The sequence below is a fragment of the Oncorhynchus mykiss genome, chromosome 30 (assembly GCF_013265735.2).
Source record: "Oncorhynchus mykiss isolate Arlee chromosome 30, USDA_OmykA_1.1, whole genome shotgun sequence".
In the NCBI taxonomy this organism is placed as follows: Eukaryota; Metazoa; Chordata; class Actinopteri; order Salmoniformes; family Salmonidae; genus Oncorhynchus; species Oncorhynchus mykiss.
Window position 1 is genome coordinate 32222200 of NC_050570.1, and position 72089 is coordinate 32294288.

A 72089-nucleotide genomic window follows, 5' to 3' on the forward strand; every position below is an offset into this window, starting at 1 on the left:
CGCCATCGATGGAAAGAGGGTCAGCCTTTTCCCAGATATGAGCGCGGATCTCGCCAGACGTCGCAAGCAGTTCAGACCTGCCGCCAAAGCACTGAAGGAGAAGAACATCACCGGCTACCTCATCCACCCTGCGCGGATGAAAGTTCAGTACAAAGGCCGAGGCCATCTCTTCAACACACCGGGAGAAGTGCACACTTTTCTCAAAGAACTGAGCAACGTCTGAGCCAGGACGGTCTCTCTGGGGGATAAAATGCAGTTTGTTTGTTTTCTCTTATCCGGATTGAACTGCTGGTATCTCCTGGTCACTATAATTGATTTGTACATTTTCAACTAACCGTATCTTCCCGGGGTGAGTTCTATTACATTTAAAGGAGAGTATATTTTGGTTTAGTCCATATCTACTGGGCGAAGCAATAAGTGGGCTTAGGTCCACTGCTTTCCCCCTCATTTATGTTAATCTTTCGAAAAGAGACTCAAGCATCCCTCACCGTGGGCAGTAAATATCCAGCCATAAATATCTATTCACAGTTTACGCCAAGTTTTAGCTAGTAAGAGCAAGATGGAAAGCGAGCAGCAACGTATCTCTACAAGTGTATTCATGTTTGATTGTTGGGATTGTTGTTTTAGTCTGACAATCGGGGTGGGTGGGATTTTTATTTTTTTTTTCTTCCTTTTTTCTATGTTTATTGTTTCCTTCCTAAAGAGACACACAGGTCACTTTTGTGCTCAAACCAAAGTTGAAACATTTCCTAATTATCTGCATATGATAGATTTCTATTCAGTTACATATTTGAAACCCAACCTATGCTTAATCCACTAAAATATGTCACATTCAACGTAAAAGGTCTTAACAGCCCGATTAAAAGGAAAAGAGTCTATACATACCTTAAGAAATTAAAGGCTGACATTGTGTTTTTACAAGAAACACATCTTACTGCCAGTGAACACAAGAAATTGAAGAGGGAATGGGTAGGACAAGTTTTTGCATCCTCTTTTAACTCCAAAGCAAGAGGAACTGCAATTTTGATAAGTAGACACATCCCCTTCTGCGTCAACAACACCATCTCTGATCCCTCTGGCAGGTTTGTTTTGGTGCAGGGGCATATGTTTTCAGAGTCTTGGACCCTATTGAATATTTATGCTCCTAACTTTGATGACCATATGTTTATTCAGAATGTCTTCCTTCAGGTTGCTCAAGCACCACCAGGATGGCTACTAGTTGGAGGAGATTTTAATTTTTGCTTGGATACAGTTCTTGATAGGTCTTCTGATAAACCCTCACTTCTTACCAAAGCCGGCAAGCTCACCATGTCATTCATGAAAGATCTCAATTTACTAGACATCTGGAGACAGTTGCACCCACAGGATAGGGACTACTCTTTTTATTCACACCCACACAAGACACACACACGTATAGATAACTTTTTACTTTCGACACAACTGTTTCATAGAGTGTTAGATGTTGAGTATCTCCCCAGATTGCTTAGTGACCATTCTCCTCTGGTATTATCAATCTCCATTCCTACCAAGGTAAATGGAGCATATAGATGGAGACTAAATTCTACACTCCTAAAGCAACCTGAATTTTGTGCATTCATCAAAGAGCAGATCAATATTTTTACTTTGACAGACAAACCCTCTGCTCCTGACAGCTTCATTCTTTGGGACACATTGAAGGCCTATCTGAGGGGACAGATTATTTCCTATACTAAAGGGCTGAAGAAAAAACACGGTGCGGAACTGAGTGCCCTTGAATCTGAAATCTCCGAGCTAGAGAAAACCTACCAAAGATGCCCGACTAAAGATCTATACAGGCTTTTGGTAAATAAAAAACTTAAATATAATATTCTGAACACATATCAAGCTGAGAGGGCCATCACTAAATCAAAACAGCGTTATTACAAGCTTGGAGAGAAAGCTCACAAAGTATTGGCATGGCAACTGAAAGCAGAGGAAAGTAAGAGGACAATTAATGCCATAGAAACTCTTACTAATGAGATATATTTCGACCCTACTGAAATTAATAATACTTTTAAGAAATACTATGAAGACCTCTACACTTCTCAATCAAGCGATGATCTATCAGAGATCGACTCCTTTCTCTCCTCTCTCAACCTCCCATGCCTGTCAGGGGAAGACAGTGAGCGCCTGAGTGAACACTTCTCAGTTCCTGAATTGTTGGAGGCCATTAAATCCTTACCTTCCAATAAATCTCCCGGGGAGGATGGCTTCCCTCCAGAGTTCTATAAAGAATTTAGGGAGCTGTTGGTCCCCTACCTTATGGAGGTACTTAAAAAAGCCAGAGAAGACAACTGCTTTCCAGAGTCCTTCTCTCAAGCAGTTATTACTGTAATCCACAAGAAAGGGAAAAACCCGCTAAAGTGCGCCTCCTATAGACCAATCTCTCTCCTTAACACAGATTGTAAACTGGTCACCAAGATGCTATCTAAGAGACTGGAGTCATGTCTTCCCCTGTTGGTCAACCCAGATCAGACTGACTTCATAATTAATAGATTGTCCTCCAATAATCTCAGAAGGTTCTTTGATATAATTCACCTTGCTAACAAAAACAAAATACCTAGTGTCGCAGTCTCCCTCGACGCTGAAAATGCCTTTGATATGGTTGAATGGCCATACCTCTTTCGCGTCTTGGAAAAGTTTGGTTGAGGTACCGTGTTTGTAAATTTGATAAAATCACTCTACAAATCTCCTAAAGCTAGGATTGCTACCAATGGGATTACTTCCTCCTCTTTCCCTCTTTATAGGGGGAACAGACAAGGTTGCCCAATTAGCCCCCACCTCTTTGCCCTCGCCATCGAACCGTTGGCTGAGGCTATTAGAACGTGCCCTGACATACATGGCTTTGAGGTGGGCCCCCATACCCATAAATTATCACTCTTTGCGGACAACCTTATCTTATTTCTAACAAACCCAGAACACTCCCTCTCTCACTTGCAGATCCTACTACAGTGTTATAGTTCTTTCTCTGGATATAAGGTCAATTTTGATAAAAGCAAAATCTTACCGTTGTCTGTCTTTGACCATCATACCATCAAGCACAAGTTTCCTTTTAGATGGTCGCCTATGGGCTTCACATATTTGGGCATAATGGTGGATGGTAATCTGAACAACCTCTATAAACTCAATCTGGCCAGTTTGTTGCAAAAGGTGGAGGTTGACCTTTGTAAATGGATGGACTTACCTCTCACTCTACTGGGTAGAATCAATGTAATTAAAATGAATGTCCTGCCCAGATTTCTATACATGTTTCAATCTCTCCCTATCCCTGTTCCCGCAGCATTTTTTTCCTCTCTCGACAAGCTGACCAGACGGTTTATCTGGCACGGCAAAACCCCCAGGGTTGGCCTGGATAAACTGACCCTTGATTACAGTCAAGGGGGCTTAAACCTCCCCAATTTTAGAATGTACTACTGGGCTGCACAGTCTAGGTTTCTGGCTCAGAGGTTTGACAATGGTCCCTCTCCCTCATGGTTGAATATTGAAAAGCTTGAGGTAAATGATGACACTGGGGCAGATTTGTTTTACAAATGGGACAGAAAATCTATAAAAACCATCACAGACAACCCTTTAATCATACATTCTGTCCTGGCATGGTGCAAACTGCATGAGCTGTTCGGACGAGGGGGATTCCTTTCCCCTAAAACCCCTTTATGGAACAATAGATTGATCCCTATGTTTTTCCAGAATAGTAACTTTAGACCATGGTCTGATAAGGGGATCACTCTTCTGGAACATTGTTACGAGGAGGGAGTTCTTATGTCTTTTGATCAGCTGAAACAGAAATACCACTTGCCTAACAGGGACTTCTTTAGCTACCTACAACTATGAAACTGTATTAGGGTGACTCTCAAGGGACAATGGAACCTACCTAAGATGTCACCTATTGAACAACTCTGCCACGCAGACCAACCACTGTTCGAGACCATTTCCCCTGTATACGATGCTCTTATGTCAGGACTAACACTGCCTGGGCTAGATAAACCCCGACTTAGATGGGAAAAAGATCTGGGTATTGATCTTGATGAGGATCTATGGAGTGACCTATGCAGGGATGGTGTTACATCCACATTGAACTCCAGATACAGACTGATACAGTTTAATTTCCTCCATCAGCTCTATATCACCCCATCTAGACTGCACAAGTTCAACCCAGATCTCTCCTCCCTATGTTTTAGATGTGGCTCAGATGAAGGAACATTCCTCCATTCCACTTGGCAGTGTTCAAAACTACACGGTTTCTGGCAGGGGGTATGCAATACCATATCCTCAATTCACGGGGTTGCATTCCCTTTAGACCCGGAGGTCTGTCTACTGGGTAACTTTACTAACACCAATCTTAGGCAAAGCCATACTATAAAGCTAACAGAAATATTGCTAGCGATCGCCAATAAATGTATTGCCTTGAAATGGAAATTGGATTCCTCCATGCCAGTTGCAATGTGGCTATCGGAAGTTAATAGTTGTATCCCTTTGGAGAAAATCACTTACTGCTTGAGGAATAAGTTGAAGACATTTTACAGAATTTGGCAACCTTTTATTGACTATATGGAGAATCTCCCCCCACATCTCATTGATTGACTCTATATATAATCCTCACATAATGTTTCACACGTAATGTATAATATGTAGCCTGCGGCAGGTGATCCAATGTCTCGTTATTTTTATTTTTTTATTTTCTTATTGTATGTTTGTTTATATAATTATTATTATTATTTATTTTTGTTACGCTCGTCTGTTACTGTCACTTTGTCCTATCGTTGTCTAATATCTTTTCACTTTTGTTTTGAATGTCCTTAATTGGAAAATGCAAAAATAAAATGTAATTTAAAAAAAAAAGAAGTAACTTCCTCACCATCTTAGATGCCTGGTTATTCTTTAAAAGTGCTTTCCTCACCATCTTAAATAAGCATGCCCCATTCAGAAAAATTAGAACCAGGAACAGATATAGCCCTTGATTCACTCCAGACCTGACTGCCCTTGACCAACACAAAAACATCTTGTGGTGTACTGCATTAGCATCGAATAGCCCCACGATATGCAACTTTCCAGGGAAGTTAGGAACCAATACTCACAGGCAGTTAGGAAAGCAAAGGCTAGCTTTTTCAAGCAGAAATTTGCATCCTGTAGCTCTAACTCCAAAAAGTTCTGGGACACTGTAAAGTCCATGGAGAACAAGAGCACCTCCTCCCAGCTGCCCACTGCACTGAGGCTAGGTAACACGGTCACCACCGCAACCCCCCCCCACCCCCCACCTCCCGCGCAGCTGCTCACCCAAGCCTCCCCAGCTCCTCCTTTACCCAAATCCAGATAGCAGATGTTCTGAAAGAGCTGCAAAACCTGGACCCGTACAAATCAGCTGGGCTTGACAATCTGGACCCTTTATTTCTGAAACTATCCGCCGCCATTGTCGCAACCCCTATTACCAGCCTGTTCAACCTCTCTTTCATTTCGTCTGAGATCCCCAAGGATTGGAAAGCTGCCGCAGTCATCCCCCTCTTCAAAGGGTGAGACACCCTGGACCCAAACTGTTACAGACCTATATCCATCCTGCCCTGCCTAGCTAAGGTCTTCGAAAGCCAAGTCAACAAAGAGATCAGTGACCATCTCAAATCCCACCGTACCTTCTCCGCTGTGCAATCTGGTTTCCGAGCCGGTCACGGGTGCACCTCAGCCACTCTCAAGGTACTAAACGATATCATAACCGCAATAAATAAAAGACAGTACTGTGCAGCCGTCTTCATCGACCTGGCCAAGGCTTTCGACTCTGTCAATCACCATATTCTTATCAGCAGACTCAGTAGCCTCGGTTTTTCTAATGACTGCCTTGCCTGGTTCACCAACTACTTTGCAGACAGAGTTCAGTGTGTCAAATCGGAGGGCATGTTGCCCGGTCCTCTGGCAGTCTCGATGGGGGTGCCACAGGGTTCAATTCTCGGGCCGACTCTTTTCTCTGTATATATCAATGATGTTGCTCTTGCTGCGGGCGATTCCCTGATCCACCTCTACGCAGACGACACCATTCTGTATACTTCTGTCCCTTCCTTGGACACTGTGCTATCGAACCTCCAAACGAGCTTCAATGCCATACAACACTCCTTCTGTGGCCTCCAACTGCTCTTAACCTGATGACGGGTGAGGGTTCCCTTTTGGGAACGACCCCTCCCACGTTCAGCTGGAACGTGGCGCATGGAACACAGAAATATTCTTAGAAATATTTAACCTCCACACATTAACAAGTCCAATACCTCAAATGAAAGATAAACACCTTGTTCATCTACCCAGCATGTCAGATTCTTTAAATGTTTTACGGCGAAAACACACCACATATTTATATTAGACCACCACCGAAACGAAGACAAGAGGCAGCCATTTTGTCCCAGAAAATATAAAATTATAAAAGCAGGATTAAAAAATAAATCATTCACTAACCTTTTGAAAATCTTCATCAGATGACAGTAATAGGACATGTTACACAGTAAAAAAATTTTTTTTCAATAATATGCCATTTATATCCATAAATGTCCATTGTCATTGAATTCATGTTCAGAAAATACAGAAAAATGTCTGCAGAAAATATAGGTAGCGCCGCAAGATAACGTAAATAGACATCATAAACTTTGACTAAATATACATGTTCTACATATAGTTAGAAAGATACACTGCTTCTTAATGCAATCGCTTTGTTACATTTCTTTTTAACGTTACAGAAATCGCTCACTATTCAATATTCTGAGACGGCTCTCAGACATAAGCAATATTTCTCCGCTATGTTGGAGTCAACAGAAACACACAATTTCAGCATAAATATTCCCTTACCTTTGATGGTCTTCGTTCAGAATGTACTGGAAGGGTTCATACTTACCCAAAACATTGTTTGGTTTCAAGTCTTGTGTCTTTGTATTAGCATCTGCTAACATTATCAGCTGAAATGCACCCAAAATGTCCTCTGGTCCCGAAAAGTTGCGCATCAAAACTTCAAAATTACATATTATATGTCGACTAAACAGGTCAAACTAAGTGCAGAATCAAGCTTTAGGATGTTCTAAACGTACAAAACAATGTTCAATTCAACCGGTCATTGTTAGTTCTCCGGAGTGCTGGAACAAAGGAATGGATGGGACCAATTCGCGCCCTAACGCACAGGTATTTTCTCGCGACACTCACTCAATTCACTCCCATAGGGCCAAAACTCGCGGGATTTGAACGATTAAACGCTCTACTGAATGAGGACATCTAGTGGAAGACATATCCCAGATCCATAGCTGGTTGGGAAGGGTGGGGGCGATCACGTCAAAGTTGCCCCAACTTTCATGATCACAAAACTAGTTTGGAAGAATGCCTGCCCTGTGAGTTCTGCTATACTTACAGACATAATTCCAACGGTTTTAGAAGCTTTAGAGTGTTTTCTATCCAATAATAATTATTATATGCATATATTAGCAATTTTGGACAGATTTTTTTTCAGTTTACTATGGGCACGCAATTCCTCCAAAGGGGGCAGTATTCTGCCTAGCCTTAAGAGGTTTTAAACGCTAGTAAAACCAAATACATGCTTTTCAACCATTCGCTGCCTGCACCCGCACGCCCGACTAGCATCACCACCCTGGATGGTTCCGACCTAGAATATGTGGACACCTATAAGTACCTAGGTGTCTGGCTAGACTGGAAACTCTCCTTCCAAACTCATATCAAACATCTCTAATCTAAAATCAATTCTAGAGTCGGCTTTCTATTCTGCAACAAAGCCTCCTTCACTCACGCCGCCAAACTTACCCTAGTAAAACTGACTCTCCTACCGATCCTCGACTTCGGCGATGTCATCTACAAAATAGCTTCCAATACTCTACTCAGCAAACTGGATGCAGTTTATCACAGTGCCATCCGTTTTGTTACTAAAGCACCTTATACCAACCACCACTGCGACCTGTATGCTCTAGTCGGCTGGCCCTCGCTACATATTCGTCGCCAGACCCACAGGCACCAGGTCATCTACAAGTCCATGCTAGGTAAAGCTCCGCCTTATCTCAGTTCACTGGTCACGATGGCAACACCCACCCGTAGCACGCGCTCCAGCAGGTGTATCTCACTGATCATCCCTAAAGCCAACACCTCATTTGGCCGCCTTTCCTATCTGCTGCCTGTGACTGGAAGAATTGCAAAAATTGCTGAAGTTGGAGACTTTTATCTCCCTCACCAACTTTAAACATCTGCTATCTGATCAGCTAACCGATCGCTGCAGCTGTACATAGTCAATCAGTAAATAGCCCACACAATTTACCTACCTCATCCCCATACTGTTTTTATTTATTTACTTTTCTGCTCTTTTGCACACCAGTATCTCTACCTGCACATGACCATCTGATCATTTATCACTCCAGTGTTAATCTGCAAAATTGTAATTATTCGCCTACCTCCTCATGCCTTTTGCACACAATATAGACTCTTTTTTCCTTTTTTCTACTGTGTTATTGACTTGTTAATTGTTTACTCCATGTGTAACTCTGTGTTGTTGTCTGTTCACACTGCTATGCTTTATCTTGACCAGGTCGCAGTTGTAAATGAGAACTTATTCCCAACTAGCCTACCTGTTTTAAATAAAGGTGAAATAAAAATATAAATATAAAACCTCAACCTGCCTTTCTCTCATCGGACACCTCTGATCTTCAGCACCCTGGGTACCCCTATAGTTGATTCTACACACACATTTTTCCAGCGATACTACACAGTCCTTTGTCTCATGTCCTCCTGCACACTTCTCACATCAATGCTGCTACATGACCATAAGCTTGACACCTAAATCACCTTAATTGGTTTGAGACAAAAGCTTTCACGGGATAACTGACACATCCTAACTTGACTTTACCCGGTAAAAACTCTGCATCAAAACGCAGTAGTACAGACAGTGTCTTCTCTGTTTCACCACGCTCTCCACCGGGTCTGCGTCGCATCAAACAACGGTCGTCACAGACACCCGGGAATCTTCAAATTCAGTTGACCCTCCTCAACACTTGACGCAGTTCCAGTTATTTGAGCCTCGCACTGCTCCGGAGAGGAAAGCAAGTCACAGTTCTTGTCCCCAGTCACGTGGTTTGGCGCGCACTCTCTGGACGGCAGAAATGCAAGATTCCACTTCGAGTCACTTTCACCAATCCAACATTCCCCAACCTCTTCTCCACCCAACCTGACACCCCACATATGGATCAGACACATTCCATGTGACAACTGTCCTCAACCCCCTCATGTTAATTACTACATGGCTGGACCTAGGAACTCCGAAATAGCTTTGAAATATACAGTGGGGCAAAAAAGTATTTAGTCAGCCACCAATTGTGCAAGTTCTCCCTCTTAAAAAGATGAGAGAGGCCTGTAATTTTAATCATAGGTACACTTCAACTATGAGAGACAAAATGAGAAAAAAAATCCAGAAAATCACATTGTAGGATTTTAAATGAATTTATTTGCAAATTATGGTGGAAAATAAGTATTTGGTCACCTACAAACAAGCAAGATTTCTGGCTCTCACAGACCTGTAACTTCCTCTTTAAGAGGCTCCTCTGTCCTCCACTCGTTATCTGTATTAATGGCACCTGTTTGAACTTGTTATCAGTATAAAAGACACCTGTCCACAACCTCAAACAGTCATACTCCAAACTCCACTATGGCCAAGACCAAAGAGCTGTCAAAGGACACCAGAAGCAAAATTGTAGACTTGCACCAGGCTGGGAAGACTGAATCTGCAATAGGTAAGCAGCTTGGTTTGAAGAAATCAACTGTGGGAGCAATTATTAGGAAATGGAAGACATACAAGACCACTGATAATCTCCCTCGATCTGGGGCTCCACGCAAGATCTCACTCCGTGGGGTCAAAATGATCACAAGAACGGTGAGCAAAAATCCCAGAACCACACCTAGTGAATGACCTGCAGAGAGCTGGGACCAAATTAACAAAGCCTACCATCAGCAAGGGCATTGAAGATGAAACGTGGCTGGGTCTTTCAGCATGACAATGATCCCAAACACACCGCCCGGGCAACGTAGGAGTGGCTTCGTAAGAAGCATTTCGACGTCCTGGAGTGGCCTAGCCAGTCTCCAGATCTCAACCCCATAGAAAATCTTTGGAGGGAGTTGAAAGTCTGTGTTGCCCAGCAACAGCCTGAAAACATCACTGCTCTAGAGGAGATCTGCATGGAGGAATGGGCCAAAATACCAGCAACAGTGTGTGAAAACCTTGTGAAGACTTACAGAAAACGTTTGACCTCTGTCATTCCCAACAAAGGGTATATAACAAAGTATTGAGATAAACTTTTGTTATTGACCAAATACTTATTTTCCACCATAATTTGCAAATAAATTCATAACAAATCCTACAATGTGATTTTCTGGATTTTTTTTCTCATTTTGTCTGTCATAGTTGAAGTGTACCTATGATGAAAATTACAGGCCTCTCTCATCTTTTTAAGTGGGAAAACTTGCACAATTGGTGGCTGACTAAATACTTTTTTGCCCCACTGTAGCTCTCCCTTTCCTCTTTTCAACAATTGTTCATGGATACTACCATTATTCAAACATTTACAAAGAGAATACCAATGTATTTTTTTACTTTCACCTATGGAAAACCCCATAAATTCCCCTCACCTCAATGTTTTGTCATGATGATATGAATTGACCAGGTGGATGAGTTATTTCAAAGAATTCACACATTTTAAAAAATATTACACAGATTGGGAATAATTAGCACTGTGACAACCAACCTGTGAGACAACCAACTCTGGTCTCCCCTACATTTTGTTAGATATTTAGGCCCAAATCCTAACTAAGATAGGATCATGCTTAAGTTAAGTTTGTGTAAATAATGCATTTGAGGTCAATGTGAGTCAGATGCATACAAAAACAAAAGCGAAACCTGCAGATCTCAATTTGGGACTCCAGCCTTTGAAAAGTATGTAGAAAGCTTAAGTAAGAAATAAGAAACAGACGGTGGTGGTACTTATCTCTTTCAGAGACCTGAATGATTTGTTGTTCTTAATTCAAGCGTGATGTGAAAACAGCTTTCTCAGACCACTGCTGACATTGTTCGCTACTGGGGGTCCTGAGTATGGTGGTCTGTACTGGTCTCCCTCCCCAGCGTTATAACTTTCCCTTGATCTCTCCCAAACCTCCACAATGTCTCTACTTTTACAGCTGCTGTCATTTTCCTACCCTCACTATCTCAGTGTGAGTATGTGTGTGTGTGTGTGTGCCTGTGTCTATGTATGCATACGTGTGTGTGTGTGTGTCCTGTCTCTGTTACTGGCCGTTATCACAACATTTCCAAAAACAGGCTGCTGTAGGGGAGACTGGGAATGGGGGATATGTCACAAACACCACCAGCCCAGTCTGTTGTCAACATGGTCGGTGGTGGCTGGAGGGCTCTTTAGTTGCCCACTAGGGAAAGAGATTACACAGTGTATATTGTATGTGCGTCTCAAATGGCACTCTTTTCCTAGTGCACTACTTTTGACCAAGTCTCTGGTCAAAAGTAATGTACTGTATAAGGAATAGGGTGCCATTCAGGGTGCAAGCTATGTCACAGTCATAGTAAAGCCTTTTCGCTACAATTTATGAAGTTTTTTTATCCTGATAGGATTACAGACCCAGACTAAAGGATGGTGTCTCATTTGTGTTAAAACAGAAGCCATCAGACTTTAATTTGGACCCAGTAGATTTTGCTGTTGGGCTTTCCTCACCTAATTCAATAACAAATCATACGCCATCCACGCTGTACCATTTACACTCATTTCCAGATAAATATAGGATGTGTGGGCTTAAAAGGGCAAGGTGGAGCTTACATACATATTGTAAATATATACGGAATGTACAAAACATTAGGAACACCTTCCTAATATTGAGTTGCACCCCCTTCTGCCCTCAGAACAGCCTCAATTCGTCGGGACATGCTTTACAAGGTGTCGAAAGCGTGCTCCACAGGAATGCTGGCCCATATTGACTCCAATGCTTCCCACAGTTGTGTCAAGTTGACTGGATGTCCTTTGGGTGGTGGACCATTCTTGATACTCACGGGAAACTGTTGAGCGTGAAAAACCCTGCAGCATTGCAGTTCTTAACACACTCAAACCGGTGCGCCTGACACCTACTACCATACCCTGTTGAAAGGCACTTAAATATTTTGTCTTGGAATTGCACATATGGCACATATACATGTCTCAATTGTCTCAAGGCTTAAAAATACTTATTTATATATTATTTACATAAATATTTAACCGGTCTCCTCCCCTTCATATACACTGATTGAAGTGACATCAATACGGGATAATAGCTTTCACTTGGATTCACCTGATCAGTCTATGTCATGGGGGGGGGGGGGGGGGGGGGGGGGGGGGGGGCAGATAGCCTCGTGGTTAGAGCGTTGGGCCAGTAACCGAAAAGGTTGTTGGATAAAACCCCCGAGCTGACAAGGTAAAAATCTGTCGTTCTGCCCCTGAACAAGGCAGTTAAGCCCCGGTAGGCCGTCATTGTAAATAAGAAGTTATTCTTAACTGATTTGCCTAGTTAAATAAAAGTTAAATAAAATTAAAAAAACATTTCATAGAAAGAGCAGGTGTTCTTAATGTCTTGTACACTCAGTGTATGTATACATGTTCACCATCTTATAGTATTGATGAATAATCGGACTCATTCTGGATTATAAAACCCTGATACAACGCACAGATTGGACTCAGAGTGATGGTGGGTGCCATGGCAAACAAGCTTCAGCGTCCCTTCACCTTCACATTGCTGTTATGTTTACTCTCCTGGTTTGCAACGTTGCCTGAAGCTCTGTCTGTGTGTGTCTGTTGGACTGGATGGTTCTAAACGGCAGTGGATATTTTAATTGCATTTCTTCCAGCGCACGCTCTGTGGAGCATGCAGAAGGGCATGTGATGTGCACATGACTGCCCCAGACCATGCCTCTATCCATTACTAATCCGCTTGAGGAAGGCAGGAGAAGACAAAGGGATTGAGCATTGGTCAAACTCACTCAGTCGGCCCCAATTCGCTCCCTATCCCTTCCCCTTGGCCCTAGCCATCCAATGTTTGTTGTGTAGGGAGGGAGAAATTTGGGACTGGCTGAGTTTGTCATCATGGTGTGTGTTAGGATTGGGTGTGATTGGCTATGGCTAGGCCACAAACTACCTCTCACCACTACAGCCTCTATACAATCTGTTTGCACAGGAGGTTGGTGGCACCTTCATTTGGGAGGATGGGCTCGTGGTAATGGCTGGAGCAGAATAAGTAGAATGAAATCAAATACATGGTTTCCATGTGTTTGATGCCATTCCATTCGCTCTGTTCCAGCCATTATTATGAGCTATCAACCCCTCAGCAACCTCCTGTGATGTTGTCTAATTACTGTCACACGTTGTCTCCTAATGATCACCGCTGTAACTGGAGCAACTCCCAATCAGTAGATTCACATATGCTTAAACCCCTTTGATCACGGTTGTCAAACTCATTCCATGGAGGGCCTAGTCTCTACAGGTTTTTGCTTTCAATTAAGACCTAGTCAACCAGGTGAGGGAGTTCTTTACTAATTAGTGATCTCAATTTATCAATGATTTGATTTATTTGTATTTTTAGGCATTTGGCAAATCCAGAGCGTCTTACATTTTCATACTTTTTTTTTTGGGGGGGGGGGCTCTATGTAGTACTGTGCGCCTCCCATAGTCTGTTCTGGACTTGGCGACTGTGAAGAGACATCTGTTGGCATGTCTTGTGGGGTATGCATGGGTGTCTGAGCTGTGTGCCAGTAGTTTAAACAGACAGGTCGGTGCATTCAACATGTCAATACCTCTCACAAATACAAGTAGTGATGAAGTCAATCTCTCCTCCACTTCGAGTCAGGAGAGATTGACATGCATATCATTAATGGTAGCTTTCTGTGTACATCCAAGGGCCAGCTGTGCTGCCCTGTTGTGAGCCAATTGCAATTTTCCTAAGTGTGGCACCAGACCACACGACTGAACAGTAGTCCAGGTGCGACAAAACTAGGGCCTGTAGGGCCTATCTTGTTGATAGTGCTGTTAAGAATGCAGAGCAGCACTTTATTATAGACAGTCTTCTCCCCATCCTAGCTACTGTTGTATCAATATGTTTTGAGCATGACAGTTTACAATCCAATTTCAATCAATTTCCACATTATTCAATACAAGATTTAGTTAAGGTTTAGGTTTTAGTGAATGATTTGTCCCAAAAATAATGCTTTTAGTATTTGAAATATTTAGGACTAATTTATTCCTTTCCACCGCAGCTCTTTGTTAAGTGTTGCTGTCATTTCAGTCATTGTGGTAGCTGACGTGTATAGTGTTGAGTCATCCGCATACATGGACACACTGGCTTTACTGGCATGTCGTAAAGATTGAAAAAAGTAAGGGGCCGAGACAGCTGCCCTGGGGAATTCCTGATTCTACCTGGATTTTGTTGGAGAGGCTTCCACTAAAGAACACGCTCTGTGTTCTGTTAGACAGTTGTCACACCTGCTCCCGCTCTCCCTCTCCTGCGGTCGAGGGTTCCAGACTGCCTATCAATTACGCCCACCTGTACCCTTCGTTACGCGCACCTACGCCTCATTGGACCCATCTGAACTCCATCACTATTTGATTGCCTCCCTTTGTCTGTTTCCTGTGTCTGCATTGATGTTGTTACTTTGTCCCCTGTCCAGACGCAGTTCCTGGCCTGTTTTAAGTCTGTTATTCATTAAATGTTCTCCCTGTACCTGCTTCCTGTCTCCAGCGTCGATCCTCACAGAATGTAGACACCACAATTGGAAGAACCTGGGAGGCCTGGGGTTTTGTTGGTGACGTCGGGTCTGGGTGCCATTTTCGATAGAACCGGGGGTGCCTCAGCTAGCTTGTCGGGCTTCCACGCCCAAGCTGGCTTGAGACGTTTTTCTTGCCCCGGTGGGCTCGGCAGGCGTCCACCCCATGTCAGCCATCAGGCTTTCATGCCTCAACTGGATTGTCAGGCTCCCACGCCTCAACCAGTTCGCCAGGCTCCCACGCCTCTGCCGGTTCATCTGGCTTCTACGCCCCAGCTGGCTTGTCCAGCGCCCAGGCGACCCGCTAGGCTCGCCCAGATGGGACACCTGGTGGCGCCCCTAGAGGGGTCTGCTCCCGCTCTCCCTCCTGTGCTCAAAGGCGATGATTGATTTGATTGATGATTGATGATGATTTCCTATCATTACGCACAGCTGTCCCCTTCATAACGCGCACCTGCGCCTCATTGGACCCACCTGAACTCATCACTATTTGATTGCCTCCCTTTTATCTGTCTGTTTCCTCTGGGATAATGTACATTTGCTGAAGCATTATGACAACTCAGCGACATAATGGTAGGGATTAAATGAGCTGGACTTAGGTCATTGTCTCAACGCAGACTTAAACTTTTTTATCTAGGCAAGTCAGTTAAGAACAAATTCTTATTTACAATGACAGCCTAGGAACAGTGGGTTAACTGCCCTGTTCAGGGGCAGAATGATAGATTTTTATCTTGTCAGCTCGGGGATTTGATCTAGCAACCTTTTGGGTTACTGGCCCAACGCTCTAACCACTAGGCTACCTACCGTCCCCACATAATGCTGTGAAAAGAGCCAGGAACCCAACTGATTTGGGTGGATCCCATCCTCTTTATAATACAAGCTTTGTTTCCAGAAAGTATCAAAATTGTCAATAAATGTTACACCCCCATTAATTAGAATCAACATAATAATTCACATTTCCTGTTGCTGCAGAATTATTTTCCTGATGTAGCAAACTGGCTCAAACTGGATCCTTCATCTGTACAGAGACAGCACAATTCTAATATTTTTCCACTAATTGGTTTTTTGACCAATCAGATATTCTGGATCAATTGGGGGGGGGGGGGGGGGGGGAATCTGAATTGGGCTTCCTAGGGAATATGTTGCCATATGGAACGCAACCAGGGGGTTGAATTAAGACCAAGAGAGAACCAGCTTGTTTTTCTTTGCCTGTCTTGCTTATGAGATGGTCAAAGTAAAACATTTAGCTGGGTGTTTGTTTTGTCATTGACCTGGGCTGCAGTAGTTAACAGCTGTGTACAGCTTATGTTCCATCTCCAGCAGTGGAGTGGCACATGTCTGGACCTGTGGGACTGTTTCTATCCATATGGGAATTTTTTTACATGGTTGTTCTTCCAAGCTTGTTTGTATGAACAGGTCAGTAACTCTCACGCTTTCCCCCTACAGCTGGGATGATGACGTCATCATGTGGTTATCCACGTACTGTGCATTCGGAAAGTATTCAGACCGCTTGGCTTTTTGTTACAGCCTTATTCTAAAATTGATTAAATTGTTTTTTTCCTCATCAATATACACACAATACCCCATAATGACAAAACAAAAACAGGTTTTTAGAAATGTTTGCAAATTTATTACAAACAAAAAATATTACATTAACATAAGTATTCAGACCCTTTACTCAGTACTTTATTGAAGCACCTTTGGCAGCGATTACAGCCTCGAGTCTTCTTGGCTATGACACTATAATCTTGACACACTTGTATTTGGGGAGTGTTTCCTATTCTTCTCGGCAAATCCACTCAAGTTCTGTCAGGTTGGATGGGGAGGAACACTGCACAGCTATTTTCAGATCTCTCCAGAGACGTTTGATCAGGTTCAAGTACGCACTCTGGCTGGGCCACTCAAGGACATTCAGAGACTTGTCCCAAATCCACTCCTGCATTGTCTTGGCTGTGCGCTTAGGGTCATTGTCCTGTTGGAATCCCTCTGTACTTTGCTCCGTCCATCTTTCCCTCGATCCTGACTAGTCTCTCAGTCCCTACCGCTGAAAAACATCCGCACAGCATGATGCTGCCACCACCATGCTTCACCGTAGGGATGGTGCCTGGTTTCCTCCAGACATGATGCTTGGCATTCAGGCCAAATAGTTCAATCTTGGTTTCATCAGACCAGAGAATGTTGTTTCTCATGGTCTGAGATAGAGGTCGACCGATTAATCGGCATGGCCGATTAATTAAGGCCGATTTCAAGTTTTCATAACAATCGGTAACTTTCCTTTTTGGATGCCGATTATGGCCGATTACATTGCAATCCATGAGGAAACTGCGTGGCTGGCTGACCACCTGTTACGTGAGTGCAGCGTCAAAAGCACCTTGTGGCTGCAAGGAGCCAAGGTAAGTTACTAGCTAGCATTAAACTTATCTTATAAAAAACAATCAATCTTAACATAATCACTAGTTAACTACACATGGTTGATATTACTAGGTTAACTAGCTTGTCTTGCGTTGCATATAATCAATGTGGTGCCTGTTAATTTATCATCAAATCACAGCCTACTTCAACTTCGCCAAACAGGTGATGATTTAACAAAAGCACATTAGCGAAAAAAGCACTGTCGTTGCACAAATGTACTTAACCATAAACATCAATGCCTTTCTTAAAATCAATACACAGAAGTATATTTTTTTAAACCTGCATATTTAGTTAAAATAAATTAATTTCAGCAGGCAATATTAACTAGGGAAATTGTGTTCAGTGCAAGCAGAGTCCGGGTATATGCACAGTTTGGGCCGCCTGTCTCATTGCGAACTGTGAGAATTGCCAGAATGTTACATAATTATGACATAACATTGAAGGTTGTGCAATGCAACATAAATATTTAGATTTAGAGTTCGATAAAATACGGAACGGTTCTGTATTTCACTGAAAGAATAAACTTTTTGTTTTCTAAATGATAGTTTCCAGATTTGACCAAATTAATGACCAAAGGCTCGTATTTCTGTGTTTATTATATTATAATTAAGTCTATAATTTGATATTTGATAGAGCAGTCTGACTGAGCAGTGGTAGGCAGCAGCAGGCTCGTAAGCCCCCATTCAAACAGCACTTTACTGCATTTGTCAACAGCTCTTAGCAATGCTTGATGCACAGCTCTGTTTATGACTTCAAGCCTATCAACTCCTGAGATTAGGCTGGCGATACTAAAGTGCCTATAAGAACATCCAATAGTCAAAGGTATATGAAATACAAATGGTATAGAGAGAAATAGTCAACACGTCATAATTCCTATAATAACTACAACCTAAAACTTCTTAACTGGGAATATTGAAGAACTGGGAATATTGAACCACCAGCTTTCATATGTTCTCATGTTCTGGGAAAGGAACTTAAACGTTAGCTTTTTTACAAGGCACATATTGCACATTCACTTTCTTCTCCAACACTGTGTTTTTGCATTATTTAAACCAAATTGAACATGTTTCATTATTTCTTTGAGACTGAATAGATTTAGTTTATGTATTAAATTAAGTTAAAATGAAAGTGTTCATTTTTCATTCAATATTGTTGTAATTGTCATTATTACAAATATATACATAAAAATCGGCAGATTAATCGGTATCAGCTTTTTTTGGTCCTCCAATAATCGGTATCAGTATTCGCGTTGAAAAATCATAATCCAGAAACAAGTCTCTCATTGTTGCCGCTTGCTATAGACCACCTTCTGCCCCCATCTGTGCCTTGGTCACCATATGTGAATTGATTGCCCCCCATCTATCCTCAGAGCTCGTGCTGTTAGGTGACCTAAACTGGGACATGCTTAACACCCTGGCCATCCTACAATCTAAATTTGATGCCTTCAATCTCACACAAATTATCAATGAACCTACCAGGTACAACCCCAAATCCATAAACACGGGCACCCTCATAGAAATCATCAGGACCAACCTGCCCTCCAAATACACCTCTGCTGTCTTCAACTAGGATCTCAGTGACCTCATTGCCTGCGTCCATAATGACCACCACTGTCAAACGTTCCCTAAAACACTTCAGCGAGCAGGCCTTTCTAATCGACCTGGCCCGGGTATCCTGGAAGGATATTGACCTCATCCCGTCAGGTAAAGGATGCCTGGTTATTCTTTAAAAGTGCTTTCCTCACCATCTTAAATAAGCATGCCCCATTCAGAAAAATTAGAACCAGGAACAGATATAGCCCTTGGTTCACTCCAGACCTGACTGCCCTTGACCAACACAAAAACATCTTGTGGTGTACTGCATTAGCATCGAAAAGCCCCACGATATGCAACTTTTCAGGGAAGTTAGGAACCAATACTCACAGGCAGTTAGGAAAGCAAAGGCTAGCTTTTTCAAACAGAAATTTGCATCCTGTAGCACAAACTCCAAAAAGTTCTGGAACACTGTAAAGTCCATGGAGAATAAGAGCACCTCCTCCCATCTGCCCACTGCACTGAGGCTAGGAAACACTGTCACCACCGATAAATCCACTATAATTGAGAATTTCAATAAGCATTTTTCTACGGCTGGCCATGCTTTCCACCTGGCTACTCCTACTCCGGTCAACAGCCCTGCATACCCCACAGCAAATTGCCCAAGCCTCCCCCATTTCTCCATCACCCAAATCCAGATAGCTGATGTTCTGAAAGAGCTGCAAAATCTGGACCTCTACAAATCAGCCGGGCTAGACAATCTGGACCCTCTCTTTCTAAAATTATCTGCAGAAATTGTTGCAACCCCTATTACTAGCCTGTTCAACCTCTCTTTCGTATCGTCTGAGATCCCCAAAGACTGGAAAGCTGCCGTAGTCATCCCCATCTTCAAAGGGGGTGACACTCTAGACCCAAACTCCTACAGACATATATCTATCCTACCCTGCCTTTCTAAGGTCTTCGAAAGCCAAGTTAACAAACAGATCACCAACCATTTAGAATCCCACCGCACCTTCTCCACTATGCAATCTGATTTCCGAGCTGGTCATGGGTGCACCTCAGCCATGCTCAAGGTCCTAAACGATATCATAACCGCCATTGATAAGAGACAATACTGTGCAGTTGTATTCATCGACCTGGCCAAGGCTTTCGACTCTGTCAATCACCACATTCTTATCGGCAGACTCAACAGCCTTGGTTTCTCAAAAGACTGCCTCGCCTGGTTTTACCAACTCCTTCTCAGACAGAGTACAGTGTGTCAAATCGGAGGGCCTGTTGTCCGGACCTCTGGCTGTCTGTATGGTGGTGCCACAGGGTTCAATTCTCGGGCCGACTCCCTTCTCTGCATACATCAATGATGTCGCTCTTTTGCTGCTGGTGATTCTCTGTTCCACCTCTACGCAGACAACACCATTCTGTATACTTCTGGCCCTTCTTTGGACACGGTGTTAACTAACCTCCAGACGAGCTTCAATGCCATACAACACTCCTTTTAAAGCAAGTAAAACTAAATGCATGCTCTTCAACCAATTCCTGCACGCACCTGCCCGCCCGTCCAGCATCACTCCTCTGGACAGTTCTGACTTAGAATATGTGGACAACTATAAATACCTAGGTGTCTGGTTAGACTATAAACTCTCCTTCCAGAGTCACATTAAGCATCTCTAATCCAAAATTAAATCTAGAATCAGCTTCCTACTCCGCAACAAAGCATCCTTCACTCATGCTGCCAAACATACCCTCGTAAAACTGACCATCCTACCGATCCTTGACTTCGGCGAAGTAATTTATAAAATAGCCTCCAACACTCTACTCAGCAAATTGCAATTTATCACAGTGCCATCCGTTTTGTCACCAAAGCCCCATATACTACCCACCACTGCGACCTGAATGCTCTTGTTGGCTAGCCCTCACTTCATATTCATTGCCAATCCCACCCACTGGCTCCAGGTCATCTATAAGTCTTTGCTAGGTAAAGCCCCACCTTATCTCAGCTCACTGGTCACCATAGCCCATCTGTAAATAGCCCATCCAACTACCTCATCCCTATACTGTTATTTTTATTTTTTATTTTGCTCCTTTGCACCCCAGTATCTTTACTTGCACATTCATCTTCTGCACATCTATCACTACAGTGTTTAATTTCTATATTGTAATTATTTTGCCACTATGGCCTATTTATTGCCTTACCTCCCTTACCCTACCTCATTTGCACACACTGTATATAGACTTTTTCAATTGTATTATTGACTGTATGTTTGTTTATTCCATGTGTAACTCTGTTGTTTGTGTCGCACTGCTTTGATTTTTCTTGGCCAGGTCGCAGTTGTAAATGAGAACTTGTCTCAACTAGCCTACCTTTTTAAATAAAGGTGAAATAATGTTTGTTTTTTAAAATTAAAATAATCGGTCGACCTCTAGTCTGAGAGTGAGCTGTCATGTGCCTTTTACTGGGGAGTGGCTTCCGTCTGGCCACTCTACAATAAAGGCCTGATTGGTGGAGTGCTACAGAGATGGTTGTCCTTCTGCAAGTTTCTCCTATCTCCACATAGGAACTCTAGAGCTCTGTCAGTGCTCATCGGGTTCTTTGTCACCTCCCTGACCAAGGCCCTTCTCTCCCGATTGCTCAGTTTGGCCAGGCGGACAGCTCTAGGAAGAGTATTGGTGGTTCCAAACTTCTTCCATTTAAGAATGATGGAGGCCACTGTTCTTTGGGACCTCCACCGCTGCAGATTTTTTTTGGTACCCTTCCCCTGATCTGTGCCTCAACACAATCCTGTCTTGGAGCTCTACAGACAATTCCTTTGACCTCATGGCTTGGTTTTTCTTTGACATGCACTGTCAAATGTGAGAACTTCTATAGACAGGTTTGTATGCCAGCAGCATACCACCCTGTATCCCACTGCTGGCTTGCTTCTGAAGCTAAACATTGTTGGTCCTGGTCAGTCCCTGGATAGGAGACCAGATGCTGCTGGAAGTGGTGTTGGAGGGCAAGTAGGAGGCACTCTTTCCTCTTTTCTAAAAAATATCCCAATGCCCCAGGGCAGTGATTAGGGACACTTCCCAGTGTAGGGTGCCATCTTTCAGATGGGACATTAAACAGGTGTCCTGACTCTCTGAGGTCATTAAAAATCCTATGGCACTTATTGTAAGAGTATGGGTGTTAACCCAGGTGTCCTGGCTAAAATTCCCAAGCTGTCCCTCATTCTGTCACCTAATCATCCCCAGCTTACAATTGGCTCACTCATCCCCCTCCTCTCCCCTGTAACTATTCCCCAGGTTGTTTGTTGTAAACGAGAATGTGTTCTCAGTCAACTTACCTGCTAAAATATTGGTAAAATAAAAAACTTGTACCTTTCCAAATAATGTCCAAACAATTGAATTTACCACTGTTGGACTCCAATCAAGTTGTAGAAACATCTCAAGGATGATCAATGGGAACAGGATGCACCTGAGCTCAATTTTGAGGCTCATAGCAAAGGGTCTGAATACTTATGCAAATAAGGATTTATTTTAATATTTACATTTGCAAACATTTCTAAAAACCAGTTTTTGCTTTGTCATTATGCAGTAGTGTGTAGATTGATGAGAATTGTTATTTAATCAACTTTAGGATAAGGCTGTAACGTAACCAAATGTGGAAGAAGTGAAGGGGTCAGAATACTTTCTGAATGCACTGTAGGTATAGATGCCGCGTTCAACATAAAACATTTGAACTATCATCCAACTCGGAATTCCAAGTCGGAAGCTCGGTTATCTTTCTAGAATTCCAACTTTCCGACCTGAAGATGAGTGACGTCATTATCTGACCTCGATTTCCCAGTTGTCTTATATCAGATGTATGACAAACATACAGTGCCTTGCGAAAGTATTCGGCCCCCTTGAACTTTGCGACCTTTTGCCACATTTCAGGCTTCAAACATAAAGATATAAAACTGTCTTTTTTTGTGAAGAATCAACAACAAGTGGGACACAATCATGAAGTGCAACGACATTTATTGGATATTTAAAACTTTTTTAACAAATCAAAAACTGAAAAATTGGACGTGCAAAATTATTCAGCCCCTTTACTTTCAGTGCAGCAAACTCTCTCCAGAAGTTCAGTGAGGATCTCTGAATGATCCAATGTTGACCTAAATGACTAATGATGATAAATACAATCCACCTGTGTGTAATCAAGTCTCCGTATAAATGCACCTGCACTGTGATAGTCTCAGAGGTCCGTTAAAAGCGCAGAGAGCATCATGAAGAACAAGGAACACACCAGGCAGGTCCGAGATACTGTTGTGAAGAAGTTTAAAGCCGGATTTGGATACAAAACGATTTCCCAAGCTTTAAACATCCCAAGGAGCACTGTGCAAGCGATAATATTGAAATGGAAGGAGTATCAGACCACTGCAAATCTACCAAGACCTGGCCGTCCCTCTAAACTTTCAGCTCATACAAGGAGAAGACTGATCAGAGATGCAGCCAAGAGGCCCATGATCACTCTGCATGAACTGCAGAGATCTACAGCTGAGGTGGGAGACTCTGTCCATAGGACAACAATCAGTCGTATATTGCACAAATCTGGCCTTTATGGAAGAGTGGCAAGAAGAAAGCCATTTCTTAAAGATATCCATAAAAAGTGTTGTTTAAAGTTTGCCACAAGCCACCTGGGAGACACACCAAACATGTGGAAGAAGGTGCTCTGGTCAGATGAAACCAAAATTGAACTTTTTGGCAACAATGCAAAACGTTATGTTTGGCGTAAAAGCAACACAGCTGAACACACCATCCCCACTGTCAAACATGGTGGTGGCAGCATCATGGTTTGGGCCTGCTTTTCTTCAGCAGGGACAGGGAAGATGGTTAAAATTGATGGGAAGATGGATGGAGCCAAATACAGGACCATTCTGGAAGAAAACCTGATGGGAGTCTGCAAAAGACCTGAGACTGGGACGGAGATTTGTCTTCCAACAAGACAATGATCCAAAACATAAAGCAAAATCTACAATGGAATGGTTCAAAAATAAACATATCCAGGTGTTAGAATGGCCAAGTCAAAGTCCAGACCTGAATCCAATCGAGAATCTGTGGAAAGAACTGAAAACTGCTGTTCACAAATGCTCTCCATCCAACCTCACTGAGCTCGAGCTGTTTTGCAAGGAGGAATGGGAAAAAATGTCAGTCTCTCGATGTGCAAAACTGATAGAGACATACCCCAAGCGACTTACAGCTGTAATCGCAGCAAAAGGTGGCGCTACAAATTATTAACTTAAGGGGGCTGAATAATTTTGCACGCCCAATATTTCAGTTTTTGATTTGTTAAAAAAGTTTGAAATATCCAATAAATGTCGTTCCACTTCATGATTGTGTCCCACTTGTTGTTGATTCTTCACAAAAAAATACAGTTTTATATCTTTATGTTTGAAGCCTTAAATGTGGCAAAAGGTCGCAAAGTTCAAGGGGGCTGAATACTTTCGCAAGGCACTGTATCAACAACCTTCCAGTAAGTATAGGGATAAATAGCATACTGGAAATATTCACATCAGCCCTATGTAATGTCTAAACTTACAAATATGACTAGAAAACTTGAACCTGGATAAGTATCTTTAAATCTAAACCAAGGGAGAGACAGTTTGAAAGATGTTTCCACTGTGGCTGGTTTCCAGGTTTCCTTGCCTTGCAGCCTTTAGGGTGGCTCAGGAACAGGCAGGCACCCCTCCTTCCTTTGTGACTGCAGTCTGCAGAACTAGGCTAAAGGTCCCAAAACAGACTTGTTTCCCTCACTTGCCAAGTGTGTCGTCATCTACAAGAGCAGAACGTGATTGGAGGGATGTTGGAAGCTCTCTCAGTATACTAATAATTGGTTGTGCAATTCCTTGTGTGGCTATTGTGAGTTGTGCTAAAGCTTCTCTAGAAATATGCAAAAACCTGTCAAGAATGTGTAGACAGGCCATTGTCTTCAGAATACTTCCTCCCTCACTGAATCTCCGTTTGAAATACAGATATTAAGTTAAATTGATACCTATTCAAGTGAAAATTAAGTCTGGTCTGTACCATCATGAGTATTCAGTATGCATCAATCTTATTTCAATTGTTAAACACTCAATATACAAGTTTTCCTACAGTAAGTTATTAGACTAATTTCATTCAGTCTCGTGAAACTAGTATATTCAAGATGCCCTAAAAGATCTGAACAGCTGAGTGAAGAGGACAGGAGGGAAATTATATACTCATACTTTCATCACATTGTGGATTGATCCAAGGTTATGCTCCTGATTAAAGTCTAAATTGAGAAGCACATGTCCTCAGTGTTGATCTGACAAGGTTACCTTTACAGTCAAGTCTTACAGAATATTGCGTGTAAACCAGAATTAATCTCTGTGCCCTTGCTTCTGCTTTGCGGGGATCTGGGCCAGGTTACAGTAAAGCAACGTTAAAAGGGTAATCAGCAGTTCCTACAGCTGTTTTTCTACTTAATACTGTATGTACCCATTGATTATTGAAGATTAACTTAAAAGGCCTCATGAAATTAGTTCAACTGTCGTACCCCATCAGAACCCAAAATAAGCTTGTTTTACTCAGTAAAATTGCCTCAACATTGTTAAATCTAATTTTGATTAGAGGTCGACCGATTATGATTTTTCAATGCCGATAACGATTATTGGAGGACCAAAAAAGCCGATACCGATTAATCTGACAATTTTTTTATTTGTAATAATGACAATTACAACAATACTGAATTAACACTTATTTTAACTTAATTTAAAAAATCTATAAAATCAATTTAGTCTCAAATAAATAATGAAACATGTTCAATTTGGTTTAAATAATGCAAAAACAAAGTGTTGGAGAAGAAAGTAATATGTGCCATGTAAAAATGTGTGCCATGTAAAAAAGCTAACGTTTAAGTTCCTTGCTCAGAACATGAGAATATATGAAAGTTGGTGGTTCCTTTAAACATGAGACTTCAATATTCCCAGGTAAGAAGTTTTAGGTTGTAGTTAATATAGTATTTATAGGACTATTTCTCTCTACACCATTTGTATTTCATATACCTTTGACTATTGGATGTTCTTATAGGCACTATAGTATTGCCAGTGTAACAGTATAGCTTCCGTCCCCCTCCTCGCCCCTACCTGGGCTCGAACCAGGAACACATCGACAACAGCCACACTCGAAGCATCGTTACCCATCGCTCCACAAAAGCCGCGGCCCTTGCAGCGCAAGGGGAATAACTACTCCAAATCTAAAAGCGAGTGACGTTTGAAACAGTATTAGCGCACACCCAGCTAACTAGCTAGCCATTTCACATTGGTTACACCAGCCATTAGGCTGATAGGCTTGAAGTCATAAACAGTGCTGTGCTTGAGAAGAGCTGCTGGCAAAACGCATGAAATGCTGTTTGAATTAATGATTACGGGCCTGCTGCTGCTCAGTCAGACTGCTCTATCAAATCAGACTTAATTATAACATAATAACACACAGAAATACGAGCCTTTGGTCATTAATATGATCGAATCCGGAAACTATCATTTCGAAAACAAAATGTTTATTATTTCAGAGAAAGACGGAACCGTTCGGTATTTTATCTAACGGGGGTGGCATCCCTAAGTCTAAATATTCTTGTTACATTGCACAACCTTCAATGTTATGTCATATTTACGTAAAATTCTGGCAAATTAGTTCGCAATGAGCCACGCAGCCCAAACTGTTTCATATACCCTGACTCTGGGTGCCATGAACACAAGAGAAATGACACAATTTCACCTGGTTAATATAGTAGTTATAACTAGCGATTATGATTGATTGATTGTTTTTTATAAGATAAGTTTAATGCTAGCTAGCAATTTACCTTGGCTTCTACTCGTGGAGTGCATTGCGTTGGACTGTGCGGTTGCAAGATTGGAACCCTGAGCCCACAAGGTGAAAATCTGTCGTTCTGCCCCTGAACAAGGCAGTTAGCCCACAGTTCCTAGGCAGTCATAGAAAATAAGAATGTGTTCTTAAACTGACTTGCCTAGTTAAATAAAAGGTATATAAAACAAATAATAATAATAAGAAATCGGCGCCCAAAAATAACGATTTCAGATTATTATGAAAACTTCAAATCGGCCCCAATTAATCGGTCAACCTCTAATTTTGATATCATGGATGGCCAGTTAATGCAGCCATAGCGCATTCTATAAATGTGATAAAATCATATACTATTAAAGTCAAACAAGAAAGATTATGGTAAAATTATATATTTTTTTATGTTACAAAAAAGACTTGTCACTTGCAATATAAGTTCCATAGCTGGCCACTAGAACAGTATACAAATCCTTAAGAGACAGACCCCCCCCCCCCCCCCAATCAAAAATCTACAGCATCTTGGTTAGTAAATCATGTTAAACAATATTATGAGTAGCAAATTGATACACAACTAGAAGTAGACCTATATATAGAAAACATGTATCCCTCCAACAGACATCTGTCTGGAATTGTTAAGTCCATAGCATCAATTAAAAAGGGCAATGTTGGCAGTGATCAAAAGGTAGGGATCTACTCTACCCTGAACACAGACTGCAGAATATACCGAAGATTCTCCCATGAAAAGGGTTAAAAAGCAAGCCATACATGGATGGTCAAGACTTGCAATATGCAAGGGGTTTACAAAGCCACAGACAAAACAGTACTTGGAATGACACTTGAGATGTAGCGCAATAGGACAGGAGGGGGATTATTTCAGACCAAAAGAGTATCTAGTTCATTTGCTGTATTCTTTAGGCTCCTCCCCCTCTTCACTGAGCAAACATGTGCGTATCAGCGCTTCCGTGACTGCATATGGGTCGCAGTTAGCAGATGGACGGCGGTCCTCGAAGTAGCCCTTCTTGTCCTGACCCACCGAGCGGGGTATGCGGATGCTGGCGCCGCGGTTTGCCACGCCGGCAGAGAACTCGTGGATGTTGGACGTTTCGTGGTGACCGGTCAAGCGCCGGGCGTTGTCCAGCCCCCCTTTGGGGTCGTAGGCACGGATGTGGTAGCGGTGTCTTCTTCCCAACTTCTCAATCGAATCTTCGATGCCCCTGTGTGGATAGAAGACAGAAGGGGTTAATCCACTGCTAAAGAGACTTGAGACTTAAAAAGCTTATGAGGCCGGTTTCCCAGGTTGGATTAAGCTTAGTCTTCAACTAAGAAGCATAATCAATGGAGAATTGCCATTTGTCTAGACCTAGGCTTAATATGGGTCCAGGAAAACCAGCCCTAAAAATAGAGCAGTGGGTTTACAGCACAATTGAATCCATGCCTACCTCAATCCGCCATCTTCTCTCATCTCCTTGGTGCTGAAGTTTGTATGGCAGCCAGCGCCATTCCAATTCCCAGGGATGGGCTTGGGGTCGAATGAGGCCACCACGCCAAAGTCTTCACACACCCGGTGGAGGATGAACCGAGCAGCCCAGAGGTGGTCACCCATGTTGATACCTTCACATGGCCCAACCTGGAACTCCCACTGGAAGACAATAAGAGTCAGAGAGATGATGGTTTTGAATATTTACAGAGTTTCATAGACACAGATTTAGCCTAATCCTGCACTAAGACTAATTCTAGGACTATGCTTAATCTGTATACTGAACAAAAATATAAATGCAACATGTAAAGTGTTGGTCCCATGTTTCAGGAGCTAAAAAATTAGCCAAGAACTCTTCCAAGACGCAGAAAAAGCTTATTTCTCAAATTGTGCACATTTGTTTACATCCCTGTTAGTGAGCATTTCTCTTTTGCCAAGATAATCCATCCACCTGACAGGTGTGGCATATTAAGAAGCTGATTAAACAGCATGATCATTACACAGGTGTAACCTTGTGCTGGTGACAATAAAAGGCCACTAAAATGTGCAGTTTTGTCACAACAATGCCACAGATGTCTCAAGTTTTGTGGGAACGTGCAATTGGCATGGTAACTGCAGGAATGCCAACCAGAGCTGTTGACAGATAACTGAATGTTAATTTCTCTACCATAAAAGTCACCACCAACATCGTTTTAGAGATTTGGCAGTACATCCAACCGGCCTCACAACCACAGACCGCATTTATGGCGTCGTGTTGGCGAGCAGTGTGCTGATGTCAACGTTGTGAACAGTGCCCCAAGGTGGCAGTGAGATTATGGTACGGGCAGGCATAAGCTACGAACAATTGCATTTTATCAATGGAAATTTGAATGCACAGATCCCTATCCCAAGGCTCATTCTCATGCCATTTATCTGCCGCCATCACCTCATGTTTCAGCATCATAATGCGCAGTCCCATGTCGAAAGGATCTGTACACAATTCCTGGAAGCTGAAAATATCCCAATTCTTCCAGGACCTGCATAGTCAGACATATCACCCATTGAGCAAGTTTGGGATGCTCTGGATTGAGGTGTACAATAGCGTGTTCCAGTTACTGCCGATATACAGCAACCTCACACAGCCATTGAAGAGGAGTGGGACAACATTCCACAGGCCACAATTAACAGCCTGATCAACTATGCAAAGAAGTGTCGCTCTGCATGAGGCAAATGGTGGTCACAAGATACTGACAGGTTTTCTGATCCACACACTTTTTTAAATAAAAGGTATCTGTATTCCCGGTCATATGAAATCCATAGATTAGGGCCTCATTTATTTAAATTGACCAATTTCCTTATATGAACTAAAACGTTGCATTTATATTTTTGTTCAGTAGAATAGTCAAGTGGTTCTTACCTGAGCTGGCATGACTTCAGCGTTGGTGCCACATATCTTAACCCCAGCATAAAGACAAGCTCTATAGTGGGCTTCTACGATGTCTCTACCATACGCCTTGTCTGCTCCCACACCACAGTAGTAGGGGCCTGTTCAAAAACACTGCATCATCAGGCTCAACAGTTTAGATGCTAAACATTTAATACTCTACTTGAATATACCGACTGAAAGTAGCTATGGATAAAATCTGCTAATGAATGGTATTTTATATTTAAACTTAAACTCTCAAACTAACCTTGTGGACCAGGGAAGCCATTGGAAGGCCAGCCAAACGGATGTCCGTCTGTTCCCAGGATGGTGTACTCCTGTTCCATGCCAAACCACGGCACCTGGTTCTCTACCATCTCCATGATCTTCTTACACATCAGCCTGAGGTTAGTTTCTGGAGGGCAACAAACATTGTACTGGTCATTCAAACCATTTCTGCTACACTGAGCCAATGGGGCCTGGGTTCAATAAGATACTTAAGGCTGGGCCATGTTCAGCAGGCATGAAATGGAAGAAAACGGGGTGGTATTATCCAAATGTATCCAATAAATCTAATTGTAATTTTCTATTGCAAAAGTTAAAATGTTTGAGCGCCAATGAATATGACCGCCCCAATGTCACTTTACTGCTTAGGTTTACCTGTAGGCTTGCGGTTGTATTTGAGCACTTCACACAGGACCAGTTTGTTGGGGTCTTTCCTGAAGGGGTCCCTGAACATGGCAGCAGGGATAAGGTACATATCGCTGTTGGAGCCCTCCGACTGGTACGTACTGGAACCATCAAAGTTCCACTCTGGGAGATCTGAAGGAGAGAGGGAGGGAACCGTGCGATAAGAGCAACTCAGGGATTCAAATACCCGTTAGGTTCAGGGTTATTAGTCAAAGCAACCCGTATTTTTGAATTTATGCTGTATTAGAAAAGTAACCCCCCCCCCCCCAAAAAAAAGTAATTTCTGCCACCCACCACTGAAAAAACATTAGGGAAAACACTGGGTGTAGCACAAAAGTTTCTTATTACCCATTTCAACAGGCATAGATCAATGAAAATCAAATGTCAGATCTTACCATCAATGTTCTTGGGTTCAGAATCCAGAGTTCTGGTCTTGCAGCGGAGCCCCTCTCCAGTCCCATCTATCCAGATGTACATGGCCTGGACCTTGTCTCCCTGAGAAAGGTCCATATAATGCTGCTTCACAGTTTTACTCAAACTGGCACTCTCTGACGTGGCCATTTTTCAATGAGCCCTGGAAAACCTTGGAACAAAGAGCAATCATTTGGAATCCACTTGAAGCGTTTGATTCTTAGAATTGAGCCATTTGAGGTCTACAACTCATTTGAGGTCTACAACCCACTGATTTATAGTAATAGTTGATCTACTCAAAACGTCGTAACAAAAAAATAAAATGTTCAAAACTTATGTATTGTAAGTTTGCCTAATTACTATTGCACCAACGTGTGATGAGAACGCAATCAACATCCTGCAATATCGAGTTAAATCCATGAACGTTTTCCACAAGAGAAAACAGTCCGGGTTACAATAAAGCACGTACGCGAGCATGCTGCTATGTCAGTTTACAATAGGTTACAATACTGATGCCTGTTTACGCCTGGTTACGATGATGGAAAATAAAAGCGCAATGGTTTCTATTGCCAGGTTATGATAGTCAAAAACGTCTGGCACGCACTATCCATACATGGCACATAATCAACAACAATAATAAATAACTAATATAAATGGAATTCACCATAATTCGGCTAAGAGGTGCGAAACAATAAAGAGAAACAGCACACCAATGACTCAATATGATGAAAATACAATGTAATTGTCGTAGTCGCTCCTAGAACTTTTAAAATAGTTTAGGAATAATGACCTTATATCAAGTAAGGAATTAGGATCAAAAGCCTGGTACAGCCTTCTGTAAATGTTCTGTGTAATTCCAAATGTTTTTGTTTCATTCTCTACCGCAAAATTTGTCCTAACGGTTCCATTTATAAAAGAGAGCTATGACCCCCTCGCCTCAGATTGGCTAGAAAAGAACGTGATCCCTTCGTGATCAGGTGATGGGGAGCTCATGGTTTGCGTTCATTGGTCGTCAGGAAAAATGTGGAGTTTCATTCAATAGCCTGGCTAAAATCCTTCCAAACAAGTATTTATTTCAAGACTACTCTTTGTTTGCTAAAGGAATGATAACTATCCTTACCAAAACCTCAAATACGTTTATTTATTTGAACAGTATGATAATTTGTTTAAAAAATATGAAACGGGGAAAAAGATTATGCATGGGATAATTTATATAATATTGTAATTATAAAGAACGATGATTAAGTAAAATACGCCCCTTGACGAAATGAAAACGGAATATTCCTAGAATCAATTATGTTGTGGTGCCTCTAAAGAACAAATGTTCCTAAATGATGAAAAATAAGACCATGATGCTCTTTGACTGTTCTTTGCCTTCTATTGGCTAAAATATCGACGTTCCGTACTATTTTATTATAAGATGGACATTTGTTATGATGAAGAAACAAGAATGAAAAAAATACAGCCTACCGATTTACAAGCCAATTAACCAACAACGTAATGAATTGTAACAATTCATACAGGTTTACGTTACGATTTTATGATTAAATTATTACGTCATTGGTGATATAGAGCGACTGTATGTGAAACCACATGGCTGAATAAAGGCACAGTCTGCCTAGTAGACAACCTGCGTTTTTGAGGTATTATAGAATGAACGAATAAAAATGACCAACAACTCATCAATACTGAAACCATCTGGTATGTTCTGCATAATACTATAATACCGGTAGGCCAGCACAATGCCATTCCTTAGGCCTACATTATTTGCTGAAGCCTAACATGACGCACATAACATGATAAAATGTAGGCTTATGTTTTTTTTCAACAACACCACAATTTGTTCACATTTCTATCAATTTTAGGTGGCGATGATGACCGACTGTCAGATCTTCTAAAAAATGACGTTTTCGTGGATTTCTTTAACACGTTTCTGAACCTACCGGTGAGCCCCTTCTGCGATATAAAATAGAACACAGCTCTTTCACAGAATTTAGAATAGAATATAACTGAACAGAATAGAATAGATCTTTCACAGAATTGATACTAGAACATAACTGAGTAGAATAAAATAATTGTCACAGAATGTATGTCACATTTGAATCTGTTTTCTGCCTAGGTGTTTGGTCAAACTCCTCTCTTCTTTCTGTCGGACAACGAATGGTTAACTTGTCCTGAGCTACTTCAAGGCCAGGTAGAGAATACAAAACCTAACGAATGGCGCCCTCCTGTGGTTCATTTATGAAACAGTACTCGCTGTCCATATATATATATAAAAAATTGAACCATAGGGTTCAAATAGAGTTCAAAACAGAACTTTTACTCTCCATACCCATGAGAAAGACAATACAAATTAATTTCTTCATTTTGAAAAAAAAATGTCAGTAGGCCTTGGTATTTTTTATTTAATATTGTAGCGACCTTAACGGAACACCTATCAACCTCAGCAAGAGGTTCAGACCACTTGTCATAAAAGTTAAGGTGTTGGATTAATAGTTGCCAGACCTGTGTTTGAGTCCTGTTCAAGGCTACCCCCTGAATTTGTTATACTTTGTTAAAATGTTATGATTTATATGCTATTCTAATTTTTGACATAACAGGAGGTGAACAGAGGAGGATTTCAGAAGTGGTTGACTGCTCATCGCTTCACCTTGTTCAAGGAAACAGAGTTGTTCCATTACTACACTCTCTGTAAAGAATTCTTGGAGTTCTCAAACCATCATTCAGAAGGTAATCCGATTAGTTATATATACAGTATATATATATTTTATATTCAGTATGATAGCGGTACTGTAAAACTAAAGCATAGAGAAACGTGACAGGGAAGGAACCATAGTTTTGGTCAGTGTTTCCCTGTTGACTCTTATTAGTGATGAACATCTAAATGGTACAAAAACACCCTTTACCTGTTGAAAGTGAAAGTATGGGGAGGGTTTCTAAGTACAAATATTTGGGTTAAGGGTACAATGAGCGATATACATGGAAAGGTAATGTCATAAATGTTGAAACAAAGTGTAAGAAGGTGGTGAATCATACGCACTCGGTCTCTGGTTATGAATGGGGGGCTGACAGACAATCGTTGATGGATATTTATAGAGCTCTGATTAGGATGACACTTGATTACGGGTGTATAGTTTAAGGAAGCGGCGAAGACCTGGCTTCAGAGGCTGGTCAGGATCCAGTATATAGCTTTAAGGATATGTATTGGTGGATTTAAATCAACATCTGTATGTGCATTACTAGTGGAGACAGGTGCCTTTGGATAAATGGCATAAAATTATCATTAGCTTGTTGGGTTAGGTTGAAAGGCTGTGAGGTTGAGCATCCCACTGCTACTGTAGGCAGTACCTTGTCAGCTCTGGGATTTGAACTTGCAACCTTTCGGGTTACTAGTCCAACGCTCTAACCACTAGGCTACCCTGCCGCCCCATACAGATATATTCAGTTGAATTGTTGGTGATATTAGTTGCCCTCCAGTGGGTGAAGGACATACAACCTGTTAGTATGCTCAGATTCTCTGTTTTGGTTTTACAGTTTTTATGCTTTTTTTAACCACTTTTCACGATGGATCCAAGGACCCAGATAGTGGGCGCACAGGAGCAGGCGTTTACATTTCTGAATTTGATGTGCAGATATGTAGAAAATTAACAGTCCATTTGGCCCAGCTGGAACAGCGTTGTGTTCTCCAATTCGTTTTTGAAATAAGAAAAAAAAAATCAAGGACACCAGAGTTGGAGGGCAGCAAAAGCAATGTGGTCGCAAAAGCAATCTAACCACATCGTCATCATTGCGTTGATCCAAAGAATTGTAGTCACATATTCAAATTATCTTTAGAACAAACATTCCTCATCTTTCGGCATTGGTGCGCAATTGCCTCAACTGCACCACCAGTCTATGTTGATCCTGGGGATGGGTTGGGGCTGTGGTCTAGCTGTTGCTACAGCTTCGGTGGCCATCTAAAGCTAAATTTTCCTAAATTCTTCGTCCGACTACTCAAGCTCAAATAAATATGTTTCGAAGACACAATCGGTGCCCCTCCAGTAGTGGCGACCCGTCAGTCAGTGCAGGTGGGGCTCTGTTTTGAGCAAAAAAAACAAAAATTCGAATAAAAATGTATATTTTTTGGGGGGGGGGGCATACTTATTTTGCATGTTATTTTGGCATTAATACGTGTCACATATCAGTTTGCAAACAATGTAAAATATATATATATATATATGTCATTGAGGTAATAAAGCCTCATACAAACATGGTCTCTTTTGTGTTTTCTTGAGGTAGCTCAAAAATGCTGGTGTTTCAGCCTAGCTCAGTGCTTTCTGTGGTGGTGGGGCAAGCCAGCAGAAAATAGGAGCACTGCGCCGTGATTGGCTCAGTGTTCTGTCACTCATGGGGACATTACGTCACAGGCCAAGTCTAAGTCCTTAGTAAGGGTAGACATCGAACATTTAATCTACTTTGGGTCCTGCCATAGAGTTACATTAGAAGAGCCCTTCCAAAAAGGCTCAAGGTCATTGGCCACAGATAAAATGACATAATCGCCACTGCCCTCCAGTAGTTTTCTTCATCACTCACAACTATTTCATCGTCAGACATGTTCGTAGGTTGTTCTTTACTTTGTTTAACTAATGTGTAAGGTGGTCTTCACTTCTCTGCCCAGAAAATACCCACATGAAAAAAGTGTAGTTTACTATAGAATAAATACTCCAGTACTTACTATAGAATTCTGTAGTAAATTGTAGTATACTGTAGTATCCCTCGATCATTTGTAGTACTTACTCAATAAATTTGTAGTAAACTGTAGAACACTATAGTAAATACTACAGTATTATCCGCCAAGAAACACTGTAGTAAGTACTACAGTAATCTCCACAAAACACTACATTTAAAAAAAAAACAACTATATATAGCGCACATGCACAGTTGTTACCCAGCTGTGGCAGTCGGCTACATAAAATAACTATATAAAATAATCGCAAAAGTTTTAGGTGGAAAAGTACACATTTACTGACTTAAAACCAATAGTATTTTTTTTATTTTTTTAAATAGCTAATTTGGCCGTACGCTTTCAATAAAACAACTAATTTGTCCACACCACAGATTTCTGAATCATGAATCATGAACTGGCAATGGAGCAGAGCGAGACATGCATCCAGCAATGTCATGAGTCACGTGACCCATTTTTACAGCTGTTTTAGTACAGCACTGCAGGGAGAGAGAAAGGAGGAGAGGGCAAACTCCACTGAATTAGTTTCAATGTATGAAATCACTTGGGAATTCCAGGATTTTGGGTAAACTTTTCTTTTAACCTTTTACAAACAAGAAAACCTGAGTCATTTAATAAACTTTGCTTGTTTTTTATATCTGCCTCCCACCAGGGGTGGACTGGCCATCTGGCATTTCTGGCAAATGCAAGATGGGCTGGTCTATTTTTAGCCAAGTGGGCCTGTCTAACTTGTTTGTTTTTTTGTGTGCAAAATGATCATTATCTGGCTAATAATGGGGGCCTCAATGAAAAAAATGGGCCAGTGTGGAGTCCTCGAGGGGGAAAATGGGCCGGTGTGGGGGGGGGGGGGACAAGTTCGCTACCCTGCCCCATCCGCCATGTCTTTATGGCACATGTGTTTACTGTCAATTCCATGAAGGTCTGTGTGAAAACCCTGCTGACAGATTCAGAGTAAGGTGCTGTACAATGCTAATTTGAGGTTCTTGTTGGTTAAAGTGTTGAAATGGACAACAGCGGACCAGTGGCTACTAAGGAGATGCATTGGGAGTGGGAGAGGGATGAGACGATTCAGCACTTTCATCAAGGGCACTTGTGGTAGGTGACTGGTGTTGGTGTGTGTGTGTGTGTTCCTGGCCTATGAAGTGGCATTACTCATTTATTTTCTATGCTACTGTGTATTTTCCACGTGTGGTCATTCATCGACTCATGCTTCCTGTGTGTGTGCAGGGAAGGAGCTGGTGTCGTTCTGTGTGAGAGTGTCCAGGTTGTTCAACATGGACTGTGAGGATGCAGGTCAGAAACACAGATACCGGGCCCTGCTGACTGTCATCAGAGCCATCCATCTCACAGAGGGATCCAGCATCATGGCTATCTGTCACATACCACGAGGTAAAGAGACTAAACTGGTGACAAAGTACATTACCCTGGGATCGATAGTCACCATGAATAAAGATGATTCATTCAAGAGATGGCCAGGCCACATCACCGTTACCTGTCCTGAACCTACTCACCTGCCCCTTCTCTGACCTATAGGGCTACATACTGTTTGTGCTGTGTTGATGTATTTTCTTGATTTAAATCCCTTTGTCTGTGCTCTCCTGTGTCTGTCTGGTAGATACAATGATTAGCATTCTATCCAGTGAGCTACCCGACAGTGCCAGAAAGCAGATCATCGGTCAGATGTATAACAAAGCTTTACATCGGCTGCAGCTCTATTGGCTTCCTCAGTTTCTAAGATACTGCAAGGACTCACTCTGGAGAGCTGCAGAGTGCAGCCACATCGTTCAGGAGTACAGCGCCATCACATCCCACTCTGCTTCTGAGGATGTGCCTGGTACACCTGCTCAACTGGACCCAGGCCTGGGACAGGTGAAGGAGGCAGAGCTGACTGGGAGTGCAACTGGGACCTACTGTTCCAAAAACACCAAGAGACTCCTCTGGATGCGCCACGAGGAACCACAGAACAGATCCAAAATGGCAGCCCGGGAGACTGAGAAGATCCAAGATGGACGTCTCTGTTGCCAGTGGCTTCGTCTTGAGGGTGAAATAGGCCAGGAACGGTGCACTAATGCTGTGCATAGCAGTCAAACCAAATACCAGATTGATGCCACAACTGAACAATACCTCAACATGCCTGACGATGCAAAATCCCAAACCTGCAACAAACAAACCAGCAAAGTGGATAACCTCAAGTCCAGCCACAGAAGTGGTAACCTTCTCCCAAACATTGATGTTGAAGGGGTCCAGGAGGGAGAAGTACTTATTCCACACACCTGTATGGAGACTCCTGCCTACTACCAACCGTCTGTCTTACCAGCTCCCCCTGCACCAGCAACTCCAGAGTCCCACCGCTACAACTACCTTCAGCCTGCCCTGTCAGCTGACAGCTTGGCTGGTGGGCCCTTAGCTGCCTTCCTGAGGGCCAGGGGACTGGAGACAGAGCTGCAGCATCTAGGGCTTTGGCAGGACCTGGACCTGGTCCTTAGCCTGGTGCTCAGGTATGGAGATATTTAAAAAATAATGTAAATAGTTGAAAAATAAATCATGAACAAATGTGTTGTGAAAATACTGAATGCAACTTTAAAAATGAAACGTCTGTGAAAATGCCCAAAGCGAGAAATATGTTTATAAAATGTGCTGTGTTAAACAGAAATAAACATTGTGGTATTGTGGTATGTGCTAATAATGATTTGTTTTTGGTATTGATGACTCGTTCACTTTTGTAGACTATCTTTTATTTGACTGTAATATACTTTATCCTCCATACTCAGGGCCCAGGGAGATGACTCCCTCCACAGCCAGAGACAGGCTGTGGCCAGGAGGATCACACACACCTACCTGGGGGAGAACGCAGAGAGGGTAGGCCTCCTGGAGAGCGACACCAGCAGGCAGCTCCGCAGACTCCTGCCCTCTGGAGCAGTCATACCGTGGATATACACAGCCAAACATGAGATCTGTAAGGTAAAGTCAGCATGTTGACATACACTTAATATTTGAATGTTTTTGAAATCCTGTGAATCTTTGAAAATGTCTTGAGTCGATATCTTAGTAATGGCCATTTTTTTTGTAGGTGCTTTGTGCATCTTACGATTCCTTTTTGGACGAAGACGACAAACATTTCTGCTCCTGTCTGGTAACTGATTTGATTTTGTTTTATGCAAATTGATTATACAATATAACTGTATTGTCCATGGTTACAACGGAAATGTGTACCCCCCCTTCTACATGCACGTATCTGTCCACCTCCCCTTGAACTCTGTTGATGGTTATGTTATCACATTTCCCCTTATGATTTGACTACAAGGAGAGTGCCGGTGTGAACTGTGGTCAGAGGTTATCTGCTATTGGCCAGAACACAAAAGAGCAGCAGGTCAGGAGGATGAGGGAGGCTCTGGCCCTTTGTCAGTCCTTTTGTAGCCATGGAGCCACGGAGCAGCCCTCTGATTGGCAGGAGGACTGGGCCCTGATGGCTCTAGAGGACGTGAAGAGAGGAGGGTCTGTCCACCTGCAGTACAAAAAGACTGGTAGGAACATAACCAAGGGCTAACACAGAAGAGTTAATGAGAATAAGGTGAATGTGCAGATTCAGTTGTAGCTAAGGCTACGAGAGAGCAATGCTGGTGTTACTACAGCGTAAACAATGAAAGCTCAATGATGAGTTCAAACTCCATTTATGGTTGCATTGTAACATTTGTATTACAGTTGAAGTCGGAAGTACACCTTAGCCAAATACATTTAAACTCAGTTTTTCACAATTCCTGACATTTAATCCTAGTAAAAATTATAGTCAAGGGGTCAGTTAGGATCACCACTTTATTTTAAGAATGTGAAATGTCCGAAAAATAGTAGAGAATTTATTTCAGCGTTTACTTCTTTCATCACATTCCCAGTGGGTCAGAAGTTTACATACACTCAATTAGTATTTGGTAGCATTGCCTTTAAATTGTTTAACCTGGGTCAAATGTTTCGGGTAGCCTTCCACAAGCTTTCCACAATAAGATGGGTGAATTTTGGCCCTTTCCTCCTGACAGAGCTGGTATAACTGAGTCAGGTTTGTAGGCTTCCTTGCTCGCACATGCTTTTTCAGTTCTGCCCACATATTTTCTCTAGGATTGAGGTCAGGGCTTTGTGATGGCCACTCCAGTACCTTGACTTTGTTGTCCTTAAGCCATTTTGCCACAACTTTGGAAGTATGCTTGGGGTCATTGTCCATTTGGAAGACCCATTTGTGACCAAGGTTTAACTGATGTATTGATATGTTGCTTCAAAATATCCACAAAATGTTCCTACTTCATGATGCCATCTATTTTGTGAAGTGCACCAGTCCCTCCGGCAGCAAAGCACCCCCACAGCATGATGCTGCCTCCCCCGTGCTTCACGGTTGCGATGGTGTTCTTCGGCTTGCAAGCCTCCCGCTTTTTCCTCCAAACATAACGATGGTCATTATGGCCAAACAGTTCTATTTTTGTTTCATCATTTCTACAAAAAGTATGATCTTTGTCCCCATGTGCAGTTGCAAACCGTAGTCTGGCTTTTTTATGGCAGTTTTGAAGCAGTTGCTGAGCGGCCTTTCGGGTTATGTCGATATAGGACTCGTTTTACTGTGGCTATAGATACTTTTTGTACCTGTTTCCTCCAGCATCTTCACAAGGTCTTTTGCTGTTGTTCTGGGATTGATTTGCACTTTTCGCACCAAAGTACATTCATCTCTAGGAGACAGAACGTGTCTCCTTCCTGAGCGGTATAATGGCTGCGTGGTCGTCATGGTGTTTATACATGCATACTGTTGTTTGTACAAATGAACGTGGTACCTTCAGGCGTTTGGAAATTGCTCCCAAGGATGAACCAGACTTGTGGAGGTCTCCAAATTCTTTTCTGAGGGCTTGGCTGATTTCTTTTGATTTTCCCATGATGTCAAGCAAAGAGCCACTGAGTTTGAAGGTAGACCTTGAAATACATTCACAGGTACACCTCCAATTGACTCAAATTATGTCAATTAGCCTATCAGAAGCTTCTAAAGCCATGACATCATTTTCTGGAATTTTCCAAACTGTTTAAAGGCACAGTCAACTTAGTGTATGTAAACTTCTGACCCACTGGAATTGTGATACAGTGAGGTAAAAGTGAAATAATCTGTCTGTAAACAATTGTTGGAAAAATTACTTGTGTCATGCACAAAGTAGATGTCCTAACCGACTTGCCAAAACTATAGTTTTCTTAACAAGAAATAAACAAGTTTTAATGACTCCAACCTAACTTCTTGGCGCACCCATCCCATTCGCAGGATCATTTTCGTCAACATCCGCTGAATCGCAGAGCGCCAAATTCAAATTAAACTACTAAAAATATTTAATTTTCATGAAATCACAGCAATCTGTATGTGGAGAGCAAACTTCCACGATAAGGACTAGCCCCTTTGAATAATGTCATTGTGTCTGTCTCTAGAGCCACGTGATCTGCCGTTTGACTTGCTGGCAGTGAGGTACCCAAAGCTGGCACTGGAGAATCTGAGTGTTAACTATTTGCTGTATCAGAAGAAGAAGCCTTTCTCAGACGGCGAAAGCTCTAAGCCAGTATCCGCTGGTTCCATGATGAAGAAAGCCCCTCTGATGTTGAAGAAAGACAACAGTTTTGTTCGCATGCCGTCTATGAGGCCAAGGTACTGTTGGGACACCACCTGAAATGCTACCTTCTCATTGAGTCATTGTTTATCTAATGAGTGTATCTAATCTAGCATAACTAAGAATCTTCAGCTACCGCTGATTTTGCAGACGCCGGCTATTTTGTAGAAGGTTTTACTGAAATAAGAGCTCTATGAGCACCTTCTAAATGACTCAAATGTTAATTTGTATATGGCTGTATTGTTTGTCTCTGTGCTACAGGTCGTTTGGAGATGTGCTCCGGAACCCTGTGAGTCTGGACTACTTCAAGCGCTTTCTGCGTTTCCACTATGCCCAAGGAGCGCTGCTCTTCATACTGGAAGTAGAGAAGCTGAGAGCCATCGACCGGCCCAAACCTCAGAAGATCAAAATCCTCGCCATCGTGAATAAGTTCTTACGCCGGGAGGACCCCAGTACAGTCCTCAAATCCTTATTCATTATTCCTGTCAGATTCTGTCTAGAGTAGGGTCCTTGGTGACCTTTAGCCAAGCTGACATCAATGGTGGCGTTATTCACTTTGCTGCTGATAGTCTTAAAGGACTGTTTGTATGACGCTGAAAGAGATGTATTGAAGTGAAAAGGCTAACACGACTAGTATCCCTCTACAGTAATATATTGGAGCTATAGTAAAGTTTAAACGCTAACTAGCATCGTCCCACAGTGGGCTACCTGCAGTGCAGTGCTGACATCATCTCCCAGGCGGCTCAGATGAGAACCGTTTCCTGTGAGGTTCTCTACACCATCCAGGACCTGGTCACCAAGTCACTGGAAGGAACATGGTATTGGGATTATTTATCCTTGTGGACATGAGTTGATTTAGCCTGGTCCTATATTTATTTGTGCTATATAGCCAACTCCTATGGTTGATGTTATGCTAAACATGACAATAACCTTAGAAGTTGGCAAGACGGAACAAACAAATCTGGGACCAGGCTATGGATGATTGATGCTACTTGACAGAACTGTGTGATTGATGTGATGTGATGTGTGTGTGTGTGTGTGTGTGTTTGGATGCAGACAAAACAGTGTGTGTTAATCCGATGTGTGTGTTTGGATGATTCCTTGCAGGTTCAAGCAGTACCAAGACACGTTCCCACCCTGTCCTGCTGTGGGCTCAGACTCCTGCCTGAGAGGAGCCATACTGAAGACCAAACTGGTAGGAACAACACCCGGCCTCTCATCCTCTATGTACTGTTAGACACTAGACAGTTGTACAATCACTGTATAACCCTCTTGGGCAATGGTATCTAAAATGCTCTGTCATTCATTCACTCACTCACTCACTCCTTATTGCACCTCACCCTGAAGAAAAATGTCTGGCTGGTGTTTTGCCGATTCATCAAGACAGTCTGTAAGTTTCAAACCGCCATGAAGGATCCTCGCACAAGGACTGAGTTTGAGCTGTACCTGAGAATGAGCTACCGCCACTTCTCCGAATGTAAGCTGTCCTCAGTCCCCTCTCTCCATTCTGTTCCTGGTTCTGGTGCTGAACAGAATATAGTTTGACAGGTGCTACAGAAAAAATACATATGAATTAAAAGGTCAAAACTCCAGTACACTGATCTTGGATGTTCCACAAACCAATGTTTCGGTGTTACACCTTCATCCGGATTTTAAATCTAGTTCTGGTGCTAGACGTACACACCAATAAGTTGACCTTGTCTCCTATAGCATGTGACTCCCGTGCCCCTCCTAAAGACGAGGGGGATACCTCCCACATGAAGAGACGGGTCATTAACGGTAAAGTCATCATCATTGACTTCCTCATCAACGACCTATCTTTTTACCTGGAGAGTGAGAGGTAAGATTGAATCGTCTCACAAGGTCATAAATATGTTTTCCTTCTTACATTATTGACATTCACTTCTTTTTACAGAAGTACTTTGCTGTGATTGTTCAATTCAAATTAAGACTGTCTGAGTGGGGAAAACTGAAAATTAGCTGTTATTGACAGAGATTTGGAACTCTCTTTCTTATTGGTCTGTAAACAAATTTACTAGCCAAAATTCCATCCCATCACAACAGGCTGAACTTTCAGGCTATCTTTTCAAGCAGCTCTTACACCAGTGGTTCCCAAACGTTTTTGGCCCTAGACCCCATTTTGCAATGTGAAAATTCTCACGACCCCAACCATGTGGAAAAAATTATGTAATTAACAGCCAATGTTTACTTTTTCATTTGGGGCTATGGTAGTCAATTGAAATTCTAACAGCATTTATGACTGTATTCTCAACTCACCATGACATACTTTTAATGTGGGGCTAATGACAGTCAATTGCAAATGAGTCTGACATAATGCATCATATCTCAGCACCCCTAATGAGATGGGTGTGCTTGATGTCACATCGGGGATTCTCAAAGTCAGAGGGTGTGGTCGACAGTACGCACCTCACCCCTTCTGTCACATCCAACCTGGATCGATATTTGGTTTTAATGAAGATGAGAGCACCGTATCACACAGATATGAGCTGGCGAAGGGTACGATGAGTTTTAAGGGAGACGGCAGGGTATTCCTTTTTATTCAGGAACCAGAACTCCTCCGTAGTGACCAGTGAATGCATCCGGTCACATGACAGCTCGGTTCAGCTGTTCGATTTCACATACCGGCATGTCAACTGAGACAGGATCAAAGTCAAACGGGTTGGGAAGTAGACCTCAAAGTGCTCTTCCAAGCGTTGGAGGTGAGCAGTCATCACTCGTGTGGGACATTTACCGATGCTGTTTTCTGTTAGAAACATACACAGCTGAGGGAAGGGGACATGGTTCAATTTTGAAAGACTCTCTCTCCAATAAGAATTTTCCCCTCTGAATCCATTGATTTGGTCACTCATCTGTAGAACGTTTTTGTATTTCCCCTGCATGGTTGCGTTCAGTTCGTTCAGATCCCAAATATGTCTGTTACATAGGCAAGGATATTTTTTCTTTTCATTATACAGAAAGTCAACCAAGTCTTAAATTGTTTTTTTTTTCCCATCCATTGTGAATGACAACAGTTCCTCTCTCAATACGAAAAATCAACTCAACACTCCCCCTCGATAACCACCAAGCCTCAGTGTGAAATAGAACATTGTCAAGCTCTGATTCCATATCTCCACAGAGGTTTGGGAACAGTCATGCGCACAGTGTGTGTGTTTTGATGTAGTTTACAAATGCAGTTACCTGCTGCAGTATATCTCCGAGTTCTGTGCTCAGCTCTTTTGATGCCAGTTTCTCTCAGTGTGTCAAACAATGCGCCCATATGGCAGTGGGAGACACATTCATAACTAGAGTGCAGAGGCCCCTGCCCGCTGTCCCGCCATACTGTAGATGGAGCCCCATCTGTGCAAAAGCCCACCATTCGATCTCATGGAGTCTGTTTTTCATCAATATAGCCATGCTCGGGAATTGTGAGACAGAACCATATGTCCTTGTGAATAGCATCCCAAGACATGTATAGCGGACAAAAGTCAATGCATGGGCATCTTGGGCCCTCTCAACTAACGTCCATTTGGAGAGCATAAGTTGGGGAGTTTTTGAATCGTTCAGAGTTTCCTCTTGATTGCTAGCAATAACATCAATTCTTTAAGTGTTATCTGACAAAGCTATTGATGGGAGTTTCTCTACCTCTGCCTCCCCAAACATTGTATTCCCCATATCAGTTGTGGATGGTAATATCAAAGTCTCTGCAATAGTGTGTGGTTTGATAGCGTAGTGGGCATAGCCATTGACCGTGGGTATGATTCAAGTGCAACGGTCAAGTGTGGCCTTTTCCCATGATCTAAGGGCGCGCTCTGGTTGAATTTAATATTTTAGATTTGAACCATTTTCATTTCGATTTTGAAGGTTAACCACATTATAATGATTTTGAGATGCAAAGAGAATATTATATTGTTTTTATATTTTTGTTCATTTTATGTTGTCAGGATTTAGGAAATTCTCCCGCAACCCCATTTTCATGTCAGCGACCTCTATTTTGGGAACTGCTGTCTTACACTTAAAGGGAATGATCATAATTTTCACAATTTCACAGTATCATTTTAACCTCATTGTGTGAAAATATATACAGTATATACACTGAGCGTACAAAACATTGAGAACACCTTCCTAATATTGAGTTACATATCTCACCTTTCGATTGGTGTGTAGCCCAAACCGTTTGGATGCTACAGACAGAAGTTGGCACATCGGCAGTACCGACTTCAGATGAGTCCTGTGACGCTTGTGGGGGTTGTAGAGCAAAACGGGGAACACCATCTTTTTGTACCCCAAACAGGACACTACAGACATTTTTGTGAGAAGCCCAATTTTTCAGATAGATGTGGTAAAGAGGTCCATGGAACTCGACCCAGACAACGGAAATGCGCGGGGAAAAGATCCTGAATGAAATGTGTATTTAACGCTATGTTGGGGTATAATGCTTCCTTACATTCTACCTGCAAACGTGCAATCTTTGGACAATAACATAGATGACCTACGTAAAAGATTAAACTACCAACGGGACATTCAAAACTGTAATATCTTATGCTTCACGAAGACGTGGCTGAACGACGACACTATCAACATACAGCTGGCTGGTTATACGCTGCATCGGCAGGATAGAACAGCGGCATCTGGTAAAACAAGGGGCGGCGGACTATGTATTTTTGTAAATAACAGCTGGTGCAAGATATCTAAGGAAGTCTCGAGCTATTGCTCGCCTGAGGTAGAGTATCTCATGTTAAACTGTAGACCACACTATCTACCTAGAGAGTTTTCATCTGTATTTTTCATAGCTGTTTACAAACCACCACAGTCAGAGGCTGGGACTAAGACTGCATTGAATGAGCTGTATTCCACCATAAGCAAACAAAAAATTGCTCATCCAGAGGTGGCGCTCCTAGTGGCCGGGGACTTTAATGCAGGGAAACTTATCTGTTTTACCAAATTTCTATCACCATGTTAATTGTGCAACTAAAAGAAAAAAACTCTGGACCACCTTTACACCACACACGGAGATGCATACAAAGCACTCCCTCGCTCTCCATTTAGCAAATCTGACCATAATTATGTCCTCCTGATTCCTGCTCACAAGCAAAAATTAAAGGACGAAGCACCAGTGACTAGATCAATAAAAAAGTGGTCAGATGAAGCAGATGCTAAACTACAGGACTGTTTTGCTAGCACAGACTGTAATATGTTCCGGGATTCCTCCAATGACATTGAGGAGTACACCACATCAGTCATTGGCTTCATCAATAAGTGCATGGATGATGTTGTCTCCACAGTGACCGTATGTACATACCCCAACCAGATGCCATGGATTACAGGCAACATCCACACTGAGCTAAAGGCTAGAGCTGCCGCTTTTAGGAGCGGGATTTTAACCCTGAAGCTTATAAGAAATCCCGCTATGCCCTCCGATGAACCATCAAACAGGCAAAGCGTCAATACAGGACTAAGATCAAATCGTACTACACCGGCTCTGAGGCTTGTCGGATGTGTTAGGGCTTGCAAACCATTATAGACTACTAAGAGAAGCACAGCCAAGAGCTGCCCAGTGACACGAGCCTATCAGAATAGCTGTCCTACTTCTATGTATTGCGAGCATGTGCTGACCAACTGGCAAGTGTCTTCACTGACATTTTCAACATCTCCCCGTCCGAGTCTGTAACACCAAAATGTTTTAAGCAGACCACCATAGTGCCTGTGCCCAAGAACACTAAGGATACCTTCCTAAACGACTACCAACCCCATAGCACTCACGTCTGTAGCCATGAAGTGTTTTGAAAGGCTGGTCATGGCTCACATCAACACCATTATCCCAGAAACCCTAGACCCACTCCAATTTGCATACCGCCCCAACAGATCCACAGATGATGCAATCTCTATTGCACTCCACACTGCCCTTTCCCACCTGGACAAAAGGCACACCTATGTGAGAATGTTATTCATTGACTACAGTTCAGCGTTCAACAACATAGTGCCCTTTAAACTCATCAGTAAGCTAAGGACCCTGGGACTAAACACCTCCCTCTGCAACTGGATCCTGGACTTCCTGACGGGCCGCCCCCAGGTGGTAAGGGTAGGTAACAACACATCTGCCACGATGATTCTCAACACAGGGGCCCCTCAGGGGGGCATGCTCAGTCCTCTCCTGTACTCCCTGTTCACTCATGACTGCACTGTGGTGCCAGGACGACAACCTCTCCCTCAACGTGATCAAGACAAAGGAGATGATTGTGGACTACAGGAAAAAGAGGACCGAGCACGCCCCCATTCTCATCGACGGGGCTGCAGTGGAGCAGCTTGAGACCTTCAAGATCCTTGGTGTCCACATCACCAACAAACTAACATGGTTCAAGCACACCAAGACAGTCTTGAAGAGGGCATGACAAAACCTATTCCCCCTCAGAAGACTGAAAAGATTTGGCATAGGTCCTCAGATCCTCAAAAGGTTCTACAGCTGCACCATTGAGAGCATCCTGACTGGTTGCATCACTGCCTGGTATGGCAACTGCTCGGCCTCCGACCGCAAGGCACTGCAGAGGGTAATGCGAACGGCCCAGTACATCACTGGGGCCAAGCTTCCTGCCATCCAGGACCTCTATACCAGGTGGTGTCAGAAGAAGGCCCTAAAAATTGTCAAAGACTCCAGCCACCCTAGTCATAGACTGTTCTCTCTGCTACCGCACGGCAAGTGGTACCGGAACGCCAAGTCTAGGTCCAAGAGGCTTCTAAACACCCCCCCCCCCCCCCCCCCCCCCTACACATATTACTTCAACTAACCGGAGGTGCCCCACCCACATTGACTCTGTACTGGTACCCCCCTGTGTTTAGTCTCTCTATTGTTATTTTACTGTTGCTCTTTAATTACTTGTTGCTTTTATTTCTTATTTTTTTCTGTATTTAAAAAAAATGCATTGTTGGTTAGGGGCTCGTAAGTAAGCATTTCACTGTAAGGTCTACACCTCTTGCATTCGGCGCATGTGACTAATATAATTTAATTTGATTTGTATGGATGTTCACCCCAATCAGTTAAACAACGACTGCCTACCACCACCGATTTCTGTACGCTATTTTTGTTAGCAGCTTATACGAACGGGGGTTAGTATTTAGCAGTCACTTCTTCTAAACCTGAATATAGGGACTACTTCTAAATGTTATGCAGGGAAAACAGCCAAATACTGTATATCCAAATCGGAGTTTAGTAACCACATTGTAGGCCTATACCCTTTAGATCAGATTTGTTGAATGTGTGCCAATCTGGCAGCTTTCTTCTGTACCCCAATAAAGACAGATTTTTATTGTGATGTTTTTATCATGCCAATTAGATATCCGCGGGGGCGTGGACATCGACTCTTTAATGTGGGTTGTGTCCTGATACCGCTAAGCTGTTGTGTTTGTTGTTGTTGTGCTGCAGGTTCAGGAACCTGGCAGATTCAGGCACAGTGATGGCATCTGCAGGAATGTATGGAGAGAATGACCATGCTATGCTACACCAGAAGGCTGACATGATCATTAAGATTTTCCTCAAGTCAGAGATCTCTCCCAAACTTAGGGTAGGACTACTTAGTTCAGATGTCTATACGGTACTATGGTTTTATATGATATCACGTTTTATATGATACTTAAAAATATACATATTTCCATCTGCAGTCCCATTGGCTGTCTTTTAATATCCCATATCGTGTTATGGTTAATATCATATGGTAACTCTATGCTGCTTTGTTTGTAGATAAACATAGCTGAGACCCAGAGGGATGCCATCCTGCAGCAGTGCTCCACTGGGAAAGTAGACAGAGGACTGTTCCACCCAGCTATCGTAACCATCTTCCCCAACCTTGTCTTCTGCTGGAAAAAGTGACCTATAGCTAGTGTTATTATTGCTTTCACTTATGTTGCAATGATATTACAGTACATGCTTGTTACACATTTTGGTATTTAGGGAGACCTCTGTATCTGTGAGCTTATTTAATAAAACATTTCACGGGGCAACAGTCTGATATTACTTTGAGTGCTGAGTGAACTGATCCCTCCCCTGCTTTAGGTTCTGTAATCAGAAGTTGACAAAGAACCTGGATGGAGTCAAGGCTACTAAGAAGCAGGAGGTTTCCTCCACCCCAGACTACATGGGCCCGCTGCTCATAGACAACGACTGGTACCGCAAGGTCAAAACCATCATGTCCATAACAGGTCAGTTCCACTGTCCAAGACAGTTAAGAGAGCCCAGACGAGCAATATGGTGCACAGCTTGGAGTAAATAAATGTACGGTACATATAGATGATACAAGACATGGAGTACAAACAGTTTGGCTAAAGACTCTCCGGTTGGTTGTTTGAGAAGTGACACCTCTCTGTACACAGAGGACCACACCACTCTGAGGTTTACAGTCCACCATGGACTCAAACTGATCCTGCCTCAAGCCATACTGGATCTGAAGCGGTCACACAATAATATGCCACTGCCACACAAGGCCCCCAGTCCCCAGAGATCTGTGCCATCCTACAGCGGGCCACACGCTGAGTATGTATTTCTGTATTAAGTGGAGAAATAAAATGTGCTTGATTGATGTCAAACGGTTGTTCCACTATTTGGAGACAGACACCTGTGCATGTACAGTATGTAAATATACACGGCTTATATGTGTGATCTGTCTTTTTCTAGCCACCTAGTGTTGGACGCATATCACAAACCCCAGCGACACAGGTGAGTGCTTTCTTGTTTGTGTTTCATCTTATGCATAGCACCGGGGGATGCTCACAACCCAGACCTATATAATACGTCAGCAGGAGGGAGAAGATTATTTAGACCTCTAAATGAGTTACTTGTCTGATTTTGTTTTCGAGGATGCCAAAATGATTAGTCAAATTCGTTGCCGTTGTTGTAGTTTCCACCCACCACCAGCAGAGAGCAGCATAGGCCAAGACGGATCCTCTTTCTGATCAGCGAGGACGACTGGAGCGGCCAGTTGCAGTGAATAAACAATACTAATTTACTCATGCGTTAGATCTACTTATTGATTTTTTTTCTTCTAAAAAGCTAAAATCACAAAGGTGGCACTTATTTTTTTCTAATTTGTTACACATAATTTTTACGAAGAAAACAACAGAGCAACCAATACAATGTTTATGTAACCCATGTAAGATCGTAAGTATGTAGTTCTAAAGATTATTTTTAAAGGCAGAGTAAAGAACTGGTAAATTGTTTGCTCTGCTCTCCTCCTAGGCTGTGTTTCTAAAATATATATATATATATTTTAGGCTTAGCTCAAAGCCATTAAGTCAGGCACTTAAATGGGAATCGAGTCTCAACATTGGTATTCCTCCCGCTAACAGAAAGGGTACAGTAATTGGCTAATTTCAGCTCTAACGTGTGCCATAAAAGCCCTTACGATCTCTTTTAATTAAGCCTCAGTGAAAAGCCTTGCTTTGCAACATTAAAAACGGTGTCAAATCAGTATGTAGAACAATGCTGTACATATCAGAAAATTGATCTACACAGTAGTTGAATTAAAAAGTTTCCAACAGGGAATAACTAGGGCAGGCCAGTATAATTTTTTTTATTTTATAGGGTCTGGACTCGTTGTATATTACCTCCTTTGTTACCACTGTAGAAAAGCAATTAAAACGGAAGATTTGTGTTTTTATTCCTAAAGAAACTGTCGGCTCCGCTGTCTTAATAAAAAAAATAGATCCTCATGCACACTCTGCCTAAGTATTAGGGCAGGCTAATTTACATTGTGGCTTGGAGTGAATGAAGGTCTGGGAGGAGGAAAATGTTCGGCTGAGGGCGAACAAAGGCACTGCCTGCGCTAATTCTTGGCGACGGAAATCCTGTTTCTGCATGTTATTGTGACAGAGAATATGAGTCTATCTGAAACCTTGTCAGAGTTATTAAAAATGACGGTCTGCACAGTGTGAATCTGAATGCTGCCTTAGGCCCTGTTTTTATTATGTATTGTGAAGTTAGTCTTTTCTTTCAACTCCCTCACATTACACTTTCAAGTGGCGCTGCTGCTGTCATTGTTCAGTTTGTTTGTTTGTTCTCTGACTGTGAGAGCATTAAAATGTTGCATTTATTCTGATAAATACATTTAACATTAGGAATTGATTAGTGCCACTTGTGGTTTTAACTGAGAATGTTAAATCATCAAAGGTTAACACTATCATTACAAATGTGGACTTAAACCTTAGTAATACTGAAATGTTCAGAATGAGTACACAATACAGTATATTTCTATAAAGATCCCTACACTCATGAGTGTTTCCTGTGCGACCTCTTGCCTCAACTCAGTCAGTCTGCCATGCAACCCCCTTTTATTTCCTCTCCTCTTCTCAGCTAAATGTCAACTGTCTCTAGTTTGTAGTCTTGGTGAGAGGGGGGAGGGAGGTGGAGAGTGAGCGAGAAGGAGACCTGCCAGAGGCATTAGACAACGAACGGCTAATTTCCCTAAAACACACTTTTAATTAAACAAATGGCCATGAAGAGGGGAGAGGAAAATATAAATGGTGGAGAGACTGTCAAAGAATTTCCTGTGTGAGGAGGAGTTCATTAATATTTACAGACCCTGTGGTGTTTCCAGTCCTTATTATTGGCTGCGGCCCAAATTGCACTGTGTTCCCTATATAGTGCACTACTTTTGACCAGAGCCATATGAGTCCTGGTCAAAAGTAGTGCACTACAACAGAATAGGGTGCCATTTGGAATGTGACCATTGTCTCTGGTTCCACTCACCAGCACTACCAGAAACCAGACTGTTATGGTCTTTAGAACTAACAGTAATGAGTGTGCTGTGGCCTCTGTGGAATGGTTACACAGTAGCAGGAGTTATTGGTATAGACCTGGGCCAAATTTCGGCCTACTTGACCCTGGTAAATGGTGGAGGTGATGCTGACATGCGCAGGACCAAGATACTAGGTAGCGCATGTTTAACTCATTCTGTCGTGTTCAGCTATTAGCTGATTAGATTGGGTGTCAAATCCAATCTGTTGTGTTTAAAATGTAAGATGTGGCTTTGAGGCTGCCTTGAGTTTGTCTCTCTTCAGACCCAGTCATATGCTTCATTAAACACATTAGGATGCAAGGTGCAGGAGGCACGCTACACACACACACATGCAAAATGTCTTAATTGTGTTCTGTGGACTAGAGTTACAAGGCAGTGAATACACGTTGAGAAAAAAGGGTTCCAAAAAGGTTATTTGTTAAGGGGATAGGGTTCTAACAAGAATTGTTTTCATCTGAAGAACCCTTTTTGGAAGCCGAAGGTTCTTTGTAAGACAAAGAGTTCTACCTAAAACTTTTTTCATCCTAAGTTTTTAAAGAAATGGTGCTGATGATTATTTGGAATGCAAGGAAGATTCATTGGAAGGCAAGGATTCCACATAGAACCCTTCTGAATGTTTTTTTTCTTCTTTTAAATAGTGCCTGAGCATTAGTGTTTACCTCAGTGTTTAAAGAGCAACTGCCCCCCAAAACACAACTAATCATTTAAACAACAGCCTATGTTGCATCCATATGAGTCAGAAACATTTATTATACTGTCAAAATTGACTACAATGTGTAAATATGATAATTTTGGCCATGAAGTCAGTCTCGTCCAAAACAGAGTTTTGTGAGACTTGTGGTCGTGACCGCCTCACAATGTAAATGAAGGTTGGGTTTGTTTCAGTCCTGCCCACATACCAATGGCTGGCAGCACACAATTAATCATCAATTTGGAGTCCAGCTCAATGCGACCCAATCATAATGTGGTAAATTTGGGTTGACTTTGGATATAATTTGGGACCATCAGTAAATTACAGAATGTACATTTCCAACTGCTCCAAATTTCAATGACTTAAAAACCTCAAAATAACTATACATTTTTTAAAGTTAATATACAAATATTGAAAGGATTTAATGAGAACTAAAAGGTGTGCAACATGAAAATATTGTCTAATTTACATTGTGTCATTTATTTGCGGTCATTAATTAGCCCTGGAGATGGGCTATCTGAAGTTAAACCTACTTTGCCACGGTTTCACACCAGCCTGCTGAAGCTAATTGGCAAAATAATTTGGCTAACTCTTCCCACTTGCGAGCACACACGAGTCACCCACATCAAACCACACCCTGAAACCAACTCACTTTTGAATTCAGTCATGGTTCTTAGTATTTCTTAATGAACCAAATCTTCAGTTGCCCGTTACATTTTAAGGGTTCTGAACAGTCAAAATCATGTTTTTCATGAAATTGGATGGTATTTGGATGAAACCAGAACAAAAGCACGTGAAGGATTTCCCCAAACTCTTACTCAGTTTTCATGTCATTACATCAAGAGACATGCCAAACAGGTGATTTTATACAAACATCTTGACATCATTGATATTTATGATATACACTATACATTGTATACTTGGGGGGGTGCAACTAAATATTAGGAAGGTGTTCCTAATGTTTGGTATACTCAGTGTATGAACATTGTGTGGCAGTCAGTGTATATATATTTATTGAAATGTACGTAGACCTCACCCTGTAAAGTTTCAACTGAAATTGTCCAAGATGAACTAGCTAGCATAGGTGGTATGTCCATAAGGCTTCCCCCCAAAGTAAATGTAATTTAATTGCCAAAATGATATGGCCTAACTATCTGTAGATAGTTTTAAATCGCATTGCCCTCAGTCGGAAAGGCCCGCAATTTGGGCAGCTCGCACGGCAAATACCAAATATACTCAACAAAAATATACAAACAACATGTAAAGTGTTTCATGAGCTGAAATAAAAGATACCAGAAATGTTCCATACATACAAAAAGCTTATTTCTCTCAAATTTAGTGCACAATTTTGTTTACATCCATGTTAGTGAGCATTTCTCCTTTGCCAAGATAATCCATCCGCTTGAAAGGTGTGGCATATCAAGAAGCTGATTAAACAGCATGATCATTACACAGGTGTAACTTGTGCTGGGGTCAATAAAAGGCCACTCTAAAATGTGAAGTGTCACACAACACAATTGCACAGATGTCTCAAGTTCAACCTAATAATTTCTGCACAAATGGTAAAAAGAACGTCTCAGGGAAGCTCATCTGCGTGCTTCTCGTCCTCCCCAGGGTCTTGAGCTGACTGCAGTTCAGCGTCGAATCCGACTTCAGTGGTTAAATGCTCACCTTCGATGGCCACTGGCATGCTGGAGAAGTGTGCTCTTCACAGACGAATCCCAGTTTCAACTGTATGAGGAAGATGGTGTTGTGTGGGTAGCGGTTTGCTGACGTTAACGTTGTGAACAGAGTGATGCATGGTAGCGGTGGGGTTAGTGTATGGGCAGGCATAAGCTACGGACAACAAACACAATTGCATTTTATCAATGAAAATTTGAATACACAGAGATACCGTGACGAGATCCTCTGGCCCGATTGTCGTGTCATTCAACCGCCGCCATCACCTCATATTTCAGCATGGTAATGCACGGCCCCATGTCGCAAGGATCTGTACACAATTCCTGGAAGCTGAAAATGTCCCAGTTCTTCCATGGCCTTCATACTTAACACCAGACATGTTTGGGATGCTCTATATTGACATGTACGCAGCGTGTTCCAGTTCCCACCAATATCCAGCAACTTCGCACAGCCATTGAAGAGGAGTGGGAAAACATTCCACAAGCCACAACAGCCTCATCAACTCTATGCGAAGAAGATACAGTGCATTCGGAAAGTATTCAGACCCCTTAACTTTTTCCACATTTTGTTTAAGTAACAGCCTTATTCTAAAACTGATTAAAAAATATATATTCTCATCAATCTACACACAATACCTCATAATGACAAAGCAAAAACAGGTGTTTAGAAATATTTGCTAATTTATAAAATAAACTGAAATATCACATTTACATAATTATTCAGACCCTTTATTCAGTACTTTGTTGAAGCACCTTTGGCAGTGATTACAGCCTCGAGTCTTCTTGGGTATGACGCTACAAGCTTGGCACGACGCTACAAGCTTGGCACGTCTGTATTTGGGGAGTTTCTCCCATTCTCTCAAGCTCTGTCAGGTTAGATGGGGAGCATCGCTGCACAGCTATTTTCAGGTCTCGAGAGAGATGTTCGATCAGGTTCAAGTCCGGGCCCTGGTTGGCCCACTCAAGGACATTCAGAGACTTGTCCCAAAGCCACTCCTGCGTTGTCTTGGCTGTGTAATTAGGGTCGTTGTCCTGTTGGAAGGTGAACCTTCGCCCTAGTCTGAGAACCTGCTCCAGAGCGCTCAGGACCTCATCAAGGATCTCTCTGCATTTTTCTCTGTTCATCTTTCGCTCGATCATGACAAGTCTTCCAGTCCCTGCCGCTGAATAACATCCCTGCAGCATGATGCTGCCACCACCATGCTTCACCGTAGGGATGGTGCCATGTTTCCTCCAGATATGATGATTGGCATTCAGGCCAAAGAGTTCAGACCAGAGAATATTGTTTCTCATGGTACGAGAGTGCTTTAGGTGCCTTTTGGCAAACTCTAAGTGGGCTGTCATGTGCCTTTTGCTGAGGAGTGGTTTCCGTCTGGCCACTCTACCATAAAGGCCTGATTGGTGGAGTGCTGCAGAGATGGTTGTCCTTCTGGAAGGTTCTCCCATCTTCACAGAGGAACTCTGGAGCACTGTCAGAGTGACCATCGGGTTCTTGGGTTTGCTCTGACATGCACTGCCAACTGTGGGACCTTATAGACAGGTGTGTGCCTTTCAAAATCATGTCCAATCAATTGAATTTACTACCGGTGGACTCCAATGAAGTTGTAGAAATATCTCAAGGATGATCAATGGAAACAGGATGCACCTGAGCTCTATTTTGAGTCACATAGCAAAGGGTCTGAATACTTATGTAAATAAGGTACTTCTGTTTTTTTCATCTTTATTAAATTAGCAAACATTTCTAAGAAACTGTTTTTGTTTTGTCACTGTGGGGTATTGTGTGTAGATTGATGAATTATATATATATATATATATTATCCATTTTAGAATAAGGATGTAACGTTTCAAAATGTGGAAAAAGTAAATTGGTCTGAATACTTTCTGAATGCACTGTATCTTTTTTTGAGGTGTCTGTGACCAACAGATCCATATCTCTATTCCCAGTCATGCGAAATCCATAGATTAGGGCTTAATGAATGTATTTCAATTGACTGATTTCCTTATATGAACTTTAACTCTTTGAAATTGTTGCATGTTGTGCATTTCTATTTTTGTTCATTGTAGATGGTTGGGTTTAAAAATACAACCGTGGGAAAGTTTTGAAAGCAGATGGCTAATGCTGTAAAGAGAAGAGAAGAGAAGACAATGAAAATACTGTCTTTTAGTTATCAAAATTCTCAACTTAATTTTGTGAACAGTGTAGCCTATCATATTGGCACCTGTGGAGAGCACCGGCCCGGTGAGTGCACACATTCACTCTTTATTATTGTTGGGTCATTGGCTCTTGAAATGTTTTGTTGCTGGACAATCATTTCCTCCTCCAGGTTAGATGGATGTCATATTTTATTTGTGTCTCCCCTTCTCATACGCCTATTATATAGATCAAACTGCATCTCTTTTATTGATATGTTTGTCAGTGGCAGCACTACCCTGTAATAGTTATATTATTCGCCTAAATTATGACTATGTAAGCTACTCATCACCTTAGGAATAGTAGCCTATCTTACAAAAAAAACTTCAAATGTGATTCTGCTTTCTTATAAAACTGCATTCTTATGGTAAAAATGTGCTTCCCCAAACTTGAAACTCACATGCTGCCTTTGCTAGCTATTTGTAGCTTGATAAAACAGTGGTGACATATTCATTTGGGGTAGCTAGCTAAATTATACAGCCAACATGTTGTCTGTTAACTGTTACAATAACCCAGCAGTTGGATAAACAGAATTTCTAAAATGAAGAATTTATGTATGACAGAATTGGATGTTGCATGCAATTTCAATGTTGTTTGAGTTGCTTTGTGTATCAGAACATTTTCTTGATATAATATCACTGCGACACTGCTCACTGCGTGTATGTTACATGACATACAGTAGGTGTTTTCAAAGAACTGTCAGTCACGGTGATCTCCCCGCCCACTCAGCGTACTAGCTCCCCACCCACTCGGTCTGTATTTTCAGCCGTCCTCGTAGTTTGACACAAAGAAAGTAATTTTTCTAACATTTTGAGAATTTCTATCTGGGAAAAGATATTATGAGTGATGTTTTAGTCACTCAAAGTCTATTTAAAATGGGAATCAGAATGACTGTTTGGGACTTTCAACTTTTTAACATGAGTTTAAGTAACCTGATCAGTTTAGAAAGATGGGTGTGAATGTTTTAAACTGTACCTATATGGGAATATTTGTGCATGTATATGGTATTTCTTTAATAATTGTATATATACAGTACTGACATAGTTTGTCTCATCTAATCAAATTGTATTACTGACATGCGTCGAAAACAGTGAATTGCTTACTTACAAGCCCTAACCAACAATGCAGTTTAAAAAATAAGATTTAAGAATAAGAAATAAAAGTAACAAGTAGTTAAAGAGCAACAGTAAAATAACAATAGCGAGGCTATATACAGGGGGTACCGGTACAGAGTCAATGTGCGGGGGCAATGGTTAGTTGAGGTAATTGAGGTAATATGTACATGTAGGTGGAGTTATTAAAGTGACTATGCATAGATGATAACAACAGAGTAGCAGCGGTGTAAAAGGGGGGAAATGTAAATAGTCTGGGTAGCCATTTCATTAGATGTTCAGGAGTCTTATGGCTTGGGGGTAGAAGCTGTTTAGAAGCCTCTTGGACCTAGACTTGGTGCTCCGGTACCACTTGCCGTGCGGTATCAGAGAGAACAGTCTATGCCTAGGGAGGCTGGAGTCTTTGACAATTTTAAGGGCTTTCCTCTGACACCACTTGGTATAGAGGTCCTGGATGGCAGGAAGCTTGGCCCCAGTGATGTACTGGGCCGTACGCACTACCCTCTGTATTGCCGTGCGGACAGAGGACGAGCAGTTGCCATACCAGGCAGTGATGCAACTAGTCAGAATGCTCTCGATGGTGCAGCTGTTGAACCTTTTTGAGGATCTGAGGACCCATGCCAAATGTTTTCAGTCTCCTGAGGGGGACTGCCTTGGTGTGCTTGTTACCATGTTAGTTTGTTGGTGATGTGGACACCAAGGAACTTGAAGCTCTCAACCTGCTCCACTATACAGCCCCTTTTCCCGTAGTCCACAATCATCTCCTTTGTCTTGATCATGTTGAGGGAGAGGTTGTCTTCCTGCCACCACATGGCCAGGTCTCTGACCTCCTCCCTGTAGGCTTCTTGTCGTTGACGCTGATCAGGCCTACCACTGTTGTGTCATCGGCAAACTTAATGCTGGTGTTGGACTCGTACCTGGCCTTGCAGTCATGAGTGAACAGGGAGTACAGGATGGGGCTGAGCACGCACCCCTGAGGAGCCCCTGTGTTGAGGATCAGCGTGGCGGATGTGTTGTTACCTAACCTTACCACCTGGGGGGCGGCCCGTCGAACTCCAGGATCCAGTTGCAGAGGGAGGTGTTTAGTCCCAGGGTCCTTAGCTTATTGATGAGCTTTGAGGGCACTATGGTGTTGAATGCTGAGCTGTAGTCAATGAATAGCATTCTCACATGGGTGTTCCTTTTGTCCAGGTGGGAAAGGGCAGTGTGGAATGCAATAGAGATTACATCATCTGTGGATCTGTTGGGGCGGTATGCAAATTGGAGTGGGTCTTGGGTTTCTGGGATAATGGTGTTGATGTGAGCCATGAACAACCTTTCAAAGCACTTCATGTCTGCAGACGTGAGTGCAACGGGTCGGTAGTCATTTAGGCAGGTTACCTTAGTGTTCTTGGGCACAGGGACTATGGTGGTCTGCATAAAAAATGTTGGCATTACAGACTCGGATAGGGAGACGTTGAAAATGTCAGTGAAGGCACTTGCCAGTTGGTCAGGGCATGCTCGCAACACACGTCCACGTCCACACGTCCTAATCCATCTGGCCCTGCGGCTTTGTGAATGTTGACCTGTTTAAAGGTCTTACTCACATCGGATGCGGAGAGCGTAATCACACAGACGTTCGGAACAGCTGGTGCTCTCATGCATGTTTCAGTGTTATTTGCCTCGAAGCGAGCATAGAAGTAGTATAGCTCGTCTGGTAGGCTCGTGTCACTGGGTAGTTCTCGGCTGTACTTCCCTTTGTAGTCTGTAATGGTTTGCAAGCTCTGACACATCCAATTAGCTTCGGAGCCGGTGTAGTACGATTTGATCTTAGTCCTGTATTGACACTTTGCCTGTTTGATGGTTCGTCGGAGGGCATAGCGGGATTTCTTATAAGCTTCAGGGTTAGGGTCCTGCTCCTTGAAAGTGGAAGCTCTACCCTTTAGCTCAGTGCGGATGTTGCCTGTTATCCATGGCTTCTGGTTGGGGTATGTACATACAGTCACTGTGAGTATGACATCATCGATGCACTTATTGATGAAGCCAATGACTGATGTGGTGTACGTAGGAAGTACCAGTGACTCGGTCAATAAAAAAGTGGTCAGATGAAGCAGATGTTAAGCTACAGGACTGTTTTGCTAGCACAGATTGGACAATGTTTCGGGATTAGCAAAACAGTCCTGTAGCTTAGCATCTGCTTCATCTGACCACTTTTTTATTGACCGAGTCACTGGTACTTCCTGCTTTAATTTTGGCTTTTAAGCATGCTAACATGCTGTTAGAAATTTGGTAAAACCGATTTAAGTTCCCCTCTATTAAAGTCCCCGGCCCCTGGGAGTGCCACCTCTGGATGAGCGTTTTACTGTTTGCTTATGGTGGAATACAGCTCATTGAGTGTGGTCTGAGTGCCAGCATTGGTCTGTGGTGGTATGTAGACAGCTACGAAAATACAGATGAAAACTCTCTAGGTAGATAGTATCATGAGATACTCTACCTCAGGCAATCAAAACCTTGAGACTTCCTTAGATATTGTGCACCAGCTGTTGTTTACATATTTGCATAGTCCTCTACCCCTTGTCTTCTCAGACACTGCTGTTCTAAGCTGCCGATACAGTGTATAACCAGCCAGCTGTATGTTGATAATGTCATCGTTCAGCCAAGACTCCGTGAAGCATAAGATATTACATTTTGTCCCGTTGGTAATTTAACCATTCTCGTAGGTCGTTGATTTTATTTTCCAATGATTCCACGTTAGCTAGTAGAACAGAGGGCAGGGGGGTTTATTCAATCGCCTACGAATTCTCAGAAGGCAGCCCGATATATCCATCCTCTTTTTCTCCGTCGTCTCTTCACACAAATGATGGGGATTTGGGCCTGTTCCCGGGAAAGCAGTATGACGTTCACATCGGGCTCGTCGGACTTGTTAAAGGAAAAAATAGCTTCTGTCAGTTCATGGTGAGTAATCGCAGTTCTGATGTCCAGAAGTTATTTTCGCTCATAAGAGACAGTAACAGCAAGATTATGTACAAAATAAGTAAAAAAATAAGTTACAAACAAAGCAATAAAATGAACATAAAAACGCAATGGGTTAGGAGCACGTAAAACATCAGCCATCTTGTCCGGCACCGTATTATTCTTTGCCATGATTTCTGTCTTTCCAAAAAGTTTTTTTTTTTAGCAGAGAGTAGAAGAATCGAAGGGAGTGTGACTGAACCAGCAGTGTATTGTATGGTGCACAGCCAATTGGCCTGTTTTACCTGTTGATGTTTCAGTGTAACATTTCTAGTGTTCTCTCAGTGGTGTAAAAGAACCCTAGTGTTGTTGTTAATAACCAGAGTTGAGTGTGAGATGATTGGTCCTGTGTGGCTCAGTTGGTAGAGCAAGGCACTTGCAATACCAAGGTTGTGGGTTTGATACCCATGGGAGACCAGTATGAACAATTATGGAACTGTATGCACTCACTACTTACTGTAAGTCACTCTGGACAAGAGCGTTCCTAAAATGTTATTTTTTTTAATGGTTATCCCATTAATCAATCTTCCCTACTCTGGCAGTCATTCTGAATGCAGGTTGCGGGCGATTAAAGGTTCTAATTGTGTATGTTCTCACTGCCTGGATTCCAATAGGAATTACACATCACTTTGCTAATCCAACATAATTTGACTTGCAGGCTTGATGCGGCCTGTAAACCAGGAGTTTCATAACACCACTGTGTTAGGGTATAACTAGGCCTTCAAAGAAAGGCCTTATGATATATGTCATGTTTTGTCATAAAGAGTTTAATTTTAAAGGCTAATAAGGCTGGTGGAACCGTTCATAGAGGGTTCTAGGAAGAGACCTTCAAAGATAAAATGGTTCTTGGTAGATCCATTTCCAAAGGGTTCTTCCTAGCACCAAAAAGGCTTCCCCTATGGTGAAAAACCCTATATGGTTCTACTATGCACCTTTTTTTTCTAAGAGTGCACTGCATGTTGAGGCCTTGTGTTACCATCTGAATATTAGGGCCGAAGAATTGTGGGCAGTATCTCCAGTCTGGCACCCATCCTGAACTATTTTCTTACTTTGGACCCAGCTAGGGGCTGTGGAGGCCAGGAGCCAGTGGATGGGTCTCCTCCTTACAGCCCTCAGTAGTCAGGTGGCCCTCAGCCATTCCAGTTGTCTGTCGAGTGTCGGCCTCAATCAGTGTCATGCTGGGGCAGGAAGGAAGACCATCGTACCATTTTTAGATACTACATTGCTTTTAATTGCAGGGTAAATCGCATCATACGACAGAGACACTAAGCCAGATTAAGCCTCAACACTTGTGTTGCATATGTAATAAGCACAGTAAAACCCCTAATTAGCTTGTTGTCTTGTTGTCAGTGTGTTGCGGCCGGTCAGGATAGAAGGAAGGAAGGAGGGAGGGACAGCGGCAGGGCTGAGGCAGATGGCTACACGTTTCCTCGCAGGCACAACCCAGCCCTGCAGAGGAGGAGAGGGAGGAAGAGAGGAGGATGGGAGGGAGGAGGGAGGAGAGAAGAAAGGAAGCCCATGTCAGACGATGCTCTGTCAAGCAGGCGACCAACCGCCATCATCCCCCCTCCCCCCTCACCTCCCCTCAACAGCCACAGGAGCAAAAGTTAAGAATAGAAGAATCTTGTCACATTGCATGTAAATACATCTCATGTTTAGAGGGGTGATATATACAAGGGCAGATTCCCGAAACAAACAACTCCCGCCTTGGATCTGGGATCTGTAATCCAGACTGTGTTTCCTCTAGTTATTAGTCCCTGTTGGTCAGACCCTGTCACATATCTGTACCTCTTAGAGTTGAGCTCGGGGACCCAAGTTGACATCATCCGTTGTGGGCTGTATTTTGGCCCCGTTTATTTAAGCTAATTTCATTACAGTGTGAATACGCTACTGGATGATGTGGAACTCTGATATCATCCTCAAAAGTATTTCAAAATACTTTGTGCGTTCAAAACATCACATTCAATTTCTCTTTTATGACCCAAGAGCGTGACCAGAATATGCTAATAGAATGAGTAAGAGCTTTGTTCCACTACTGAAGAAAATATGTGTAGTGTGTTATACTGTCTTCTCTAGTCCATTCTGACCTGACCTAGGAAATTCCCTAGAAAATATGATTCTGTAGCCTGTCCATTTCCATCTTTGTGTGCCTAGGAGATTAACATGCTTTTAAGATCAGGACTAGGGTTTAAACTGGGCCTAGGAAACTGGCCCTGAGTCTTTAAGTGATAGAGAAATGTAGAAACAGTACAAAAGGCAGTACTGTATAAAACCCTGATTCTAGAGAGGGAAGGCAGGTGTAAAAGCCAGTCTACCTCAAAAAAAAAGCCAGTCTACCTGACCACTCCTAAAACTCATCCACCCTATTAGGGCTTAAATATGGCTCTTGTGGAGACTCAGCTTCCCCGAGTCATGGTGTGCATCTCAAACGACACCTTATCCCCTATCTAGTACCTATGGGTCCTGGTCAAAATTAGTGCACTGTATAGGAAATAGGGTGAGCAGCAGGCCAGGGAACTTGTCTCCCCCCCCCTGTGTGTGTGTGTGTGTGTGTCTGTGTTTATTTTATTTATTTTTTATATTTTATTTTTTGCAGCTCTGGAACAGGAAGCGGCCAGCAGGAATTTTTGTGTTGCCAAATGGTGAGACATAAATCTGGGGATAATTCCGTGTCTGCGTCGACCAAACAATGGAATAAAAAAAAAAAGTATACTGTTTGTCAGATGTTGTTGTGGTTGATGAGACCTTTATGAGAAGGACCCTCTTATTATTTTCTTTAAAAAAAAGAATCCTGATCCCTGTCGACGACGGGAAGCCAACAACTAATGCTATTGTTGTGGAACATGTTGGCTTTGATTGATTCACACTGCTATATCTATGTTGGCTGTAAATACATATGTACGTTGGGTCCACAATTATTGGATCCCTTGATAAAAATTTGCCAAAAAGACTGTTTCAAATGAACAATACAAATACTGTGCTATATTTATTTTTCTAAAATGTTTTATGAGATTGGAGCACACATTGGTAGGAATCTTAGAACATTCCTCTACACAGAATCTTTCCAGATCATTGATATCCTTTGTCTGCGCTTCGAGACTGAGACATAAGTAGTACTTCTAGGTTTTACACAGTTAAATGTTACAAATAACTAAAATATTTTTTTGTAAAGAAATAAAATTGTATTGGTCATGTAAACAGATTTGCAGATGTTATTGCAGGTGCAGCGAAATTCTTATGTTTCTAGCTCCAACAGTGCAGTTATATCTAGCAATACAATAATACACACATCGTTCAAACAGTAAAACAAATAGAAATGAAGAAATATATGAGCAGTCAATATCAGAACGAGCAATGTCAGAGTCCGGAATATACATTTAATGTATATAAATGGTGTGTATAGACAGTATGGACAGTATATGACTAGAAAAGGTGTTTACAGCAGTAGTTAAATAGGATGAGCAATGATTAGAATACAGTATATATGTATGAAGTAGGTTAAACAGTATGTAAACGTTGTTAATGTGACCAGTGTTCAATGTCTCTATATACATGGGGCAGTCGGGGGCTGGACGGCTAGTGATGATTGTTCAACAGTCTGATGGCATGGAGATAGAAGCTGTTTTTCAGTCTCTCGGTCCCGGCTTTGATGCACCTGTACTGTCTCCGTCTGCTAGATGGTAGAAGGGTGAACAGCCTGTGGCTCGGGTGGCTGAGGTCCTTGATGATCTTCTTGGCCTTCCTATGACACCGGGTGCTGTAGTTTTCCTAGAGGGCAAGCATTGTGCCCCCTGTGATGTGTTGGTCTGACTGCATCACCCTCTGGAGAGCCATGTGGTTGTGGGTGGTGCAGTTGCCATACCAGGCTGTGATGCAGCCTGACAGAATGCTCTCAATTGTGCATCTGTAGAAATTTGTGAGGGTCTTAGGGGTCATGCCAAATTTCTTTAGCCTCCTTTTTCATCATGGTGTCGTGTGGTGGGACCATTTCAGGTCCCTGGTGCTGTGCAATGATTTTAGTATTTTATTAGGATCCCATTAGCTATTGCTGAAGCAGCAGCTACTCTTCCTTGGGTCCACACAAAACATAAAACATAACATAATACAGAACATCAATAGACAAGTACAGAACTACATACATGTAAAATAAGAACAATAGAACCCAAAAAGCTCCTACGAACAATTACAAGCATATAGTACATATGCAGTTGAAGTCGGAAGTTTACATACACCTCAGCCAAATACATTCAAACTCAAACTTTTTAAATACAATTCCTGACATTTAATCCTAGTAAAAATTCCCTGTCTTAGGTCAGTTTGGATCACCACTTTATTTTAGGAATGTGAAATGTCAGAATAATAGTTGAAAGAATGATTTCAGCTTTTATTTCTTTCATTACATTCCCAGAAGGGTCAGAAGTTTACATAAACTCAATTAGAACTTGGCAGCATTGCCTTTAAATTGCTTAACTTGGGTCAAACATTTTGGGTAGCCTTCCACAAGCTTCCCACAATAAGATGGGTGAATTTTGGCCCTTTTGGTCTTTTTCAGTTCTGCCCACACATTTTCTATTGGATTGGGATCAGGGCTTTTTAATGGCCACTCCAATACCTTGACTTTGTTGTCCTTAAGTAATTTTGCCACAACTTTGGAAATATGTTTGGGGTCATTGTCCATTTGGAAGACCCATTTGCGACCAAGCTTTAACTTTCTGACTGATGTCTTGAGATGTTGCTTCAATATATCCACAACATTTACCTCCCTCATGATGCCATCTGTTTTGTGAAGTGCACCAGACCCTCCTGCAGCAAAGCACCCCCACAACATGATGCTGCCACCCCCGTGCTTCACGGTTGAGATGGCGTTCTTCGGCTTGCAAGCTTCCTTTTTTTCCCTCCAAACATAACGATGGTCATTATGGCCAAACAGTTCTTTTTTTGTTTCATCAGACTAGAGGTAATTTCCTCAAAAAGTATGATCTTTGTCCCCATGTGCAGTTGCAAACCGTAGTCTGGCTTTTTTATGGCGATTTTGGAACAGTGGCTTATTCCTTGCTGAGGTTATGTCGATATAGGACTTGTTTTACTGTGGACATAGATACTTTTGTACCTGTTTCCTCCAGCATCTTCACAAGGTCCTTTGCTGTTGTTCTGCGATTGATTTGCACTTTTCATACCAAAGTACATTCATCTCTAGGAGACAGAACGCGTGTCCTTCCTGAGCGGTATGACGGCATGTTTGTACAGATGACGGTATTTTTGTAGAGATGAACGTGGTACCTTCAAGGATTTGGAAATTGCTCCCAAGGATGAACCAGACTTGTGGAGGTCTCCCAAAAAAAATCTGAGGTCTGATTTCTTTTGGTTTTCCCATGATGTCAAGCAAAGAGGCACTGAGTTTGAAGGTAGGCCTTGAAATACATCCACAGGTACACCTCCAATTGACTCAAATGATGTCAATTAGCCTATCAGAAATCAAATCAAATCAAATGTTATTGGTCACATACACATGGTTAGCAGATGTTAATGCAAGTGTAGCGAAATGCTTGTGCTTCTAGTTCCGACAATGCAGTAATAACCAACGAGTAGTCTAACCTAACAATTCCAAAACTACTACCTTATACACACAAGTGTAAAGGGATAAAGAATATGTACATAAAGATATATGAATGAGTGATGGTACAGAACGGCATAGGCAAGATGCAGTAGATGGTATCGAGTACAGTATATACAGTGGGGCAAAAAAGTATTTAGTCAGCCACCAATTGTGCAAGTTCTCCCACTTAAAAAGATGAGAGAGACCTGTAATTTTTATCATAGGTACACTTCAACTATGACAGATAAAATGAGAAAAAAAATCCAGAAAATCACGTTGTAGGATTTTTAATGAATTTATTTGCAAATTATGGTGGAAAATAAGTATTTGGTCAATAACAAAAGTTTATCTCAATACTTTGTTATCTACCCTTTGTTGGCAATGACAGAGGTCAAACGTTTTCTGTAAGTCTTCACAAGGTTTTCACACACTGTTGCTGGTATTTTGGCCCATTCCTCCATGCAGATCTCCTCTAGAGCAGTGATGTTTTGGGGCTGTTGCTGGGCAACACAGACTTTAGTTTTGGCTGGAAGCAACAAAATGGAATCGTGTTCAGCTTTTCCCAAAAAGAGGGCGGGGGAGGGCCTTATATGCATCGCGGAAGTTAGAATAGCAATGATCCAGGGTTTTACCAGCCCTGGTAGCACAATGGATATGCTGATACAGTTTAGGGAGTCTTGTTTTCAGATTAGCCTTGTTAAAATCCCCAGCTACAATGAATGCAGCCTCAGGATATGTGGTTTCCAGTTTGCATAGAGTCAAATAAAGTTTGTTCAGGGCCATCGATGTGTCTGCTTGGGGGGTAATATATACGGCTGTGATTATAATCAAAGAGAATTCCCTTGGTAGATATTGCGGTCAACATTTTATTGTGTGAGGAATTCTAAGTCAGGTGAACAGAAGGACTTGAGTTCCTGTATGTTGTTATGATCACACCACGTCTTGTTAATCATAAGGCATACTCCCCCCGCCCCTCTTCTTACCAGAAAGATGGTTGTGTCTGTCGGCGCGATGCGTGGAGAAACCAGCTGGCTGCACCGACTTCGTTAGCTTCTCTCGAGTGAGCCATGTTTCCGTGAAGCAAAGAACGTTACAGTCTCTGATGTCTCTCTGGAATGCTACCCTTGCTCAGATTTCATCAACCTTGTTGTCAAGAGACTGGGCATTGGCGAGTAGTATGCTAGGGAGTGGTGCGCGATGTGCCCGTCTCCGGTACCTGACCAGAAGACCGCTTCGTTTGCCTCTTTTACAACGTCGTTGTTTTGGGTCGTCGGCTGGGATCCAATCCATTGTCCTGGGTGGAAGGCAGAACACAGGGTCCGCTTCGGGAAAGTCATATTCCTGGTCGTAATGATGGTGAGTTGACATTGCTCTGATATTCAGTAGTTCCTCCCGACTGTATGTAATAAAACCTAAGATTACCTGGGGTATCAATGTAAGAAATAACACGTAAAAAAAAAAAAACCCGCATAGTTTCCTACGAACGCGAAGCGAGGCGGCCATCTCTGTCGGCGCCGGAAGCTTCTAAAGCCATGACATAATTTTCTGGAATTTTCCAAGCTGTTTAAAGGCACAGTCAACTTCTGACCCACTGGAATTATGTGAAAGTGAATAAGTGAAATAATCTGTCTGTAAACAATTGTTTGAAAAATGACCGACTTGCCAAAACTGTAGTTTGTTAACAAGAAATGTGTGGAGTGGTTGAAAAATGGGTTTTAATGACTCCATCGTAGGTGTATGTAAACTTCCGACTTCAACTGTACATGTGCATTTTTTGTTAATTAGGTCAGTTAGGGGAGAGGCGCTGTGCTGTAAGGGTTGTTTTATTTGTTTTGTTTTTTAAAGCTGTAATTTGAGATTGAAGGCCATTCTATAAAAAAATATGTATATATTTCACCTTGTTTTAACCAGGTAGGCTAGTTGAGAACAAGTTCTCATTTACATCTGCAACCTGGCCAAGATAAAGCAAAGCAGTGCGACACAAACAACAACACAGAGTTACACATGGAGTAAACAAGGGTACAGTCAATAGAAACAAGAAAGTCTATATAAAGTGCGTGCAAATGGAGTGAGGAGGTAAGGTAATAAATAGGCCATAGTTTTACATTACAATTTAACTTACAATTTAGCAAGTTAACTCTGGAGTGATAGATGAGCAGATGATGAAAGAGCAGAACAGTTAATAAAAACAATATGGGGATGAGGTAGGTAGATTGGATGGGCTATTTACAGATGGGCTATGTACAGCTGCAGCGATTGGTTAGCTGCTCTGATAGCTGATGTTTAAAGTTAGTGAGGGAGATATGAGTCTCCAGCTTCCGCGATTTTTTTTCTTCCAGTCATTGGCAGCTGTCATTGGCAGTTCCTTGTGATCATGGCTCTATAGAATACTGTGCGTTGACTTGAATTCATTCTGGATTTGGGGACTGTGATTAGACCCCCGATGGCATGTCTAGTGGGGTAAGTATGTCTGTCAGAGCTTGATTATTGATTATACAGACAATTTGGAATTTTCAACACAGTAATAAAACAAATCTAAATGTCATGCAGTCAATCTCTCCTCTACTTTGAGCCAAGAGAGACTGACATGCATACTGTTGACATTAGCCCCTTGTGTACATTAAAAGGCAAGGCATGCTGATCTGTTCTGGGCCAGCAGCAGCTTTTCTAGACCCTTCTTTGCAGCACTTGACCATGTCACTGGGCAGTAGTCAAGATTCAATAAAGCTAGAGCCTGCAGGACTTGTTTGGTCGACTGTGGTGTTAAAAATGCTGAGCTTCTCCTTATCACACACAGACCTCTCCCCATCTTTACAATTGAATTAATATGCATTGACCATGACAATTTCCAATCTAAAGTGACACCAAGAAGTTTAGTCTCCTCAACTTGTTCACACTCAAAAAAATGGTGGGTTAAAAACAAACACATTTTGGTTATTGATTACCCAGCACTGGGTAAATATTGGTTATTTTGACCCAGCCAGTTGGGTTGTGTGAATAACCCAACATGTTGGGATGTTGGGATTACCCAAACGGGTTAATTTACCATCAATTGGTTATTTTTTACTTTCATGCTGGGTTGACCCAGCAGCTGGGTCTTTGTTAATGTAATCCTAAGGTTATTTCCAGGACGTGTGGCTTATTAGGGGTGTGGCTTTCAGGTAGGTCTTATTGGCCACTCGTGAGAGTATATGTCATTCCTGTTCTTCATGTTAAGTTTACATACTGCAACAACGACAACAAATCTTTAAAATGTTTAGCATTTTCCAGAACAGGGTTCATCAACTAGATTTAGCCGCAAGCCTGATTTTAAAAAAATGTAAGCATTTTTTCTTGTTTTTCTTGAGCAGACGGTCAGGGGGACGGAACATAATTACAAATAATTTGTAGACTGCAAATTGACTGCAAGTAGCCCAAACATATATAATATTTGACTAAAACATAATATTTTCAAACCTTGCTTATATTAGTATGCAATCACGTCTCTATATATCTCTATCATGTGTGGGACTACTTGGGAACAGATTTCCAAAGTTAAAATCACTTGGAGTTGATATCCTGGTGTTTTTAAAATCTTTTATGTCCAACAATGAAAATTTGTTGGACATGGTATGAAAATCGTTCCACAGGAATGCTGGCCCATGTTGACTCCAATGCTTCCCACGGTTGTGTCAAGTTGGCTGGATCTCCTTTGGGTGGTGGACCATTCTTGATATACAAATGAAACTGTTGAGCGGGAAATGAAACTGTTGAGCGGGAACAATCCAGCAGTGTTGCAGTTCTTGACACAAACCGGCGTGCCTGGCACCTACTACCATACCTGTTCAAAGTCATTTAAATATTTGTTCTTGCCCATTCACCCTCTGAATGGCACACATGCACAATCCATGTCTCGGTTGTCTCAAGGCTTCTCCTCCCCTTCATCTACACTGACTGAAGTGGATTTAACATACATTTAGGCATCATAGCTTTCACCTGGTCAGTCTATGTCATGGAAAGAGCATGTGTTTTGTATATACAGTGTATACAGGATATGGACATTCCATTCCAGCTAAACAATGCATACTGTATAGCATTTTGCATTAAAACACATTTTCATACATATCTTAAATCGCTTAATTAAAAAATCTGAGAACAGTAATATTTTACACACATGAAGGTACCCATAAACAGTCATTTCTGATTAAACAAACAAATGTGAAAAAATTATGGATATAGTGTTTTCGAAATTAACTCTTCAGCTATTCATTAAGTTATTTCCCTCCTAAATATTATTATCAGTAATAATAATAAAAGTAACAATAATAATAATGTTGACTATATTTAATTGTCAGTTTGTCAATGTTACAGAGACTGTCAATGTCACAGTTTAACTGAAAAGGTCGTGTTAATGGGGTCGTTCCATATCATTTCAGCAAGCCATGACACCCACCAATTTGGCCAATTTGGATGCAATCAATTGGCTTAATTTCTCAGAGATCTGATTATATTTCAACAAATATAATGTTGCAGGAAGGCCAATTCTTTATGTTTGTAACAACATAAACGATTTCAGAACAATTTGAGATGGTAGGTGTCAAAATCCTCTTTCTTGTTTTTTTTTAAGGTGGAACAACCCAATGGTGCAGAGCTGTTCTTTACTCTGAAAATATCTGATTCTAAGACCAGCATAGTTAGAAAATCGTTTAACACCCAGTGATAGAAAAAAAATGATTTACTTTCAATTAACGAAGCATTATTGCAAAAAGGTCATTTCAAAAACTGCGTTTCCTATTACAAATTCAATTACCGGCCTCAGAAAATAAATTACGAGAAAGGGAGGTTTCATTGAATATAATTCTTAATGATAGACTCCGGAATGTAATAACTCTGCCAATTAACCATTTTTATTTGATTTAGGTAGATTTTATGATCTTCTTTCACAATATCAATTAAATGAAATGGCTTGTATTGCCGATGTTAATAATAGGGGAGCTATGAGGGAAGAATCCTTGACTAGGCTAATTAATGTATCGTTATAACCATTTAATTTAAATTGAATCACTAAAACGCGTTTGTAGGTCATGACTCATGAGACCATAGCATAATGTAGCCTACAAAGAAAACACAGGAACATATTGATTGTGTGACATTTAATTTATTCATGTGGTTATAGAAAACAGTTACTTAATAATAATGGGATTATCCATAACAGTAACTTTTTCATATAAAATATAACATATTTCACTTTCAGAAAAATATGACAAATCTAGTGCATTCATGGTGATAAAAGCCCTCAGAAATGCTGAACTTTTATTTTATCAGGTGTGCCGAACCATAATCGTCCGTTTGACAGGTGAGTCTTCGTTCTGTCTGTCTGGGTCCTTACACTTGTTACAGAGATATCAATCAATCAGTGACGGTCAGATATAAATCCAGCGAAGCAGCAGTTGAGGTCAGCTCTTTTAATTTGCTCACACTGCGTTCTGAAACCGGAATATTCAGCAGTTTGATAGAGATTTGCTGTTTGTGCACATTGCAAAGATTCATGCTGGCGTTTTTAAAACATTCCCAGAGATAGACATATAAGAATATTCACTCCACAGATTGTAGGTGGTGTCAAATCCAGATAATACAAATGTTTATGTTTCTAAACATTTGTTAGCTGAAGTATTAATCGACGTTATAATAGTACACTTTATAAATTACAATTACATGTTCTTAGTTTTATAATCTTGCACTAATGAAGTCTACTGTCGACGTTCGTTTTCGCTTTCATTCCGCCAGGGGGCAGTATAACCGAGCGAGGTGATCAGTGGATCTCTCTCCACGTCTTGAACCACATCGCCTTGGACAGGGCGAGTTCTTCAGGTGACGTTTTTTTTTGTTCCCAAAAACCCATAATACCTTCTACATGATCTCAATACTGCAATTAATGTACAACTAGGTTGACATCTTTTGAAAAATAGATTTTCTCTATGAAGCTGTCAATTTTGCACATCAGGATTTATTTTTTCATTTGGTGCGTGCTTGCTTTTACATTATTGTGATTTAGAATCAAATATTAATTTGATATCAAATTTGATTACAATTACAAAGGCATTGACTATTAACAGATTTATAAGCATGAATGTATTATCATGAGAG

The 72089-nt window shown here is 41.9% G+C and overlaps 2 protein-coding genes across 2 annotated transcripts; one reads left to right on the plus strand and one right to left on the minus strand.

The window, feature by feature from the left end:
* Positions 1-27093: 27093 nt before the first annotated feature.
* On the minus strand, positions 27094-31505 carry gs01 (glutamine synthetase). The gene is given in 7 exon segments (NM_001124313.1): positions 27094-27812; positions 28038-28237; positions 29472-29599; positions 29746-29892; positions 30138-30299; positions 30563-30750; positions 31369-31505. Coding segments are annotated over 6 exon segments (1122 nt in total). The 5' UTR covers positions 30729-30750; positions 31369-31505; the 3' UTR covers positions 27094-27493.
* A 515-nt stretch (positions 31506-32020) lies between these two features.
* Positions 32021-48911, plus strand: LOC110521730 (regulator of G-protein signaling protein-like). The gene is made up of 16 exons (XM_036969018.1): positions 32021-32279; positions 32444-32523; positions 32698-32772; positions 33179-33308; positions 36298-36396; positions 36529-36690; positions 36917-37799; positions 38073-38262; positions 38372-38434; positions 38606-38825; positions 40747-40960; positions 41184-41374; positions 41623-41740; positions 42030-42117; positions 48340-48478; positions 48655-48911. Exons 1-15 carry the CDS (start codon positions 32246-32248, stop codon positions 48400-48402), a joined length of 2610 nt encoding a protein of 869 aa, XP_036824913.1. The 5' UTR covers positions 32021-32245; the 3' UTR covers positions 48403-48478; positions 48655-48911.
* The last annotated feature ends 23178 nt before the right edge of the window (positions 48912-72089 follow it).

Bases quoted from the DNA above. Each gene is read 5' to 3' on its own strand.
- LOC110521730 (XM_036969018.1), top strand. From the start codon at position 32,246: ATGACCAACAACTCATCAATACTGAAACCATCTG. The intron at 38,435-38,605 runs GTAACTGATTTG...TTTGACTACAAG, and splicing joins AACATTTCTGCTCCTGTCTG to GAGAGTGCCGGTGTGAACTG. The intron at 41,375-41,622 runs GTACAGTCCTCA...ATCGTCCCACAG, and splicing joins CTTACGCCGGGAGGACCCCA to TGGGCTACCTGCAGTGCAGT.